Source organism: Mercenaria mercenaria, chromosome 18 (genome assembly GCF_021730395.1).
Source record: "Mercenaria mercenaria strain notata chromosome 18, MADL_Memer_1, whole genome shotgun sequence".
NCBI lineage: Eukaryota > Metazoa > Mollusca > Bivalvia > Venerida > Veneridae > Mercenaria > Mercenaria mercenaria.
In genome coordinates, this window is record NC_069378.1 from 15,866,493 (window position 1) to 15,938,581 (window position 72,089).

At 34.0% G+C, this 72,089-nt stretch overlaps 1 protein-coding gene across 1 annotated transcript; it reads right to left on the bottom strand.

Moving 5' to 3' along the window:
• Positions 1 to 5,299: 5,299 nt before the first annotated feature.
• LOC123539210 (uncharacterized) lies at positions 5,300 to 60,033 on the bottom strand. Its single transcript, XM_045323739.2, has 11 exons — positions 59,979 to 60,033; positions 27,241 to 27,291; positions 25,549 to 26,556; positions 21,651 to 21,766; positions 13,664 to 13,722; positions 12,223 to 12,371; positions 11,802 to 11,979; positions 9,708 to 9,896; positions 9,345 to 9,546; positions 7,614 to 7,733; positions 5,300 to 5,666 (listed from the first exon to the last, which is right to left on the bottom strand). The coding sequence occupies exons 2-11, from the start codon at positions 27,269 to 27,271 to the stop codon at positions 5,616 to 5,618; spliced, it is 2,103 nt and encodes a 700-aa protein (XP_045179674.2). The 5' UTR covers positions 27,272 to 27,291; positions 59,979 to 60,033; the 3' UTR covers positions 5,300 to 5,615.
• Between the last annotated feature and the right edge of the window lie 12,056 nt (positions 60,034 to 72,089).

The following is a 72,089-nucleotide window of genomic DNA, read 5'->3' on the forward strand; positions in this document are numbered from 1 at the left end:
TGTTGATAAGAGATAAAATAAAATCAATCAAATTGATCCGAAACGATTTTGTCTTCCTGCTTTAGTAAAATTGTATAAAAATTGTTTTGGCAGAGATTAAATGTGACATAAAATCTTTTTATCATTGCACAAATTTATTTGAATACGTTCTTTATCGAACTAAATTTGCTAACGCCCTTATAATGAAATAAATGATAATGAACCGGAGTGTTCTAAATTGAAGACGTGACTTGAAAGCTTAGACTGATCGTGTATCTGCTTTAATTTTTTATTTTTTTGCTGGGTTTAGAGTCACTGCGACACAATTTATGTCGTTTGGCCACTTCTCCAGCTTTTCATTGTAGAGGGAGATCCTAGGTACCCTTCCTCTAGGCATTGTTTCGGGCATGGAACTGCAAGTAGTTATGATCACACCGACATTGCGTTACCCAGCAGTGTGGTGTCCTCACATGAAGAGTTCTACATCCCAAGCGAGGTTTAGATCAATACCGTTGAGGGGAAAGTACCTGAAACACTTGGCCACGTCGGCCACATATCTCAGTGCGATAATTAAATTATGATCTAACGTAAAAAAAACCCTGAATATCTCATAATCTCTGCTTTAGAATTTAAAGAAGTTATTATCATCCTACACATGAGAAATGACATTTTAGCAAGATTATGTAAAATAATGAAAGAAATAATATACATAATAAGGAGTTATTCTGGTAGAGATATATATTCATGTTCAAAGTATTACATAACAGGGATCATTTCTTGTTCAGTACGATATAGTATTTAATGAAGATATTAGTTCATTTTTTTTCGAATGCCGTATGATTTCAGACCACTCCTGGCGATATTGTAAACACTTTACTGATTCTTTATCGCAAAATAATCCTGTTGCTATTAAAGTATGATAAACAAATTGTTGAAGGTAGTTAAACAATATCTGACTGGTAAGATATGATGTTATAGATAAACGAAATAACTAAAGAGAAGATATCAGTAAGGTTTGAAGGGGACTTTAATTTTGTCTCAGTAAGTTGAAGGCGCGTTGTTTGGTTACCTCCCTTACTGTTTTAATACTTCATAGACTGTGTTCTTTTTAAAGTGACACGCTTACAAATTTCAGGCGATTTTTCTCTCTCTAAAATTTGAATATCGTTAAAGTAGCTAACGGTATTGAGTTATTGACACAATATTTTCTAATAAATAACCAAAAACAAATATGTGCAGAATAGGGTAAATCGTTGCAACGATTTGAAATGTGGGAGTATCTTACACATATCATCACATTTCAGTTTCATACATATGTACACAGTCAGTGCCAGATTCGATGGAAGTAAACATGTTCAAAACGTTCATCAAAAGGTGTAGGCAAAAAGCTTCGATGATTATACCAATGTTTTCAAAACAAATTAAACAAATTAAAATTGCCTTTGTGCTTCTACACAGATAGCTATGTTTTTATATGTATTCTTTACGGTGACTGATTTCTGCCATTTCGTGCCGGCGAGGCGAAATGTCGAAGTAACGAAAACTCGAAAGGTCAAAATAATGCTTATTTTCGTTTGTTCGCCTTTCGATTTCCGAGGCGAATACACGAAGTAACGAAAAATTAAAGGCGAAATAACGAAATTTCAGAGGCTGCGAACACACGACAATTGAGCTGTTATCGACCTTTCGTTACTTCGACCCGCCGAAAAGAATACACGGCAAATGTTTTATGTAGGGTCTGCCTTAATACAGAAATGTACAGTAATGTAGCAAAATGAAGCGTAATGGCGCAAAATGCATATATAAATGTAAAATACTTGCACAATGACATCTTAAAACTATGGAATACAAGACATTATCTTTCATAAATTGATGAGAGGTATCATTTTATAAATTTTAAAACGCATTATCTAGATAGCATTCAAAGATCAGGTCGTTGATGCTCCGTAAGACTGGTGAAAGCGTAATGTATGTATTAATTTAATACCAGCGATAAAATACACAGCGTTTATGTGTTCAAGCATAAGCAATGAAATGATCGCATTACTGAAGTACTAATTCTAAGCTAAACGCAAAGCCTATAAAATATTGAAAATGTTTGATCAATGTTGTCTAACTTTCTTAAGTAGTTGATATTTTCTGTGTGACTTACGCTGTAGAGTTTTCTTATGTGTTCGAAATTTTAATTAAATATGCATTTGACTTTGAATAATTACTGTCGTATCTTCTTGATCTAAGTAAAAAATATCTGTGAGATTTTCAATTAAATTTTAAAAGGTTACATGATTTAAATCAAACGCGGCATGCATGTTTCATTAGTCTACGTCAAAGACTATTAATAATACGTTTTCGAAAAAACTAATATATTGTTATACTTGATAAACTAAAATTATATTAATATCAACTTATTCCTAAAGGTTACACAATTATTACTAAATAAATGTGAAAAAATCCCGCCATTATTTCCACAATTAACACATTCACGGTATCGTACTTCACAGGTAACAATTTTCTCATCGTCAAATATTTACTTAAATATTGATAATATTAGCATAAAAGCAGTTAATTAAAGACAATTTTAACATATTCTTTGACATAATACACTTTTGAATTAAAAAATAGCGGCAGGCGAATATACAAAAGGACGAAATTGCACGTTTGTCGAGTGTTCGTGTCGGTGGACCGCAGACACGAAAACACGAAAGGTCGAAAACTGCTTATTTGTCGTGTGTTCGCCTTTCGACTTTCGAGGCGAATACACGTAGACATGACAAAAGAAGGGCGACAACACGAGGTTTTAATACCCGCCAACATGGAAATTGATAGATACAAAAGTAGGTGTGTTCGCCTTTAAATTTTCGTTATTTCGCCTTCAATGTTTCATGTCGTTGTGTAAACACGAGAAATAAGCTGTTTTCGACCTTTTGTGTTTTCGTGTCTTTGACATTTCCACCCGCCGATACGAACAAATAAGCATTATTTCGAACTTCGTCTCGCCAACACGAACGCACGAAATGGCAGAAATCAGCTACCATAAGTCTTTGATAACATGTGGTGAAAATGTGTTTTATTTCGTATTTTTGAAGGGTCTTCTTTGATGTTTTAATTTTTTTTTAGATATCTATGGTTTGATTTTTTTTCACAGTAGACGCTACCCAGAGAAATGTAACATTTTGAAAATATGACTTCTGACTTCATGTAGATTTATAATTTCTTTAGATTAAGCCAAAGCATGATATTTAATAAGGCAATGCAGAGCGAATAGAAAATAAAACGGTTCTGAGTCTGTACGTAGGTCTTTGACTGTATTGTCTTTAATTAGTTCGTGATAAAATCTATTAGAAGATCATTCGAAAACATAGAAAACAACAAAACAAAACGGTTCGACTCATAAAATCGATTCAAATCGTAAAAGTACTGTAAGCTTCTTCTCTAAATTGTAAAACAAATATGTACACACTTGTCTTGAAGCATATACATATAGGTAATGTTTTTCTTTTCTATTTTGCATTTACAATTATTTTAAGTCACCACAATATACATTATTTTGCATGATATGTGGTGTTGCGTATAGGAAATATTTATTAGACATATGATATATTATGCTAACATATACATATGCAATACCGCTTGATATGTGGTAGTACCTACAGGTAATGTTTATTAAACATATGGTATATTATGCTAACTTGTACACATACCATACAAGAATTATGTTGTGGTGCCTACATGTATAATTTTTCAGAGATAATATATTATGCTAAACACTACACATTATATGCACGAATATTTTGTATCTCCAACGTTAGGACAGGACAACAACGTTGTATATAGGAAAAAACTATCGTGCTTTATTCATGTATATAACATGACAGAAATAGAGGCCGGTTGCACAAACATTCGTACACTGTAACTGTAGGTGGCTAGAAGAGATGTGCGTTCAGATTTATTTCCCTTCATTCAATCTATTTAACATTATATCTGCAAAATAGCGACAGTTGTATGTTTTTACCTTTACATACCAATATTTAGGAAAATGAAATTAATATAACTTATAATGAGATGTCATTTTATCGAAAAATACGTCATGCGCTTCAGATATGATCTTGTGCGTTCAAGATAAGAAGTTGATAATCAGTACGTCACAATTTAACGAGATGGTCATAATGGCCCTAGGCCGTTCGCCGGAGCTTTAAAAAAGTCGTACGAGAAATCTGAAAGAGAAATACTGCCATATTTGTAACTAAAAGCCTTGTTCTTTTACGATAAAAAAGAGGAAAATCATGAAAGCCATATAACTTTTAGAGGTTCAATTTCCGTCTAAAGAACGGAGGTTCTTGCACACATCAATTTTTTAGACACTGGCATACTTCCGTTTTCAAAAGGACATGGCCGCTTGTTTTACCTCCAATAAAATTCCAGCACTTTCATAGGTGACCCCCTACATTTCTGTGACTGGTACGTACATTTTCATGTCGTTTTAGGCTGAAAATAAGTGTAGGATAAAACAAATCAATTATAGGAATTGTTAGTGACCCCCTTCAGAGAGATATGTGGGTTCAGTTTAATTAATATGGGATGCGGCTAAATCTTCGCTCACATTTACTGTACTAACCATACTTTTTATAGTTGAGGGTCACTAACAAACATAATAAACAATATTGAAGCTTACTTTAAGCATAATAATTGTATTTTTCTTTGAGTGAGTGATTCAGGTGATTGATCTAGAACCATCATGATCCTTGTTTAAAGAAAATAATCTCGTGCGCAAGACACCTTATCCCGAGTGTGCAAATTACTGTCTCGGGTTATAGACAACTAATCTCGAGAGCATGGAATCTTATTTCGATCGCACAACATAGTATCTCTGTTTTCTGTTCCGTCCGCCCCTTCCTTTCTCGTCTCTCTTCTAGGTAACCAGCATAGTAATTTACAACATTATCTTTAGAGTATGTTATCATCTATTGAATATGATAATATCATATAACCTTCTCAAATGCGCTCATTTGATTGGTCGAAATGAGAGCACGCGTGGGTCCGCAAAAATCGATATTGACCTGCAAAAGTGATAATGACTCTTGTGATATCACTTTTTCTTATATGTATGAAATATGGACCAGTCAAATGGTTGCGATTGATAAGGGCATATCATATAACAATTATAGACTTATGCTTCGGTCAATATGTGTTTTTACGGACATGCAATATTGATATTGACCTAAGACTGTGTCCTCGGTCAATAACATTTTTCCATGTCCGTAAAAACACACATTGACCTCAACATAAGTAGCTGTATTATAAATGCATTCAGAGTGTCGCAGTGGAGGAAGAAACTTGGCAAGCACAAATTCGTCAGCTGAAATCTATAACAAGCATATTATTATTGTAGAAGTTAATTCTTTATTAAAACAAGATAAATAAAAGATATAAGAAATTGTACAGTTCTTTTTTCGAAGAACAGATATATAACAGACGTCCACCGGTATATAAGCATGTGCCAAGGCGGATTTTTCATATTTCAGTACCTATCATGAACAGTCTCCGAGTTTATTATTATTTTGCTTGGTAACGTTTTATGCTTCAGAAGAATTCTCTTCATGTGTGAGATATGGTGCAGTGACAGTAGAAGCACGTTGTTAATATTTGTTCATTTTTCCAAGGCGAATGTTTGGCCGTTGAATTTCAAACTGAAATACCAATAAGAGCTAGTATTAGAATCAAGTTTGAATGCTAACAGTAGGTAGCATAAACTCTGTCGCCTTTCTGTAGCAAGCAGTGTGAATAAATTCATGCAAACGTGTTTTCAACTATTTAAAGCAAATTCTGAGAATTTTAATGTAATTCAAACACAGGAAATTAGTATTTTATGGTGTGAAAAATTAATTGCATTTGTAATAATACCAAGTTTTAAGAGACAAATCCAGCGATATGATTAATTACATATATTGAATAATAAATTCTAAAATGTTACATTTCGTCTTGTGTCACCGAAAAGCATGTACATTATATTTCATTTGAACAAGGTCGTATAACACATGTACATGTCCTCATTGTACCTCTTTAGCTAATATATACAGAATCTATAAATAGATGTCTTAGAAAAATGTAAATACCATGAAGAATCCATAAGGAACCTTATTATCATAGTTCCGTTCATTACTGAAACACATAGGTTACTTTATGCTGTATTGACCATTCATTTAATTATATAGTATATAAATACAACCTGTTTAAATTTAAAACCTGTATCAAATACCACATCATATTGTTGTTCCATTAACAAAGTATATTTCTCTCTAACAATTACGTTGAAGACAAACAAGATATAATTGCACTACTATCTTTCTATAGAAACTTTATGTTATAAATAAATCACAAATTTTACAAGAATATTGTTTGTGTCTAAATGCAATGAGAGCATGTGTGATTATTATTGTGCCTCGCCTCACACTTGTTTTGTGTGTAGAGGCGGACGGGTCACTGAGAGTTGTCATTGTCCGTCCTTTCGACTTTGTGCCGTGCATATCTCAAGAGGTATTTGCCTATTTGCCACAGGATCATCATGTTTCAAGTTTGTTATTCAGCAGGTGTAGTCATTTACCTGGAGTCTTTTTTTTTTAGTTACTTTTTGGTTTGGGGGGTGGGGCTCCGTGGCCGAGTGATATTGGTCGCTGACTTCAAATCACTTGCCCCTCATCAATGTGGGTTCGAGCCTCACTCGGTGTGTTGAATTCTTCATGTGAGGAAGCCACCCAGCTGGCTTACGGAAGTTCGGTGGTTCTACCCAAGCGCCGCACGTGATGAAAATAATGCACGGAGGGGCACCTGGGGTCTTTCTCCACTATCAAAGCTGGAAAGTCGCCATATGACCTATAATTGTGTCGGTGCGACGTTAGACCCAACACAATAACAATTACCTGGAGTTTTAATTAAAAATCCAAACTGCCAGACCAATTATGGCCCTTGATGTGGTCAAAAATATGCATAAAGGGGTCTAAAAGTTAGTGCTGCATGTATCTCAAACAGTATTTGACCTAGGGTTAAAAACCTTCAAAGGACATTATTTAGTTTGTGAAGTTGTGAACCTGGGATTTTGCTTGAGATTTTACTCAGCCAGTCAAGAGGTATTGCCCTTGAATTGGTCAAAATATGCTTTAAGTGCATACACGTTCGTATCGCATGTATCTCATAAATCATTTTACATGAAACTCATTCCGCTTGTGAATTTTAGCGCTTACATTTTGTTTTGAATTGTATACTGTAAGACCACAGTCACTGTCCTTGACTTAGTGAAGAATTTGCATTAATGACATGAAAGTATCTCCAGATCAATTATTATGTGTATCAAAAGTATTTGACTTAGAGTCATAATACATTAGAAAATTGTTACATAGCTGTCAGTCAGACCAGAGTTGCTGTCTTGGACTTCGTTAAAATACACATATCCTGCTTAAAAGTTTATGATGCATTTTTCACCTAGACCTATGAAACTGTGTACAGTGACAGGAGCATGGGGCATCAGTGTCCTATTTTACACGTAAATACATATTTATAAAGACAAAAAACTGCTATGAAAAAGATCTGCTAATTAAAAATTCATAGTTTGTAAAAAAGGACTAATTTGGCTTTCATACCTTTGATTCCGTATCCATATAGTCATAAACGGACGGTCCTGCTATATGATTGCTGTAAGCTGATCCATCCCGTGTTCTAGATACTGGATGTATGTAACTTGAAGGTTGGTATATGTAGGTCTGTAACGAATATTTGAATTTGAAATTCATTAATTGTCAATTATATGGACTAAAAGTTTAAAATGAATTATACATTATCTAAATTCAACACATTACATTAAGAACACTACCTTTAGACTCATCTTGGTTGTATATATCTAAATCGGACAAGGGATTACAAAATGTTTTTATCGGTAATTCTAGTACTCTGTACTAATTTTGTGAAACTTTATTGCTTATAGTGTTTTTATCTTATGACTGAAAGGAAAAAACTAAAAAGATTTAAATTAAACTTCATTAAGTTGGTGGTTTTGTGTGGACCATGCATGTACACTCAATTGCACTGCTAGTATTTTTCTGGTGTATATGGTGATCATACAAATGTTCTCTAACATCTTTTACTGCGTACTTGTATCATCACGAATGTTACTTATGAGAAATATTGTAACTTCAAACATTTCTCTTAACGCATTTAACCTTAATAAATCCACTGCATCCTTATGATACCGTATTCCTTAAAAGAAAATATATAGCTTCCCTGGTCCAAATCAGTTAAAATACTAAAATGTTACTGCTGATTTATTTGTCAACATAATAGCGATTTCAGTGTATATATAATGTATGTACATGCCATGTAGTCCGGGCGTGTATATTAAGCGGACCTGCAACCAACTTCTAATTTGAGATTTTTTATGGAATAAGCACGCTTGTTTGTACTACTAGGAGCTTTGTCGCAATTGGTCTTGTGTGTTGTGGTGCTGATTTGAACATACAAACAAATAGAACAATATCAACTTCCTGCCAAACTGTTCTCAAAAAGCCGTTAACCGTTTTGTGTTAGATGCATTTACAATAATTTATGAGTGTCTGAGTGCACAAAACTGAACAAACGATGCCTTTTAGCTAATTCAATCGTTAGTGGGACTTCTTGGTACTACATTAAATGTGAGGTGATAAGTTACCATATGTACCGTAATTAGATAGAACAATGTTTCATAATTGTTCTACGTCGCTCACCTTAGAAGGACCTTGACCTCTTTACCTAGTTTGATGAACATCCCTTAAGCAGATCATTTAAAGCTATTTGAAGTCTTTTCTGTTTTTGCCTAGAAATAGTTAAACATTACAACAAACTGGAGGAAGTCTGAAACGTTCATGAAAAGAAGTTTTACAAACTTTTCAGCCCTGCCAAAATATATAGGCAGTGAAGCAGAAACACTTCAGAAAGGTCCATGAATCCATCGATTAAAAAAAATGTTTAAAGATATTTAAAGCAATTCATTGGAAGCTGAGAGAGAGGAATAAGCAAGGATAGCAACATAGGTCAGGTGAGTATATCATGTGCTCAGTTGTTGACTGAGACACGAAACCAGTATAATGACTTATATTAAAGCCCTGCTCCGCGGCTATTCGAATTCTATTGTGTGTATACAACCCATGATTACAATAGGTAACAGTTAACGGCCACGCGCCACACTTTTGCACGCTAAACCACAGGTATTTTATGTAGAATTTTTATATGAAATATGACCCTATTTTGACAGGCGTCACTGTTCATAGTCAGTATTTTCATGCTTTTTCAGTGACAATTTAAGGTTAAAAGGTAGGACAGGAGCAGGTCTTTTAACTAACCTCTTCCCCTCTGCTGTCTTTCATGACTCTGTGTTCTCGATTCTGTACATATTTTGTGTCGGGTACCCCTGACTCGTATTGATTTTCGGAGGCATGTATCCTAGGGCGATGCAGAAATTCGTAGGATGAACGAGAGTCATTCATCCGACCAAGGCGGAGATCGTCCATACTAACTGGTTTCATATGGCTGACACTGTCATCTCTGAGGAAAATCACAATATTATTATTCAAATAAAGAACACACAAAGAAAAGAGTAATATCATATCCAGCTTAGCTCTAATTTTGTGTATAAGGCAGTATTTAAAACATTTTAACTATTGATATTATAAGAATAGGTAGAGCAATATAATGTAACTAATTACCTCTGTTTGTTGTTGCCATTAGACTTCCGTTTTAGTGCAAGAACAATAAGTATAACAACTAGTATAGTAAGCAAACCACCTCCGGATCCTGCAGCAATAGCAATAATGTATGTTTTTGACAAAGCAAACTTTTCATTTTTAACCTCGCAGTAATCCCCGCTGTAAGTGTAATAATCGTCTGTTTTACACCTTCAAAAATAATAAATAAATAAAATGAAATGAAATGTCTAACTCTTTATATACTACATTCAATTCAATGTTAAATTCTGTCATATACAGTGTCAGTTGTAATAACACCAATGCTCGTCATCACTTTAAAAAATGACCTTTATTTATGTTAGCCCTCATTATAGCATCTGATACCTATCATGTGGACGACCACTTTCGATGGATAGGTTTTAGTATTTGTGTGACTGTGTGTAGTTACAAGTACACATATACGTTTCAGATTCACTTTCATTTACTTACGAAATTACTTCTGTCTATCGGTAATAGTGAATTTACAGGTCAGGAAATTTGACATTTTTTTCTGTATAAACAAATTACTGTTTGACTGAATGTCTAGTCACTGTGGTAAACTTACTGTCTGGTGAAATGAATTACTTGAAATCAATTGAACTGATAAACATGATGGCGGTAAACTGAATGTTGAGTAAGCTGACTGACAATCTAATACATTTTCTGAAAAAGTGGAAACTCCACAGGTCTCTCAACACGACAAAAACAAAAACGTTGCAGGCTCGGTTTAATTGAGCCTGTTCATGAACGGTGGTGGAAATGCATGCTACCGTCCACGCCCTCTAGCCCCGGGTTGAGCAGAACTCAACATTTACACATGCTACAAGTACATAAACAATTTAGAGACATCCGCAGATGTATTCATACGTCGGTGCACATGATACACTGGCGTGTAATTCTATGAAAAGCGGCGTATCGTCCCCAGTTAAAATCGTGTAAACAAAAAAGTGTCTAACAAAGTAGATGTTTGAAAGATATCAGACCTGATGACGATTCTACCAGCGATGTGCTAAGTATTCTCATTTATTTTGGTTTAAGTTAAAAGTCAAACCATATGGCGAAGTTTCCGGCTTTTGATGGTTGTGGAAAACCTCATGATCCCCTCAAAGCAATGTTTCAGGCATGGCTAGGCCAATGGGCAGAACCACCGACTGGTCGTCTTCTTCAAATAAGGAATTCTAATCCTAAACGAGGTTTCGAAACAACATCGGCGAAGTTTTCCACATTAAGCGACTTTGACGATACCCAACGTCGAAAAGGCAATCAGACTGTAGAGTGTACAAAACTGCTGATTTGTTCTTAGGATAATATTTGATATATTGCCTGATAAAATGTACCTACTCGACTTGCTGACTAACTGACTGTCATAACGACTGACTGACAGACCTCTTATATTCATTTTCTCAGTGAAAAAGGTCATTTATAGATACGCTTCTGATTCGGTCTCATACTTTTCGTACTTTGATTTTTTTGCGATCGTCTAGTCGCTGTAAATCAATAAGCTCATAACACAATTTTACCCAGTGAGCGAAAATAATAAATATTAAAATAAGGAATAAACATTTTAAGCAAAGTAAAATATGAAAATGAATTACAAGTTTGTCTTATGTTTTCATGTGTAGTACCGGACAACAAAATTTTTAAGGATACGATACAAAATGAGCATATTGGAATTATGCACGACTTCATACTCAAAGTGTAAAAATATGATGAACACTTTGTTTTAGGATTTCAACATTTTATCAACAAAATGGCAACTATCTTGCTTTTCGACGTAAACATGTATTTTCTTTATCCTTACCAGCATGTCTTTGCTAAATAAGAATTTTCGATAACCGTTCTCTATCAACTAATTTGATTGAATATATTTATTATTTAAAATGCAGCAGCTAAACATTCTCTTGAAAACAGCTTGATGTCTTTTATTCAAGGTTTACAAAAAACAACACAACAACAAATAGCCAGCACGTTATTTTCAATTATGCATGATAATAGAAGAATCGTCCGAACGATCTGAATTGATAACTTCAATGATAATCACGGTCACAAATAAACACGACAAAATGAATTTCAGACCTGCAAAAAGGTAGTTCATGTCGGTCATCTAGTAAACATAGCCCATCATTCTTACACATATTCCAGCTTGAACACATATGTTCACATGTCACAAATGTAGAAGTTGCGCTGGTGCATCTGTATCCGTATCCACAGTCGACCGATATGCATGAATCGTTTCGGTAGAGCTCCTGAAAAACTTCAGTTTAATAAACCAAATGGTTACAAAGAACAAAATCATATTATTCATAAACTAAACATATTTGTATTTACTAGTAAATGCAATCGAGTTAGAAACCAATGCAAATATTACTAATAAGATCAGTATATCGTACTTAGTGTCTATCTAGATGAATAATAGCAAGTTATATGGTGAAACAAATGTGTTATAGATATCTTGATTTTTACTTAATAGCGTTTATTTATAAGGATAAAGACATACCTTCAACTATTGATACATTTTGTGGTCGCAAAGTTTCGTTGAAAATTTTTACATTGGTTAATGTATCTGTTTTTTTCTGTATGCTTGTGTTATACACAACACTACCGGGTCGAAGAACAACTGCATAATCACATACAGTACTTCCGTTTCTGAAGTAAATGATAAAATTTAATAATAAATAGTATATTGTTTATTACGGTGCCCCTAAAGTGACATGTTACGCACTTTTTTTCCACTTAGGTAATGTGAGACTTTTTTTATTTCGTTTAAACGAAATCATTTCGTTTAAACGAAATAATCGTTTCGTTTAAACGAAATAACTATTTCGTTTAAACGAAATAATCGTTTCGTTTAAACGAAATAACTATTTCGTTTAAACGAAATAAAAAAAGTCTCACATTACCTAAGTGGAAAAAAAGGTGCGTAACATGTCACTTTAGGGGTACCGTAGTATATCAATTAAATTTAGTATAATAATATGTTAACTAAATAACATAATATATTGGACGGTATCATTACAAATATCTTTAGGAAGAAGAATACATACATTTACTGATTAATTTAAAAATGATCATTGTTCATTAAAAACACTGGCCTAAAAAGCGGACGACATCTAAACAATAAGCATCAGATGTTATATCATTTCATTGGAAAATTTAGCTATGTATGTTAGCTGCTCTACAGATAACACAGTCTTGCATCTTACAATCCTGAAATAGTTTTCTTTGATATTCTTATATTTCTAGACATTTTTGCCGTACTTTACGCATTTAAATGGGTAGAAGAGAGTGTTTTCTTTCTAGCAGTAGCTTTCCCAACATATTTTACTTTGTGAAATTCTGTGGAGTTTAACTTTAAAATAAAATGTGTTTGTTGACAAATTTCACCACAAAAATGTAACATTTTCTCAAAGGCATTAAATGATTTGATCTTTACATTATTTCTTTTAAAAGTGCTTACCGTTGCAGTAATCATACATTATTTTTTCATGCCAAGAGGTAAAAATGCAAGGTTGAAATGAGATACCATGTACATTTCTCATAAGCCTACAATAAAGTTTTAGCGGAGTTGTCTCATTTGTTGCCAACATTTTCTCTGGATCATATTTTTCATTAGCTTAAATAACTTTTTTTCAAAAATTGATATTTTAGATATTTTATAGTTTAAAATAAAAAAAACAAAAACTTTTTATAATATTTATAATGTGACCAAACTTCGATTCTAAAGAAAGATAGTTTTTGTCCAAATCTGGAGGTCAGTGCCTTTAATAAACTCCTGGATTACGGCATTATAGTTTACCACTTAAATCAATAGTAAATCATTTTAATTGTAAGTAATATTATTCAAGAACAAGTTGACAAAATGCATAACATTAACATGAGTCAGGTTGCACAAAATATTTTATGTCTTCTTTTACGCCATAGCAACACGTTTGATTTACCTGAATCCTAGAATGTCTACTCTAACAAAATTATCCATAGACTTATACGTGTTTTCAAGCTGAAAAGAGACAACAAATTCTAAACAATAGATGTCATATTTTACCGTTCAAGTCGAACGCCAGCGTTCTAAAAGCAATGCGAATTATAAAGTAAAAAAAATTATTTCTGCATTAACTAAGTGTATAAGAAGGATTTAGTAGATAACAATCGTGGTTTCTGAATGTTTTTATTGACATTTACTTTCATTTGTACTCAAACATGAGTAGGAATCTGCCTAATATAAGATTTCCCCAATATAAATTTGTTGTTCAAGCGTTATTGCAGTCATGGCATATCTACAGGTTTCATAGTGGTTTGTATTACTACGTCTAACATTATCTAAAAACCTCTACCAAATTAAAATTAAAGCAGAGAGATGGTAATGACATAACCAGAGGAGCAACCTTTAAAAACACTTTGTATTCCTTCTAAACTTGACATTGACGATAAAGCAACAGATGCTACAATTGGTATCTATACAGACAGACTAACGACAAGTGCAAGTGAAATCTTATTTAAGGTAACAACATTATGGCCCGAGCAAGTTAGTGCAGTATTTGGAAATCCTTTTGACCATGACCGTGAGGGGAGCATTAGGATAAAATGTACAAACGTCATATTTTATATTACCAGCTTAAAGTTAATTCGTTGGTAACGCTAGGAATGTTACTTTCAAGACAAGAATTTCCCAGTGATCCGTCATGACATTTCCTTTTGATATAAATTGAAAAGTTTTATAACTCGCAATCAGCAGTGTACTTATAGGGGATGAAAATCCCCGAGACGGTAACGTCCGAATATAGTTATTCGTCTTTGTTGTTTGCATATACTGAGGCAATTTTTTTCGATGTTTTCCGGTTCGGTTTATGTACACACCGCAGACTGGTTGTCTGCATGAACATCCGAGCACCTAGAATCAGTTACAGAGATACGTAAACCGCGCCAACATGATTCTTCTACTTATTTTTCGTAATGAACACTGTACATGCGAATGAAAAACACTTTTAAAACGGTAAGGAAGTGTAAAGGCCGTCAAGTTTCTGCGTGGAGTGCAAACAAACAAAAACAAATCCTCAAGCCAGTGCAAGAACGCAGTGGATGACGTAATCGTCACGGCTTCCCGTAAATTTTAGTGGATATATAAAAGATAAATCCACATGCTAGGTGGTGCCTTAATTCATATTATACAATAAGTACCAAGTACGCTGAATTTGATAAAAATCTGAAAGCGAAGTACCCAAACAAGAAGGTGATCGAACATAAAGGCAGGGAGACTTGGGATAGACTGGCAATGTGATTTCTATAGAAATTTTGCGAAAGGTACAGTCGAAATTATATGTGATGATTCATTATTTTTATTAACATCTTTTGTTAATCTAACAAATGTGAGAAGTTATTATCAATACATCGACCTCTTCGAACGTTTATACTCTAAAAGATGCTATTGTGTCTGTTATATTAAGAAATAATGATGAAAATGGTCAAATGTATCTGTATTTAATATTGCCCGTTATATGAATTATGTCCAATACTATAATTCTCTAATCAAGCAAAATATTGTATAATTTTTACTTTGTTCATAGTTTTATTTAGTGCGTAACCAAAAACAACAAGAATTTGGAACAGATATACCAAGGCACCTCGCCTTAGTACATTTCTCACAAAACATACTGCATGCCAGTACAGTATCTTGGCATGACCAAAAATACAAGAGTGCCAGGAAGTCTCAATAAAAGCCCGTCATGTAGGTGTTACAGTAAAACATCTGCGGTATAAGTTTGGTAGACAATAAACCAAAACAATAACATGTCCAATGCTAACAACCAGGTTAAAGGCTTTCAAGAATAAGCTTTTTATGCAGCAACAAAGTGAAGCAAAATTTGTTTATCTAAGTCCACAAAAATCTCCTTACCAGGAAGATTTAGCTTAAAATACACCTAAACTATGAAAGTAACAACTGTCACACTATGTACTCGGATAATCCTAACTCTGTTCATCGACCTTAACTCAGTGCCAACATGGCTGACAGAAAGACGATGTTTGTAGTTTATTTCCTTGTCTTTTTTCATGTTTTTATGTTAGTATGCAATGTTAGTGTAAAACTTTGATAGCCATAATATCCTGTATTGATAACTTGTTTTGTGTTCTAAATATTTCAATCGACAAGTCACGTTATGTTGCTGGAATTCATTAAAATGTCAAAGAAGTCTTCAAAATGAACATGTTTTATGTTTCTAACTGTTTTAAAGTACCAGAAATTAAAATAATAAGACCTTACTTATCAACTGCATTAGTTCAATAAACATCTCTTTGACAATGTTTAATAGTATCAAGGTTTGAAATTAATTTTTTAGAGCTTAAAAACTGTATTGATTATGAGGTGGGTTTAGATTTGCAGATAAGGCCAGAGTTTTTTTATTTTTCGTTTTACGGGAGCGCCGGTCCTAAATATTGCAAAAGTGGAATAAAATTAAAATTCATTTTCCCGAGTTTTATTTTATTTTTTCCGCCGGTCGGTTGTTTAGAGCCCCAAAGAAAATAAAATTAGTGTATTTTCACCTGGACGTAATTTCACAGAAAGGGAGTTTAACGCGTGCAAAATAACGTGTTTTGCCGTACATCTATCGGCATTAACAGGGTGTAAAATTCCACTCGCCAGCTCGCATTGGCGTGTTAAGTCTGAGTAGGACGAGTGGACCTCGCTGTGTACTCGACCGATCGGGCGAGTGTTTTTTTTTTACGTCCTTACTTTATCAAAATTCAGAAATTACATCTACAAAACGTCAACAAACTTTGAGATGGTTCAGTCGCTACCAGGATTGACTGGAATTTACCCGCGAATCGTAAAGATATCAAAACGTCATGCCGGTAATTTTCCATTCCACAAGCACGTGTGACCTATCGTAACACTAATTTACATCGACACGTACACAAAAACCGTGCGTAGTGCATTCATTTTTTAATATTTTCGCTTCAAGTTTTCAACACCTCTTGAGAAATAATACTTTTTGAATTCTATAATGATTTTAATAAGATATCGACAAAAATGTAGGCAAAATTCTATAAAAACGGTCGAATGTTCATACAATCATTTGTAAAAATTCAAACAGCGCGATCTTAGTTACTTATTTCTTTCTAAAAGTAAATAAATGATGAATACTATGGTCTTAAAATTCAGACTTTTGACCAGAAAGTACAAAATACAGAATAAAAAAATCTTAAATAATGAAAAAGCGGCTGCGATTACAATACATGGAGTAAGACGATTTTTGGCTAGTGCGGCAGAATAGGTTACGTGACCTCGTGAACGTAAGTAGAAATGCGATTTTAAAATAAAGCAATGTGATGTCACTGCGGTTTTTAATAAGTTTTAAATGAATCTTTGTACATGTATTTTTTGACCAACAATTTAAAAGTTTTTCTTGTCAAACAATAATGTAAATTCCTTGAGGGCAAATAGGCCACAGAGGTAGGATATCCACTATAGTAACTATCGTTTGAGACATTTACCTTTTATACGGGATATAGCACATTCGCTTTTGATAACAAATTAAAGAAGAAATTTTTTATTGATTTCTATTTCTCAGCAATTTTAAGAACCGATGCGGTACGATCATACAGTAATATGTCGCATGGCGCGAAAACATGACGTAATGCCATGACAATCTCGAGCAAAAGTACCGCTTTGATCTCCGCTTCAGATGTCAAGATACTGACACACTTCTTTTAGCTCTTAGAGGGGGTGTAAATTGATCATGAAAACAAGGTCAACATTACTTAGTTTATCACTGAATAATTACCGATAATCTTTAACGATTTTTTCTCTCTCTTTCTACACGGGTGGATGGACGATGAATATGTCCAATTATTTTAGACACTTTTCAAAATATATATTTTTCGGGAAATAATACTATTGTACATAATACTCCTTTCATAAAAGTGACAGTATTAAAAGTATTAAATTGTCTAAAGATTGTCTTACTCACATTTTGTTTTCAATAGATTCAACTTACAAGTTTGCCATAGAAAGGCAATACAATATCAAAGGTGCTTTGACATTAAATTTTATTCAAAACATTAGTTGTTTGCAGAACAAATAAATGTTTGTAACAGCAGATTTTTTTTACATTTTTATTTCAATGGTGACCCCTCACACTTTACACAGGCTTGGGACTGTCTGGCATAAAGCAGCTGGTAGTGTTGGCAAAATCTCAGACGGATGGTCCATTTCTTTTGTAACTTCAATAGAATTCATAAGTGTATAAAGAATACTAAAGAATACTTTTTATTGGAGACAATATTTTGACAAAAAGTGATGCAACTTCAGTACTTGAACTTAGTGTAGTATAAAAAGGTGCAAATTACAGAAGCAACTTCAGTACTTGATCTAAGTGTATTATAAAAAGGTGCAAATTACAGAGTTAAGTGAGGTAAATTTTCAGATTACTTTTTGCTAGATTATCTTTCGTTTTTCATCACTGAAAAAAAAATCTTGCCCTCTGCACTGTGACTGTTATTCAAAGTTATTAAATACTTTATTTTGCTGATAAAATCCAGTATATTATGAGCTGGCATAAACTGTAAAGTTAGCTCATTAAAGATGATATTGGTGAAAGATACAATAAGTAAATATTATGTATAAAAAGCAGAGGTTACACAGCAGAAGATGCAAGCAAACCAAACCACCAAAACTACTACACTACTAGGCCACTTTATACCAGACGTGTTTAGTCTCTACTTGCTGTCACTGAAATTTACTGTGGCTGTTGTAACAGATAAAATAATTTTTGTCTTCCACTTAAATTAAGTAAAACAAGCTTTCTGAATTTTAAAGACTTGCCAGTGTGAGTTACAGTGCCTGAAGCAGTTTATTCACAAGCATGCATGAAAATTTTATTCAATGTTCATCCTGTATAAATGGCTTTTATAGTCTTAAAACATAACAATACATCACAATATCAAATACTGGACACAAACACAAGTAAACAAAACTTGAAACGAAAGTTCATCAAAATAAAAAAAATCTTAAAAAATTCTATTTTATTTTTATTTTTTTCCGAGATGCTCACTTTCAAGCTTTTTATTTTTATTTTTATTCCCTCCTCCCCCTGCTCATTTTTCAAAAATCTCCCGTAAAACGAAAGATAAAAAAACGCTGGCCTAATTCATGACTGGTATAGGAAACAGTGCTGATAAATACGAACTTAGAATGGATAAACACCTAACCAAACGAAAACGTAGCTATTCATCTGTGCTTAATGTACGAATTATAGATGCTCGAAGTTCTTTGAACCACCCACCCCTGCAGGGATGTTGAATTTCTATGTCCAACTTGTCCAATTTGTGATTGTTTGCCGGCGGACAAGGGCATTTTTCATTCTGTGTGTCCCCGGACATGTAGACTTTTTCAGGTATAAAATGAGAAAACAAAGATATCATTTAGAGTGTGTGTTGCTTCAAGTGTTTGAAGTCGATAAAGATAATTTAATAATTTAATGTATGAAATCCGTGATGTACTTGCTGAGAGTCTCTTGATTTCTTCAGTTTTAGAGAAAACAAACATACATCTGCGTCTTTAAGCATCACTTTCCATGATCTGATTGGTTCTTCGGCTAGGTGGTCTCGCGCACACTTTAACTCGGAGACTATGATAAAAACTCAGAAACGTAAACAACTATTAAACGTAAACAAGTATTTCGACAAGTTTGTTAATAGAATTCCAACTGCTGAGACAATAAGTCACTGTCAAAGGAAATATGGGAGCCAGTAGTCAGCCAAATGAAAATCAAAAGCACACAAAGATCTCAAGTATGACTAAAAACAAGCCGGAACGTTTTAAGAGTCTTTCTCTGAATTCATCTGGCTTTGCACTATTGCGTGGACAGTGTTTCGGGCATGGCATCAAAAGATCCCAAACCCTGCTTACGTGATTTCAGACTTTTATAAACTTTAAAAGGCAAATATTTTTACAGCTTATTTTTTACCGCAGCTACTGTGATATGCTTTTCTTTTCATTGTCCTAAATAAAGAACTCTCCAGTCTATTTGCAGTTTCATGAAAGTTTAATATTACAAATCCGAACGAGTGAAATTTGACTATGGACAAGTGGATTTTTAAGGACAAGTGAAAAATGGGTGGATGCCCTGTCAGTCCTTGCATCAACCCCCTCCCCCCACACACACACACCTTTCTTTCCTACTTACCATCTGAAAAATATCATATTTAATAATTAATCATAAATCTAATCCCATCTAAACAATATCAAATATACCATTAGCAACTCTATAGAATCTCTTACACTGTAAGATATACAAGTAATGAAACAAACGCAATTGTTCTGAAACAGAGAGAGAGAGAGAGAAAGAGAGAGAGAGAGAGAGAGAGAGAGAGAGAGAGAGAGAGATGCCAGGAGGAAGAGAAGGTTGGGGGATACAGAACTTCGAACATCGGTGGTATTATATAATTTCTTATATAATTATATAATAATTTTGACTTTTATATTGAATTGTATTCGAAGGTTTTTCCAGACTTTTGCAAACATTGCTATTTGCATAATACTATAATTATGAAAAAATAATTGACAGTAGTGGGCATACATATAACATCTTGTAGATTTAATGGCAAAGTTTGAAGACAACACCTAAAGTAAAGTAATGTTACAATAATCACACCATGTACATGTACATGTTAACTCATTCATTTCTATAGAATACTAGTCAATTAGGTGTTTATCCTTCCCGCGATTTCGTGTGAGTTAGGATTTTATCCATTCCTCATGTAAACTGAGTTCGGTTTTTATCAACTCGAAGTTAGGTTTTCATCCTTTTTCTCGCTGTCAGTACATTTGAACATGTATTATGTCAACATTTAGTGGGTTAATAACATTGTGCAAACGGGCCTATAAAGCAGTATATGTTTCCTTTTAAACAGCAAAATAGTAGAGGCATCAAAAGCATGTAAGTATTTTTAAAGATTTTTTGTAAAAACGTCCATTAAAAAGTTTGCCTTGTTCGTCGGTATTCCACCTGAAAACACAAGGGTTGATATAATTATTTAACATGATACATTTTGAAATAAATAAACACTTGATCAATGGAGACAGACATAACAACCGAAACATTCCTTTATTCATCGAAATTACACAGAAAACAAAGTAGTATCGGCTTTACATACGCCATATCGGCACTGAGTTAGGGTCGCTGAACAGAGTTAGGATTATTCGGGTACATAGTGCGACTATGTTGTACCACAGAAAAGTGTTTTAGATTTTTCTCTACATTTTTAGCAACAACAAAGGGATGCTAATCTTAAAAAAGGAGAAAAAAATCTAAGTCCGCACAAAAACAATCTTACCAGGTAGCGATAGGTCAGACTGCACTAAAAAATAATTAGATGTAACATGCATGCTGTACTACAGAAAAGTGGGCTCGATTTTCTCCTACGGCCAGTAATTAAAAAGTTACAATATAACCTATCTATAGTAACAACAAAGGGAAGATGTTCTAAATCAGGAACCTGGTTCTTGCGCATTGACATTTGGCCTCATAATGTGACCTTATTCTTATGAAAAGTTATTTCAAGATCGGACACAAAACAGACCCTTTTGATATTTGACCCTTGAGTGTGACCATGACCTTGAAGTTAGCAGTCTGCATGACACGTTGACTCATTATGGTGAACATTATGCTAAGTTGCTTATCATTTTATTGATGGCAGAGTCATGGACCTGGCGCCAAGTGTGACAGACGGACGGACGGACGCAGTCTATCTCTATGTCCACCTTTTTTCTTCAAAAAGGTGGAACTAAATTACAAACACCAGCAACTAAAGTGTTATTTCTGCTAAAGACACATGAACTCTCGTGTAATATGCACAAGAAAATGTGGAATGATTTGTAAAATGATATTATTAAGTTTTAAAATGTATTCTAATGGCTATGTCTAGTACCTTTGATTTAAATTCTGACTTGTATTTTTTATACAGCATCGATGATTTATCCAATAGTTCTCGACTGAACTTTTTGTTGATACTAACAACAAGTGGAACTTTTACTGGCACTGTATCTGAAAAAAAAACGTGTTTAGAATAGATGTACATACGTACCCTATTGGTAGCTGTTTAATAATCAAAATGTAGTTCTTTAGTAAGTAGTTATAGTATCAATTCCTTTATTAATTAAATGTATAAGCATATTCTAGAAAGGCTTAAACGATAGAGAGATTAAAACCTTTAAAGAGGATAAAGAGTAGGGAAACATGTTTACAAAATTTATACTTCACATACATTGTAAATTCAAAACTAGTTGCTGGTAAATAGGTGTGCATCCTCGACTATGAAATCAGCCAAGAAAAAAAAATAATGTGGTATAAAACATTGAATACAATATACAATAACAGTTTCTGAACATGAATGTATAATACCTCAACTCAAGTAAACAAGCTGCTACAGTAACAGAAAGCTCGAAATTATAAAGAAAATACCTAAGCAAGAAAATACTTAAACAATACACATACAAACGTTACTATAACTTATAATATGACAGTAGCTATATGAATTATTTAGTAGTTTATCCGGACTTGATCTGCTACTGTTGTTGTCGCGGGGCTCGTCTTTCTATGTTTACGCATTTTCTCTCATTTTTAAACAAATATGTTAGAAAACGGATTTTTTGACGGCATCACTGCCATTCTGTTAATGACTAATATGGAATACATGGGTAATATTATTAACAAAATACCAAGCACTTTACATGGTACCCTAATTTTCTTACAGTTTAAAGTAACTATGCCACAGAGATGTGTAAAATCGCTTATACGTTGCTTTTATCGTAATTTCTTTTAAAAATTATTAAACGAAATTATCTTTCTTGTTAATGTAGCTTGAAAACATCTTATTTCCAACGTAAGTATAATTTTCGCGTTATTTGGAAAGATTTGAAGATATTTTACAGCTTAAAATACTTATAGCAGTACCCCTCTTCTGACATTTTTATGGAAAGAAAACGTTCTGCATGCTACTATTAATGGATATTGTTGAAATGCAAATAAAAAGCCGAAGCTGTATTCCTTAAATAGACCAGTGTCAACGCTTTTAAATTTTACATTTAAATATATAGGTCCCGAGCTTCGTTTCCATGGCAATATCTATTTAATTCAAGAAACCACAATTTTCTCCTGAAATTTGAACAATTTTTGAGCTTCAATTTAGTATATAAGTAACAAATTTATCAACGGAAACTGAAAAATTGATATAAGAAATCAAACTGCCCAAATTGTATTTGAAAATGGTCGTAATAAATGCTTTCACCTAACTACATATATATTCCCAATAATATCAGTTACCATCCTAAATTTTCTTATATTCCGAATAACATTTCAATATAACTACATAAAAGAAGCAATTTATTGATCATAATTCAGAGCTGAAGACTCATGAAAAATATTCTAGCAAATACTAGTTGTTGGACATGCGCACATACAGATATTAAGGTAACCTACCTCCTTAAAGCGGTGCTAGGGGCATGGACAGTGTTGCATTTTCCATTACTGCTCACGAACAGACTCAGTCAAACCTAGTCTGCAATTTTCACCCTTTGTATTATTCTTGGTACTTCCGAGAGATCCACTTTTCTGATTATTTTTACACTGAAATGCCATCATTGTCTTGAATATTCCTTTAAAAATCCCCTCGTTGATATTATGTGAAACTTGGACGAGATTAAGATATTTTGAACTTTTTTGCAGCCAACAACTACTAGCTAGTAAATAACTTGCGTTCTCAGAAAATTTCTTGGAATTACTACACGATGAATTCCGCTTTTTTTCGCTTTCGATATGCAATAATCATAATCCGGGCAGCATCAGTTTTAACGATATTTTCTTTAAGAGCTGCATTAGGATGTTCGTTATAGAAGTCATTGGTAAGGGAAAGCTTAAAACACATTCAGCATATCGCCAGAGTTACAAAGGTAGAAGGTGTCATCATTATGGAATAATTGAATCCCTACTACAACCAAACTTGGTTAAGGTCCGTCAGTAAGTTCTCTAGAGGTCCTTATTAAGAAAAGCGTCCATATAAATCTGACCCCCCATCTTCTACGTCCAAGCATCTGGATCATCATTTGTATGATTTTGGATTCTTCATTGTACTGCACAATTCTTTGGCGGATTTTCAACAAGTAACTCTAGAGAAGAGTAGTTTCAAGAAAATGAATATTTGTATCTTAGAAGAAACATCTCTGGCGAAAAGTTTCCCTCAAACTAAGTTGCTTGAAGGGAAATTCTTCATGAACATGCAGTGCACGGAGATGGTAGCACTGCGTATCATTAGCAAAGTTTTATTATAATCTCTAAAGAATGCTTCTAAACAAGATTTGTAATTATATACAGGACTCATTTTCCTTTACACACAGGTTGACGAACGGCAGCTGCATTCATCTTGGATTTTCAGACCAGACCAATTTGACATAAGAACACATTCACAAACGCTACAAACAGATCTAGTTTAAAAATATCAAAACTATTTCTATACTATTAGATGATATTTTTATAGTTTTATATAAAAGGCTACTCGGTCATGTTGACATGTCTTCCATATACTAGTTGTTTAATAGTGTATCGGTATATTTCTGTCTTGCTATGGAAACTATTCTATAGTTTAGTAGATGGAACATCGAGTGTACTGCAAGACTGACAGAGATACTTGGCAGTTCTATTCTTTATGCGTAGGGCGAATAAAACATAAGCATTGCATTGTGTGGGTTAAGATTTTGCAACCTGTACCTCACCGACAGCTCATGTAGCTTATTCAATACTGGATATGTTTGCTGTAGAGCTAGAGCCTAACTTCCTAGCTTTCATTCAGCTGTGACATTCTGTATAAACCGTTCAAATTATAGTGTTTGGTATAGCATTCAACAATATACTACCATAATCTGCTTGTGACTTATCAAGGACATACATCAGAGTCGTGTTTGCATCATTAGTAGGGTACCGTCTTGCTTTATTCGCGCATTTAAGCATATCTACATATGCATAGACAAGACCTGTATTTAGACTATCACTTGGCCTCTCTTAGCCCTCTTCGAATTCCTGACGCTTAACATGAACACTTATCATATGTTTTATTTGTATTCAGCCTATTGCACTGATTCCATAAAACATCTAATTCAATCAGTAAAGCACTTCTCCCTTGAGTGGAATTCTTGATTTATGACACAGCTTCTCTTTGCAGCTTAAAGGTATCGGCGTAGAAATGTAAAGGTCCATCACATATGCCTAGTTTACTTTCAGTTAAGTGTAGAATGTCCATTTATTATGATACAGCACAGGAGTCGATAACTCACATTCAATATCTGCTTTTTAAGATATGTAGTATAAGGATGCCAATGCAAGTGCATTTTCTATTACTGCAAAGTTTTAGGCAGGCTGTTAGTGCCCGTTGGCTTCTAAAAGTGGCGATATATTTAGGACCGAATAAGACGTGCGTCTTCAAAGTTATAAACGATTAGTTAAGCAGATAAATCGGCATGCAATTTTGGGTCAAATTAGTAAGAATTTACTGCAATACTTCTTGGACATTTTTGTCCTCTTCTAGTTTTCATTTTAAACTTTAGTAGTTATAAGTTTCAGTAAGTGGTATCAAATAACAGAATAAATATCGAAAAAAACTCATGACAAAATGCTATAAATCAGAAGCGGCAGTAGCGGACAGAAGCTCTCAGAATTAGAGAAAAAAGGATGTACAAGTAAAGCCTACCGCTGTAAACAAAACACATTAATATAAATTCATTAAATAATCATATAATGAAAATTTTATCAAAGGAAATTACTTTAAAAAATCTCACCTAGGCTTAATACTTTAGCAGTTTCAGTGTTAGGCGCAGTGGAGAATACTTGTTCTGAAGTTGAACTGCATATACAAATACCGTCCGGTCCGAGAAACCCTGAAGAATAACCATATGTCGACACAGAAGACCGTTCTAAGTCTGCCCTTCTTTTCCGATCTACTGATCTATCTGAGCTCAATACCGTGCTTGATGTATTGGAATAGGTTATTGTTGACATGTTCGTTGCAGTTGTAGGAGCTGTTGTGCTCGGGTTCGATGAAGTGGAATGAACTTTTGTTCCCGTGTTCCATGTAGTGGTAGGAGTTGTTGTAATAGTGTTCGGTGTAGTAGAAGGAATTGTCATCGTCGAAGTCGATGCAGAGGGAGGAGTTGTTGACTTTGTGGCCGATGTAGAAAAATCAGTTGCTGAGGTTATAATCGGTGCAGTAGAAGTAGCTGTTGTGTTCATGTTCGATATAATGGCTGACATGGCGGTCATTATAATGGAAGAAGCTGTTGACTTTGTGTTCGATGCAGTTGAAGAAGCTGTCGAGGTTGAATTCGATGTAAAAGAAGAAGTTGTTGTCGTTGTGCTCGGTGAAATGGAAGGAATATTTGACGTCGCAGATGATATGCTAGATGTTACGGATCGATCTATTGACGTTCCGGCCGATGCTGTGGAAGAGGCACTTGACATTGTGCTCGGTATATTGGAAGTCAGAGACGTTGCACCCGAGTTTGTGGAATGGTTTGTAGACTTCTTGCTCGATGTTATTAACGGTGTTGTTTGCATCATACTTGTTGCCGAAGACAATGTTGTAGATTCCGTGCTCATTGTGGTGGGAAGTGGTGTTAATGTCTCAGGTGAAAGCGGGGGGAAAGATGTCGAGACTTTTCCTGAAGGTAAGGACGATGAAGTAGGCGATGATAATTGCTTTGTAGTTAATGTTGTTGTACACACACATGTCTTGACCGCATTTGCTTGGACAATTCCAAACAAGCTTAAGTATGTTGATATAAGTATTCCTAGAAAAACACATTGAGAGTATGTTACAAAAATAAAAGGGCAACTTCAATATATATCTATTATTGATACATAAAGAAAACAGGACTCATATAGAGCTGTAACACAGTAACACTAAATGCATTTAGCATGGTATAGAGCTTGTAACAATAGAAAACTACTTGCTCTTATCTTACAAAATTCACAATCAATATAAAACGAATGCCGTTGGTGCGTATTTTTTAAATGGTTTTTCTAATAAGCGATCTTGGTGTCAATAACATTTATTAACAAACGAACTGGTAAATTCACATTGTAATGTTACAGTAGACATTCAACATACAGATTAACGTTTAATTACCATACGACTTACGTTTTCGTTAGCGGAATCTACGAATTTATCTATAATGGTTTTCGAATAAAGATGTAAATAATCAATTGCTCTCCTTCGGACAAGCAGAAACTAAAATGAATATATATTCTGATCTTGAAATATTTCTGAGCGAGAAATGTATATCAAACGTAAGATATTGACCTATACGTATGACCTCCCTGACCTGATGCGAAGACACCGTCCAGCTGGCTTATGGAAGGTCTGTGGCTATACCAAGGTGCTCCCTCGTGATTAAGTTATGCACAGAGGAGAAACAATTCAAATCTCTTTACATATTTGTAAATTATTTTTTATGTCTATGTAGTTACCTCACCTTTTATAGGCAGCGTTGTAAAACTGGGCATCGTTCATTTAATTTTTGCACCTGAAATATATACAAAATAATATGTTTATCTACATCAAAATTAGGTTGAGAGTTATAATATAATAGTTGCTTTTTGCAATGTAAATATGACTCTGATACGCGATTTTTAAGTGTGACTAAATATCACTGAATACTTACCGTCTTTTTCAAGGTTTGGTCATTTTTGATATTATTGACGTATATTCTACTACTGTTTAATCATGTTTCAGTTTTCTTTTATGATACAAAATGTTATATTAAACATAATATAAAATCAACGTAGTAATATTTTCATTCATAGAATAACAAGAGGCATTTTAAGTTAGCAGATCTGGGCCGCTTACCTGACACGTTTGGATGACATGTCACGGAGAACATCAATGACATTTATTTTTAAAATCAGCCATTAATTACTCACATTTTAGAGCGTATCAAAGGTTTTAATGTATGTTGATGACATTTTTTTCGATATATTATCCTACATATTGAATTGATAACAGTGGTGGGTACATTGCTATTCTTTTCGTACAATATCAACTTGTTTTATATAAACAAGTTGTCTCAAGCCAAATATTTCACATTATCAAATTTTAAAGCCGTTCTGCCTTTGCTCATTAATAACTTTTAAAGCAACAATTTGGAAAAAGAAAACAGAAAATTAGAAATACAAACACTTTTCATTTATTAATCTTACGAAAACTATAACACGTTTGGAGCAACCACAAGTTATTACTTGCCTTTAGCAGCTAGTCAGCGAACGTCAAAAACTGATTTGCAGCAAAATTATGTTGCTCCCTTGATTGGCTGCTTAAAACAAGTTTTGAATGTGAACCGAAAGTACTATAAGGTCATCAGTTGACAAACGATGTGGTTACTAGTTACTAAATTATTATCTTCTGTAAGTGATATCATTCCTAGATGGCAGTCATCATCATCATTTGTGCATAAAACATATCATCACCAAGGGAAAAGCAGATAACTTTCAATTACGACTTCTGACAAGTTAAACTAGTAATGAATGTATTTAAATTGAAGTCATCCATACAAGTGTGTATATTTGAATGATGTGGTTTTTCCATAAAATCTCTCTACATTACTAATGATTAAAAAATTATAATAGACATAAAATAAAGTAATAAAGTTATACCTAGACAGCATGAATTATATAACCATATACGCAAATGCAAATGACAAACAGGAAAATAGGATGTTCTTGATTATATGTGATTTCAAAATTTCAAGATTATAGCGCTGCTTGTATGGTAACGTTAAAGTTACCAAAAAAATGGGGACGTCTGACCCCCGGTAGTATTTAGATGGGACCACAGATCACGTTGGTAAGAGCGGCATTTACACTGCTCCAAGGGAAACGTTATTAATCTGCAACGTGCATGACATATCATGCAGTGTGGTATGTGACGGAGACACTTCCTCAAGACTGCTATACTACAATCAGTTCGCACGGATCATTTCTAATCCTTCGTTTGCACACAAGATATTTTCATTCGCATATCAGCCTAACAATCTGGAACGTAAACTATCTGGTTTTGTTCTGCCTTTTTGTATTGGCGACATTAACGGAACCGAATGTGATTTAGATATTTCATAATTTGAAAATTGAAAAACTGCTTAAAAGCTCAATAAAGACTAACCTGAAAATTCGATAAAATTAATAAGATTAGTTTACAAGTCATCAAAAAGCAAGCAAACAAACAAAAAAGTATCTGCTTCGGCTCTATCAAATCTTTCTATGAAAGTAAATGAAAGGATAATTCTGTCGGAATATGCGCCCTTTTTCTTAAAAAGGCAAACATTTTACAACGGACAAAATTCTTTAACTGAGAATCCAGGTTGAAACGGAAATATGTATTAAATGACCATCCTATTTTTTCAAAGTAACCTGCTATTATGTCCAATCAACATATTATCTCGTGAGAGTGGAATGACATATATTGTGAAACAAACGGCGATTGTATTTTCTCAAAGTAACATGTTATCATGTACAGTGTGTATTCTATCCTTACAGAGTGACATACCATTTTGTTAAACGACCATCCTATTTTCTCAAAGTAGCATACTATCTTGTCAGAAGGGCCATGCTATTTTCGCATAGTAACATACTACTATGTCCAGTGTATATTCTATCTTTTCAAAGTGACCTACCTTCCAGTGAACATAATATATTTTCAAGGTTGTTGCCACTCTGAAAAGATATAAAAAGCACTGGACATAGCATGCTACTTTTGGAAAAAAAAAGACGGTCATTTGACAAAATAGTGCATCATCTAGCCAATATAGTACACACAATGGACTTGGTAGCATGTTCATTTGAGAGAATAGATTGTCGTTAAACAAAATAGTACGTCACTTTGACAAGATATTTAGCTTGCAAATAAATTTTAGAAGTACAAACATGTACATTAGACATGATAGCATAGCCACGCAACAAAAACACAGTAATTAAAAAGACGTTACAAGATCTTTAGAAGATACTATTCTAAATAAAGAAGATACCTCGTAATTATCTAACTATGGCCGCTCTGGTATTCCGTACCAAACACTTGAGCAAACTCTGTGATTTGAGTTTAAGTCTCGAAGGCAGGGAAACATGAAAACTATCGCCCATATATTTGTAGCATGTACAACAATGGGTATTTTAAAAGTTAGATATCTCTTGTTTATATTTCAAAATGATTTTAAACTTTACTAAAATATTAATTTTTTGCCGATGTCAACGTCAATTTGTTACGAGTTTAAATTCCCGTTCAATTTAAGATACAGTAGTTTCACTGGTAAATCGTGTGCGCATATTCATATATTAATATACAGTGAAGTTGGATACATATCAAATTATAGGCTGCATGTCTGACCTGTTGTCTTTTCCTAAAACTTCTTTCTTTTTCCTTTTACTAAATCTAAATCACAATCTTGTTTTTAAGATTTAAAACGTATCAATACCCAACGTTTAAGTCATTGCCTTTAAATTGTGTTGTTATAGGAGTGCTTAATATATGGGCATTTCATGGAGATAATTTCAGTCGGGTCAGTATGTTGTCAGTACATACCTTTGGAACAGTACGCATTTCATGAAGAGCTTATCTGAATGTTATTAACAATAATGATATACAAAGCTAGAACAATTTAAACGTATCATATTTTTATCATTTTGGCAGAACATCTTCATATCAAGTCGTGTAAACCAACCCACTATCAAGGTAATTCGTCTGTAAACAAACCTAAGAAAAAAAATCACATGTCCATATTCAAATGGGACCGAACTAAATCATTAATAGTTCCTGCTTTTTAAAAGGCAATTCTTCACCTTGTATCGGTCCTGTAAAACGTCATAGCACAATGACTACATATTGTTGATGTTCAATTGTAGGATGTTAACAAATTGAACCAGGATATTCCATACAAATATTCAATTTATAAGATTCCATTACAAGAACTAAAGATTCTAATAATATTGTATCTTTCTGAAATTAAAGTAAATTGTCAATCACACTTATGAATTTTACCTATCCAAACGTATCTGTAAGAACCAATTAAAAGCATCAAATAAACAATAAGCTTGAGAAAAATTAACGGAAACTGGATTTGCCAACTTTATGATAGTTTCCTTCTATTGGTTCTTTATGCCACACGAAAGAAAAACTCTTTTAAACAGAAGTTTGAAACAGCCTAATTGCAAAAAAAACGGATATTGAATTTTAGATTATATTTAAAGTGTATCTGTAGTCCCCTGTTTACACCGGCCTGGTTTTATTGACAACAATGAATGACAGAATTGATACGTATCAAGAGGTGTAACGAAAGAATGCCCATTACCGAAATGTAAAAATAATATGTTTATGTACATCAAAAAAATTAAAATAATGACAGTGAGACGTCAAAGAAAGAAAGTGCAATATAAAACTGAATTAACAAGTCTTAGAATAAAATCAGGATAAAAACAGGGAGTGTTGATGAGTAGTAGTGGGATGCGTTAACAGCCTGTCTGCAAGGTTCAGGATCAGGCTGATTAACGATCAGGGGTGGCAGTTGGTTCAATAGGGTAACGGTGTATTTTCTACCTGTTCGTATTTACTTCTGAAATACATGTACGAGCCGTATGTTCTGACAAATGTTTTATAGGTATATACTTATACAGGGTTATTATAGCAGAAGCTCGATTCGGCTCGAGTGGATTTTGTCAAATCGGATCTCATGGGACGCGCATGTGCCGTGGATGATCCATCTTTGCAAAGTCCGCTAGATCCAAGAAATAGCTTCTGTTGTAATGACACTTTTATGATATACATCCACCATTCTTTGGTTATTTGAAATGGAATGAAATATTAAATTTTGCTGTTAGAATGAAATGAGCGATGTGCTATCTTAAACTGTGTCAGGTCATGCATATTTAATAAAAGTAATCCGAAAACATACAATGCAATCAGACTGGTCAAATTTACTTGTGAAATGCAACCTAAATTGTTGACAGAATTCATATAGTTAATATTAAAATCAGTAATTAAAACTTACAACTGTTAGCTGATATAGCTATCTAACCAATGCCTGAAATGTTATATTGTAAATTTTTAATGATTTTTTTCTGAATGAAAATATGTTTAAACTTAAATCTGTTATTACCTTAATATTTCTAATACGACGGATTAATGTAACCATGGTAAAATAACTGAATAATTTCACGTCACATATGCGGATTACCAACTACACTATCAAACGAAGATAGTTTTGTTACTTATACGGATTTTTTAATCTATAACTTCTTTATTACAGCAGAAAGAATCTTGTTACATTCGCATTAAATCGCTAAGACATATTATAGTTTATGCAGTATATGTTATTTGCACAAACACTAAGCCTTTAGCTTCTTTTCCCACATCTATATCAAAATGTCCTGAAAATTCTGCATTAACCTTGATAAAGTCACTGTATTGTCACAACCTCTTTACCAACAACATAAATGGACAACTTAATTTTGTTCAGTAACTTTTATATAATTTTTACCTGCTGTTATGACATCGGCTATTATGGCATCTTTTACTTTATCATTCATTACCGATGATATATATAACTTAAAATGAGAATTATCATGATGCCGACATGACTACAAATATAAATGAGATGAATTATCTCCTTTTCTCTCACTGAAAGAATATGTTTAAATATATATATATATATATATAACACGACATAATATACTACTTCATGGTTCTTCCAACAAAGTGTTTTGAAATGTCTCCTTAATAATAAATAGATCGAATGTACTTACCGTCTCTATTTCTAATGATTACTCAAGATTTACTAACACCAAAGACACATTTCCTGAAGTGCCATGCAGGTGAACGCAACTTTAATAGCATGAAATATATTAGAATTTCTTATCAGCGGATTATAAGATCACAAGTAATTGATAAATACCTGCACAGGTTTCGGTATCCTGGGGTATAGCTAAAGGTGGTCCGCAATATATTGTTATAAGTTGATGATAAATTACTTTCAAGTTCTCTTTTCAATGGCATGCAAAAAATAAATAGGAGCTTTTGCATAACAGATTATTTATCACTAGTTGCAAAAAGATACAGTGAATTCAATTATTTTAAAAACTAAATACCAAAGTTTCTTTTTTTAAGCTGTAATACATGAATTCATATATTTAAGGACAAACCGCATTAATATCACTGATTATACATGTAAAAAGGCCGTAACATTGTGAACAACAGATAATTATTAACCCTTCATATTTTAGCGATTAATTGATTTAAAAATGTCCCCTTTATTTGCAAGCCAAATACATGGATACAAATATATGTTTTTTTGAAAAGACGTATTAATACTGATGATAATATATGACATGTGAACGAGACATAGTGAACGATAGCTAAATATTCATATTAGGATCATGGAAGTAAATCAGAAGGTTGGTCACGAATATAAAATGACATGACACCTATTGCTTTTGAGATCAGTAGGTCAAAGGTCACAGTGACCCTGAATAGGTTAACTATTTCCTGGGGATTACTTGAACACGATTGGGCGTAGGATTACAAGACTTGAAATGAAGGTTGATCCTGACCAGCAAATAACTCCTATAGATTTTGAGATAAGGTCAATTTCAAAGTAACCCGAAACTGTTAAACAGTTCCGGTACAATAACTTGAGAGCGCTTTGGCCTAGGTGGTTGATTATGACCAGTATATGACCCCTATTATTATGAGGCCAGTAGGTCAAAGGTCAAGGTCATTATGACGCAGATCAGTAGAACTTTTTGACAAATAATTAGAGAATGATTTGTTCAATATCACATTTGATACAGAGGTCACTTACGACTGGTAAATGGCCCACAATTATTGATTTGAGGTCAGAACGTAAATGTTCAGTTCACAAATTTTAAAACCAAATAATGTCTGTTTTTGTGCAGTTACTGAATGCATAAATGGGGCATTTTGTGTTCAACGAGCTTTTGTTTTCACTTTTATTAGTATCTGCTGAAATGCAACGAAGCACTTATTATAGTATTTTATTTTCGGAACATCTTCTCGTTTCTTCCGGTAAATAAACTTTGATTTGTACCTATATGTCGCGCTGTTGATGCAGTTAACTTCTAGATCATTTCTGAACTTTATTTATAGAGCTATATATAAATAATCGTTCGGAAGACTTTATACAGCTAACACTTATCCGTTACAACACTCCTACACCAGATTACGAAAGCCTTAAACAAATATCCAAGTCTTACAGTCTTCATTTAAATCCTCTTTGAGATTATCATTAACAGGACAAGTATAAAACCGACCGTAACTAAACGACATCGAATCATTATTTTGTTTCTGTTGCCCTGTTATTAGTGCTCCGGATTTGAAAATTGTTTTCCATTCCCTCTCGCGAATTCAAATCACTGTTTGTCATTTTTACTTGTGCTTTCTTTGATTTAAATTTCATGTTCTTTATATTTTCGGAAATGTCCTATTTCAATAAGTTTACCGCCTTCAATATAACTTGTACATGCCCCATTTCTTTCATATTTATCAAATTATATTTAACTGATGATTTTATAAAAAGGGATTTGACAAAAAAAATCCCAGTTTGGGGGTAGTATACGCCGTTTAGAGTGTCTTTATTTTGACCAAATATCGGAGGACTATTTTGGAAATTGTCAACTTTGCAAAAAAACGCGGAATTTGTGACATGGATTAACCCATGCATTGGCAAAACCCCGAATAAAAGAAGCTATAATTTCCATTTTATCATGGTTTAATTCATCTGCGAATACAGAATTCATTACTGATAATGAATGGATTAATCCATTATTCAGTCCAAATGAATTCCATACTTTGAAGAAATATTACACTTTATGTTCATTATAAAACATGGATTAATCCATCATTTCATTTGGACTGTTGATATATGTCATAATCATGGTAATATAAACCTGGTATGATATTATATAAAAAAAACATGGATTAATCCATGCATTTATTTTGCATGTTTTCGAATCATCTACAAATCATTGCTGATATTGATAGAAGAAAATGACGAATTAATGGATCCCTATCTAATGCAGGAAATGTAAGACATGGATTAATCCATCTATATTGGGTACATGTTTGAAAACTAGCACATATAAATGCAAATATTGATAAAAAATATAAAGAATGGATTAATCCATCTCCATTTCATGTAGTAAAGTCAATGCTAAAATTGAAAATGAAAGACATAGATATGTTCCTCCTTCCTTCGCTCATGTTTACATGTTTCTACAAGCAATGTTAATATAGAAATAGACGGATTAATCCATCCCAATATTGTTAGTGAAAAACACATTAGCAGACTATCTCATATGTAGAGTCAAAAGCATGGATTAATCCATCCTTTCTTTCTTGATAAAGATATATTATTTTCTTCAAGTAGTGAAAACCTGTTACACTTTTCCAAAACTTCTACATACGATGCAAATATTGATGAAAAGATGGATTAATCCATCCCTATCATATGCAATGAGAAAACATTGTAAGACCGTCTAAATTATATAAACAAAGACATGGATTAATCCATGCATTCCTAGTGCATGTTTTCAAAACTTGATAATTTTTTTTTTCTTTCATGTAATGAAAACCTCTTCTTCGACATGGATTAATCCATCTTTTCTTCATGCACTTTTCCAAAACTTCTACACGCGATACAAGTATGATAAAAAGATGGATAAATCCATCCCTATTATATATAATGAAAACAAATTGTAAGACCGTCTAAAATATATATGCAAAACATGGATTAATCCATGTATTTTGGTGTGCAAGTTCACAAAACTTGATAAAAGATAAAGTAATCCGTAACAATTTCATATAGTGAAAACCAGTTCGCAGACATGGATTAATCCATCATTTCTTCTTGCACATTTCAAAAACTTCTACATGCGATGCACATATTGATAAAAATATGGATTAATCCACCCCTATTATACATAATGAAAAGAATTGTAAGACCGTCTAAAATATATATGCAAAACATGGATTAATCCATGCATTTTGGTGTGCAAGTTACAAAACTTCATAAAAGATAAAGTAATCCGTAACTATTTCATGTAGTGAAAACCAGTTCGCGTACATGGATTAATCCCTCATTTCTTCTTGTACATTTCAAAAACTTCTACATGCGATGCACATATTGATAAAAAGGTGGATTCATTTTTCATTTAGTGGAAGCAATTCTAAAACAGTCTCGGTCGTAAAATCAAAGACAACGGATTAATCCATCTTTTAACCCACACGTTTTCCAAATTTCTACATACAATGGTAATATTGGTTATTCAATCCATATTTCATGTAGTGGGAAAAAACCAAACAACATTTGCTGACAATCTCAAATGTTAAATCAAACCACCCTTTCTCGTTGCGCGTACCTTACATGATTTCTATGCTACAGCAGAGATTAATCCATCCCTCTATGAAAAGATTGAAAACAGTAAAATAGGTTTTCAAGAAAAAAGGATAGATTATTCTATCAACTCATACATGTTTGGTTGGTTTAAATGGAAAATAATCATAATAGTCCAAAAATATTTTCTCATTTTTTCCCAATTAGAACGAAGGAAATTCGCATTCTTTGTGTCATAAACTCAATGGGCTTTAGAAATTAATCTAGGTTAAAGGCTGATTGGTAAATAAATATTTCATCAGTGATTGAGGTTATACACCCTTCTAATTGCTGCCCCATGGCTGGCTATTTTGGTTTAGATTTTTACACTGCCGTGTGACCAATATCCTATCGTCCGATTTTCAAATTCTTTTAAGCGTTAAAATTGTTTGACGATGGCTCTCATACACAAAGCATTCCTACATGTTTGATAAAATATCAAACTGTAAAACTTTCTGTTTTGTTTCAGCTCGGATTGTTCAGTTTATACAGCTTTTCATACGATAATATATTATTTTCATTTCTGCCTAAATAATCAGCATTTCTTGATGTTTGTTTCTAATTAATAGTAATACACAACATTTCACACATTAAATCCTGCGCCGTTTACGCATCAAATCAATTTAGCATCACTTCTTTCAGATTTTCGTTATTCACAGACATGCAAAAATGTCTTTATAAGATCTATAGACTTCTCTATTTTGCCGTCTGCTATGAAGAGTAGAGTTATGAACGATAAAACCCATGGAAATATTCAGTTTCATGGTCTCCATATTAAAGTGTAATTTAATCTGTTGAGATACGAATATCAGTCTGCCATTCTCGCATACCAGAGGTTTACCATGGTTCCCCGGTAGTTCATCTCTGACTTTTGACGAACTTCTGAATGATAAAAAGGCTGTCTGTCAGTATCTGCTGAATACCCCGGAACGTGTAAATATCCAGGCCAAACTATTGGAAACTTCTCACATAAGCATATTTCCATCGTGTGTCAACCTGAAATAATGTACACGCGTTAAAATCTATAATAACGGACTCCGTGATCTTACAGTTCACAGATACCGAGATTGACAAAGGCTATAAAATGATCAGGTGTGAAAATTATTATGAATAAAATCTGGTATGGGGAGGGATGACATAGTTTTAGTATCATTACGCACCATACCCATTCCATCGCGAAAAAAGAAAATAGATATCATTAAATTTTCCTACTGTAGTTTGATACAAACTATCTAAAATGTTTCTATCTAGATAGTGTTAGTAACTTCATTTGCGTTTTATGGTTATAATTCATTAAACTGTAAATAACATTCCGTATTAAATGCAATGTGTTCATACTCCTGTCACACATAGCCGGGCCAGTCCTTTCCACAATTTAAGAATTGTCTTCAAACTGAGACAAAAAAGATTTTTCAAGAAAGATTTTGCCATTATAACTGTTTACGTTAAAGTACATAAAATGCAGTGATGTGATCTGCTGTTACTACTCCTACAAAAAATGTAGTTTTACTTCACCAAAATAACTAAACAAACAAATAAATCAATTAATTACACTTCTCATTCTGCTTCTATCAAAATGTCACAAATACATCCGCAATGTAATCTTAACCAAACCTAGCCCAGCTCCGTAGCGATACCTTGTCAAAATTAGTGTCCCATAACCTGTCTGCCGTTATTGCCCTTAATTAGTGTTCCATAACCTGTCTGCAATGTTAGGACTTATTTAAGGGTATAAAATAGTAAAAAAGTTGTATCTTCTATATAAAATTAGCAATCTTCTGCGAGCTGTAAAATATACCCAGATCCATTTTAGAAAAGGATCACTAGCCTTATGTTCCTAAATGACCTATAAACCACAAAAGAACACCAAGAAAAGTAGATACTGTGTATGTTCTAATGTCAGAGATTTAATGCCTGGCATGTCTACACCATGGACTATCTTCCAAACTGACAAAGTTCTAAATTGTGGGTAAGAATACATGTGTAAATATGTTTATTTACATTTCTTTAAAAGCTAAAAGCAAAAAAAAATCTCCTTGAAATGCTACCAAAACGTCGGGTATAGGTCAATAATGAAATAAAAAAAAAGACCTGTCTTATATAAAACATGAAAATGCCACTTTTACTGGGGAAAAATGGAGGATTATTTCTTTCCGCCATTATCTGGCTGCTTGATTACCTATATTTAGGACTACTGTACTTTAAAATGCAAAATAATTCTCTCATGTACATTTTGATGAAATATGTGACAGTGACATGACAGGTTTATTTTTTATTTCAAAAAATAATTTTATACTTTCCTTATTCTCTGTGACTGTACAAGTTCCGATCGATATTTTTCTAACTTAATGTTTTAATTTTGTCCAAATGTGTGAAAATGATGTGTTTGCTAAGATAAAGATTTTGATTTTCAGTCTCGCGGTAGGTATAATATTCTTGCAAGGACTTTTTTTTTAATCTAAAACGATTTTTATTTGATGTTTCTTTCTTCGTGTTTTATAGACAAGTAAAATAATCGTCATAACCGTCTAATTTTTTTTGTGTTAAATTTTTTTACAGGCATCCAGTATTCAAGTCCGTTAACTTTTCGCATCAATTAAAAAGCTTTACTTAATTTTTAAGAAACTACTTGTGAAATATTTAACTGTAGCTGCTAACATTTCATAGCTAAAAACTTAAGCTATAGCTTTTATGACATGATCAAGTGTATTATTAGTCTCCCTTGGATTTACAACCCGAGAGCACGAGCATGGAGGTAGTATCTCCACCTCCTTGCCTGGAGGTATATGTTCACTGTGACAACACTTATGATATCGTTTGATAACGAGCAAAATGTACATACATTCAAACTTTTCTATTATTTCGATTTTAAAAACATTTTAAAATGATCGCAATGAACGGCATGTCCCTGTGGCCTTCTGGCCTTCGCTAAAACGACAATCTTTGGATCTATTACATGGTACTATGAAAACACATGTTTATTTCAGGCCATTGTGAAAACACATATTTATGTTTGATTTATTTCAGATCATTATGAAAACACGTATTTATTTTTTATGTTTTTAAAAACATGTTAAAGTATAGATTACCCGCCGAGTACGAGGTCTTTCTGCATGTGACACCATGAGCGCGGAGCGCCTAAGGTGTTTAATGAAGCTTGTCGGCAGGTCTTTCTTACACTTAAAGGCCGTCGATGTCCGGTTAACTCTGCGCCCTCGTGAAATTATAACTTTTTGTTAGTTTTGGGTTTAACGTCATTTTTCAACAGTATTTCAGTTATGTAACGGAGGGCAGTTAGCCTTATCAGTGTACCAGTAAAAACTTGTTCTCAGCATTAACTGTCAATTTTCACATATTAATCTGAGTGGGAGGACGAATGATTTCAGACACAATGTCTTCTATCGAATCGTCACGGCGAACATACGCACCGTCCAGGGATCCAACTCACGACTCATGATCCGTAGATCTGAGCTCCCCCTACTGAGCTAAGCGGTCGGACTGTGAAACTGTTACGCCAGACGTACAACCGTCTATCTTGTATAAATAGCGTTAAAACACGGTTTTGCTATAAGCTATTCCTTAATAAAAATTCCTTTCGTCCGTATTGAAAAAAAATTACCATGTGCATGTTTGTGTTTGTGTTTGTATGTGTGTGTTGGGAGGGGGAGGGGCGGCAAGCATACATTTCATGTCCTAAAATTGATATATCTGGTTTGCTTCGCTCGCAAATTTACAATCGCTGAAATGTAGGGACCGGACGACAGTCTCAACTTCATCTTATGAACCGCAACATGAGAAAACCAACATGTTGGCTTTCCGACTAGTATGGATCCAGACAGCTTGCGCATCCACGCATTCTGGTCAGGATCCACGTTGAACGCTTTCAAAGCATATTGCAATTAGAGAAACCGTTAGCGAACAGCATGGAGCCTGACCAGACTGCGAGGATGCACAGACTGGTCTGGATCCATGCTGGTCGCAAAGTAAAAGTGTTGGTTTTCTCATGGCGCAGCTCATATTGCTTTTATGCCTCAAATAGTCACGCCCAGATTAAAATGAGATTGCACTATTTCAATTACACATCAGAAACAATTGTCCGAGGGAGCATATTCACGGATCACGGGTCCCCTAGAAACTCCGCGCTAATCTTGGATTCGTCCCTGTATATAATGCACATTTTACTGTGTATCACAAGTGCACTCTTTCGGAATCATGTAATTTTGAAAGAAAAATACATTGCAGTAACAGCCGACTGATGAGTAAAGAAGATAAAGCTCCAAATTGGAAGGCGCACTAGTACTTAATAAAATCTAAAAGTATCCAAATCTCATAGATTAACCTAAATGAAATTTAAGATATTATGCAGAGTAACATTCAGCTTCGGTATTTCATCCTGGAACCAATTTAATATACATTATTCTGTACTGGAGTTGCCAATCATTCGAAATAATTATGTAATATTGTATACATGCCTAATCAGTGGTAGTTAAAATGAAAGGAATTATTATAGTTTGACAGTTTTTTTTTGTTGTTGTTGTTCTTTACAAGATCGGAATTACAGACCTACTCGAATAATTTACTAACAGACGACCTCTATTTTCAGAATAATTTGTGATGCACGTGCGCATGTCTCTAAGTGCACGTGAACAGGTCTGGCTAGTGTAATAGAATACCGGTGCACATATAGACCTTCCCGCGAGATATATATTGTTCATGCAAGTCTTTCCGAAATATATAGACCCTAGGTAAACAAAGGAGTGGGTGTGTAAATTTATTTCGTAGTGACAGATATAACTTCGAAACAATATTACGTATACATCAAAACTGCTTACACTTAAGTCTTGAAATAGCGTTATTTTGACAGTATAATATGACGCTTAGATTACCCAATTTCTTAAGATGAATATCTAAAATTATTAAAACTTCATTAATGCATTTTTTGAGATTACAGTTTTGAACGAATGAATTAATTAATGTCTGTGTCGCCCAATTCATTCGTAAAGAAATTTGCTTATACGAAATGAAACTTTTTATCGGTACTGTAGCTGCTTTTTTTTTTCCTTGTAACTTTTTTTTCTCGTTTAATTCCAATGGCATTCATGAAAAGCTTTTGCACGATAAAATTTTTTCTTCGACTTTATTTCAAACCCTTGTAACATCAATGTTTGATGTCGATTACTAATGAAATGATATTTAAATGAATTTTGATTGATTGATGGAATGAATGAATGAATGAATGAATTGTTTCCGGCTATATTCTGGATTTTTCATATCGATATTTCAAAATGTAGTCAGTTGAAATGTTCTTCATTCACTTTTATTTCGTTATACAGCAATTCATAAGATCTACATTTTCATTTGAATACGAAGAAACTCGTGTTTCGGATGCACAAAAATAAATTTAATGATGTGTTCTTAAAAAAAAAAGAATTAAACGCACTATTCATATTTTTTTTTAATTCAGTTAATTAAAATTAAAAGATAATTATAAATCAAATATGTACTTACCCTATTGTCCAAGTCTTCCACTGAAGAATTAATGACAGAGTATATTCTCGAGTGCGGTCACTTCGACAGGATGTTATCGCCTCGGGCTAGATAAACACACAATGCGTGTCCCCGCTGATTGGACGATTCAATTAGCGGCGCAGGGTACTTTGCCTTTTATAATTAGTGTGTATGAATTTAATGTAAATTAATGTTGAAACTGTTGAGATGGATTAATCAGTTTAATGAACAGAACAGAACATAGTTTATTCAACTTGTACACATATACAGGTACCTCGTTGTAAAAAACATTCATACAATATTCATAATGTACATGGTCATTTCAAAATATATGTTATATCGATAAGTCTTTACAAACAATATTTTTTCTATTACACATACGATCTTACATTATATCAGTACTTGTTTAAATAGTTAATGTCTCTTGTTGTCACAGGCACAGTGGAAAGAAAAATAATCAATTTGCAAACTAAAAATAAAATAATTAGGATTTGGAGAATGAACTTTAAGGTCAAAAATTTAATAGAGCGTATTTTCTCGTTTTAAGAGCTATTTTACTGACTCATGTAATTATAAAACACATACACACGCAAACATACTATATATAATAAGCTTCAGGATTCAATAATTCATTTCTTTTCTTATTAGCTTGAAGAATGTATTTAGCGAGATTTCTAATAACAACTTTATTTTCTGACTTGAGTAACTGAATGAATTTGTGCATACTGGGACGTCTATAAAAATACGATTTTATGAATTGGTGTCGTAACTGCTCATATACTTTACATTTAATGACAAAGTGATATCGTCTTCTATGTCACGCGACTCACATAGCTGACAGATTCGTTCGACCCTTTCGATACGATTTCTACCGTGCCTACCTGTTTCAATTCGCAAGTTATGGGCTGAAACACGCAATTTAGCTAGTGCCTGACGTAAGGTTTTTGTATTAAGAACGTGAAGATAGTCACTTGGGACAAAGTCGTCTTTTACATAAAAATATAAGTTGTTAAGAACATTGTTACTTTGTAAATCTGCCCGCCATTGTTGGACGTAACAGTCTATAAGCCTTTGTTTAAAAATGGGCAAGAATGTCTTGGAATCGACACTGTCCTGATAATTCCAGACGTCAAGAAAGCCATACTGACATAGCAAGTGCTTAACTTTACTGGCCCAGTTAGCTTTACCATTTAAGCATTTGTTAAACGAATCATTATAAATGTATTTTAGTAGTATGTTATTGGACGATAGAAGTTGTAACCAGTATTTGATAATTTGAAAATGTCTCGAGATAAATAACGGATACCGTGCCAATTCGCCGTATACGGCCGCATTACTTGTGCTTTGTCTGACTCCCAAAATTGCCTTACAATATTTTAAGTGCACGCGTTCTATTTCTTTGGACTTAGAGAATCCCAAATTGGACAGGCGTATTGAAGAATTGAACCAACGAACGAATCAAATAGTTGTAGAGATATAGGTGGGCTTAATTCAACTTACTTAAATTGCACAACAATGTATTTGTTGCTTTTAGTGCCTTTCCTACTACATACTGGTTATGTAATACAAATGAACCAGTGTAATTGAATACCACGCCCAAATAATTAAAGTCATTTACTACTTCCAAAAGATGACCATTAAAATACCAACATTCATTGCGTTTAACTGGACCCCTTTTTCGAAACACTACCACTTTCGTTTTTTCTTATTGACCTGTAAACTCCAGTATTCACAATATTCGCATAACCTATTTAAGCTATTTTGTAAATCCTGCACAGAATTTCCAACAATAACCATATCGTCAGCAAACAGTAAGATGATCACACATATATCATATAAAGTCAGTCCTGATGTATTTGTATCTTGTAAAAATAGTTCTAAGTCTTCTAAGAAAAGGGCGAATAATGCTGGTGAATTATTAAGACCTTGTCTTAAGCCAATGGATATTTCGAAGAAATCTGAGCACTGGTTACAACTTTTAACACAAGATTTTACCACTGCGTACATAGCCTTAAACATTTTTAGTATTTTACCATCGAAACCCATACCATAAAGTTTGAACCACAGGGCATTACGGTAGACCGAGTCGAATGCCTTTTGCAGATCGATAAAGGCGCAAGGCAATCTTAAATTCTGTGTTAAAGCATGTTCAATTAAACTTTGTAATACAAATATTGCATCGACTGTACTACGACCCTTTCGGAAACCGAACTGGGAGTCCGAAATAACATTGTTTTCCTCGAACCATTTTTCTACTCGCAATGTAAGTATGCTGGTAAAAAGTTTACCAAGATTGCTGAGTAAAGTGATTCCACGATAATTATTTGGTATATTTTTATCCCCTTTCTTATGGATAGGCACTATAAAACCTTGTGTCCAGATTTCCGGGAAATAACCAGAATTAAAAACTTTGTTAAATAAGTCAGTAATATGACTTCCAAGAATATCGATAGTTTCAATAAAAAACTCGTTAAGTAAATTATCACTTGGGCACGAAGATTTGTTTCGTTTCAGTTTTTTAACTGCGAGGTAACTTCTTGTAGATTAATAGGCGCATTTAGTTCATCAAATGTAGGATTATTCACATTAAAATCGCTGTTCTCATTAAAATACTCGGCATCATCAACTACCGTTGTCCTAATTTCGCTAAATAGTTCTGAGAAATAAGATTTGAACTCTCTACTGGGATATTGTGATCGGATTTATTAGTTTTTGATTTAAAATGCTTCCAAAAATCTCGAGGCTTTTTATTCTTCAATTTTGCTAGTTCAAGTGATTGCTTAATTTATATGCCCGCTTCTTTTTGCGAACAGTAAATTTAAAGCGCTTTCTTAAGTTACACAACTGTACCCTGTTATACTCAGACTTGCTACTATTGAAAACCCTTAACGCATTCTTATATTCAGACTTTACCGTAACGCATTCCGCATCGAACCAACCGTCGTTGTCGTAAAAAGTACGCCTCGATTTGGAGCCGTTTTGTTTGAACTCATTCTTAAATAACGGTTCTGCCGTTTGAAGTATTACACGAGAAAATGCATTAACCATAGAATCAATTTCTAAGGTTTCATTTAAAATTATATTATTAAATTCCTGTAGTCTACCGATAATATTACTTCTAAATTTTTCTTTATTGTCGGCATTCCACTTATAATAACTATGCGTGTCTGAAAACTGTAACCCTTCATTTTCGCGCCACGGCTCAAATCCATCGATACAAAACGATAAGGCGGCATGGTCGCTAAACATATTAAATGGTAATACCTGAAAAGAATTTATAGCATAAAAATCTGTCTCTTTCAACAAAAGGTAATCAATCACGCTACTTGAATTACGGTTAAAAAATGTATATGCACCAATATTATAATCATGGCCTAAACGGCGTTGGCGATTCGTAATCCCGTGGCTTTACAGAGTTCTAATAATTTAACTCCACGGTTATTGCACGTACTGTCGAGTGAGGTTCTGGGGAGGTTCTGGTCAGGTGTATAATTTAAATCATCAGTAAAATTTATCACTGAGTCACAAAGAATGTAATCAGGCCTAATTCCCACTCGACAGTTCCAGTCACCTGCTATCATAGTACAACCAATTTTATCAAAATAGTTAATATCTTGCATGAGTAAATCGAACAAATTTGCATCAACAATATGTGAAGCCGGTGATTCGTCCGACCATAGGTACAAACCACACAGGTATACATCTTTATCAAAGTTAAAAAATTGAGCATTTAACTTGAGCCAAATTATCGTGTCAAAGTGATTTTTAACAACAGATACACCATTTTTTAGCGAATTTCTCAAAATATTGTAATTCCTCCGCTATTTCTCCTAGCTTTCTTATGCCTAAATTTCCTGTAAAAATTAAAAGTAGTAAATCCATCAATATCAATAGAAGAGTTTTTATCTGTCCATGACTCACCCAGAATAATAATGTCATTGCTTGTTATGAAAGAAACAAATTCTTGGTCAGATATTTTGCTGTCAGTTAAACCGTTACAATTCCGAACTAAGATTTTTGGTCCATTCTCCGACCGGTCCTAGTTACACTTTACCGGTTTACCTTCGATGTACAGGGTGTCATATACCAGCCAGGCTCTCTTGTTGTCCTTGATAGCTTCCTTTAGCTGTGGCATCAATTTCCGGCGTCGAGCAGCAATTTCCGGCGGGAATTGCTCATGAAGGAAAAACCCGTTTCTTTTAAGAGATGTTTTTGCCGGCGAACAAGCTCTCTGTCTGAGAAAAATGTAAATTTCACAACGAAGTTACGTTTCCGCTGGGATCCGTCGGAACTCGGAACCCCCATCCGATGAATTCGCTCTAGCTTCATCGAGTCTACAATGTTTTGTGCTAGTTTAAGATCTTTAACTAAAAACTTGCGAAACTTATCTTCCAAATTTTCACCAGATTCTTCAGGGAAACCTCCAAATACAAGATTGTTTCGCATGCTTTGCGACTCTAAGTATGTAACTTTGTCTTTCAAATTTAAATTTTCTCTTTCAAGCTCGTCAATACGTGATTGGTATTCAGCTGATATGAACTCAAACCTGTTTACTCTTAATGCCTAGGTAACATTTGATTAAAAGTATGTTAACATGTTAATGATCTTGAACAATATCAGTACCACGGAAACAAAATGCCACGGAAACAAAATAATCTTGGAACAATGTATACATAAAACATCAAAGGATATGAATTCAAATTTCACTGAATGATTTTATAAGTAAATGCTGAATGACTGCTGTTACGTAATAATCAAAATACTATATCATCGAGACGGTAGCAGACGATATTTTATCAACTGAATGAAGGACAGCGTGTTTGTTCGAATCTTTGGATGTTGACATATTATCATAATTATTTTGCATTGTATGCAAGAGTGTTGTAAAAGTGCAAACAACAGAGTGGATTAAAATATGCATTTGATTTTAACAATAGGGATGGGTTAAATCGGATATTTACATTAAGTAGCAAAAAAGTTCGGACACGCGCAAGAAGAAATGATGGATTTATTCAAGTCTTTGAAATATTTGTATTATACATCTATTTCCGTCAGTATCAGCGTTCATTTAACTTGTACAAGTTTGAAAGAATGTAAAACGTTTGGTCTTTGACATGGCCGGAGGATATATTTTTACAACATGTCTGCGATTGGGATGGATTAAAAATTATTTTCCATCTGTATAGCGCTCTCTCATATGTAAGGATCTGTGAATGTAAAGAAAATGATATATTATTATATAAATCCTTCCTAATTGCTTGTAATGAAAAATCTATCAATGAATATCAAAGTTGAATGCAGAATTGTTTGAAAAGTGCAAGAAAGGATGGGTGGCACGAAATCATTGATTTTGAATTTCTGATGGTCCGTGAATGTTTTTTTTTTATTTTAATTTTGGAAATGCGCAAAAAGAAATTATTCCACGTCTTTGGCTTCCATTTGAAATAGTCCACGAATGTGTTTTACTACAGAAAATCCATCTTTTTCTATCAATATTTGAGGGTCTGGGCTCCAGATTTTGGCTAAAATGATCTTTAAAAAAAATGAAACCTGGCCATTTAATCAACATTAGAACATGCAGTTTTAGCCGGGAGTCGAATCCGGATTGCCTCGGCAAAAAAAAAAATTCTACCATCTTGACCAATACAGCATGGGGGAATTTGTAGAGGCCTAGATCCACTACTATATATGTGTCCCCCCAATCTAATTACCAACTCCCATCTTATCTGTTGCTTATCAGCGATTATGTAACAGTAGCTGATTAGAGGGCAATTAGCACAGAAGGGGTGCCAGCTAAACCGTGAAGACGTGTGTAGTAGAGTTGAAAGAAATTGATTTTCTTTCGGTGAATGTTGATTTTTATCATTATTATTATATTATTATTATTATTGCTGTTGTTGTTGTTGTTGAAAATCTACGGTTTTCGATCTGAGACAAATGTTACTCACAATATTCTGCAAGCATTAAAACAAAAATTTTAGATGAGTAAATGTTACATTTTTATAAGATATCAAGTTTGAATTAGTGCACATCTCCAGACAGAACTCGAAAAAATTAAAAAATAGATTTTTTCCCTAAAAAACATTAATGAAATTTGTAACATATTTTTTTATTATTTTATTATGATGTTTAATCAACAAATACTTTTCTTTTCAAAAAAATGCACAAATATGTATTACGTGTTTATAAAATAAAATTCACTGTTTCCCCTTCTTACTAATTGATACAATACATTTGCAAGGTAGACTGACTTGACCCTAGTTTATTAGAACAGTCATCAGCCCCCAACTGTACCAATGAAGATAGAAATCACTTGGCCCACTACCAAGATCTAGGCCTTTAACGCCGGGCCGTTTAAATAAATATTTATACACATGTAATTAAGGCAGATTTTGAAATGCATGCTTAAGATTCTTTTGGTTTTAATATTTGTTGAAATTATTTGGAAATTATTTGAACTGAATGTACAATGTAGAAAGTTTGGAGATTATTTACCAGACGGGGAATTTCGGTATTTTTATCGCTGCTGGAAAAGTCCATCTTACACCTTGGGTGACTCTCGTGCTGTAAATGACGTACTGCGAATTACATATATCGGTTACCGTGGCCAAGTTGTAAAGGCGTCCGCATCGGGATCGGGAGGTCGAAGGTTCGAGCCCCATGGGGAGCGCTCGTCCGGGGAATGTTTGTAATGGGACTCGGTCCGAAAAGGCCGGTTCGTCAGCCGCGAGCTAGTTAAATGGTTACCGACTTTTATCCGCCTGGCGCCTGGCATAGTAGTAGGATTTTGGAGGCAATTGGTACGCACAATAAAGGTGTCTCATAAGCCAAATTGGCTAGCCCTTTAATAGCCAAGACCTTTACCTTTACCTTTTTATATGTAGAAGATTTATGTAGTAATTATATTATATTTATGGACGTTGGTTTCCCGTATTTTATTTAAATACGCTGCTATAAGAAAAAGTTCTAAAAAGAAAGCCGTTCGATAGATTTTATTATTTTATTCTTATTATTTCTAAAAATGGTATCTGCAAGAAAGAGATTATATCACTGGTTTTAGGTGCAGATATCCGGCCCTCGGGTATATAAACGCGGTAACTCGGTAGAGCCTCGGCCGGAAATTCCCATCTGCACCAACAACCAGTGAAAGAATCACATAATCCATGTCTTTGTTTTATTTTTATTTGGTAAGATCAGCGAATGTTTTTGTTTTTTTTTTGTACTGAAAGAAATGCAGATAGATTAATCCATCTTTGATTAATCAATGTCTTTGATTTTTTTTTTTTCATTTTTATTTTGATATGGTCAGCCAATGTTTTTGTACTATAAGTAAATCATAAATGCAGACTGATTAATCTTTTTTCTTTGTTTTTCAATCAATATCAACATTGAGTGTAAAAACTTGGGAAAACATGGATTAATCCGTGTCTTTGATTTTATAATAATGTGATCCGCGAATGTGCTTTTATTTAAGAAATAACTTATAGCAAAAGAGTGTTTAACACTATTAATGCAGGATGGGCGTTTATACGTCAGGCGTAATGATTTTTTACGACGTATCATCGCCCGAATGTATAAACAGTGTTAAAACTACGTTTTGTTATAAATTATTTTGATTCTAATATGCTCTTAATCTAAAACAGTAGATACAATATAGTAGCGCGTTTTCTTGGTCGCAACCTAAACGTTGAAGTTACCGCACGTTAACATGACGTCATTGTAGCGTAAGAGTGTTTCAACAGGAAAAGTATATTAGAATTCAATATAAAAAAAAGAGATGGATTATTTCATAATTTTCTATATTAATACACTGAATGTAAAAAGGTTTGGTAACTTGGAAGTAGAAAAGATGGATTAATCCAGGTCTTTTATGATTTTACATAAATTCGAAACGTTTCATACGGTTTGCTTATCTGTTTTTCAATACATGCAACTGGGATGGATTAATCCATCTTTTTCTATCGATATCAACAATGTATGTAGCAATTTTAAAAACATGATAGAAAAAAGATGAATTAATCTTTGTGTTTGATTTTACTTGTGAGACGTTTCACAAACATAAAATTGGAATGGATTAATCCATCTTTTTCTGTCAATATTAGCATTTGCTTTTACAAGTTGAAATGGACTGATCAGTATATGCCTTTTACTTAACATTTTAGTCGGTCTTACAATATCTTTCCACTAAACAAAATAGAGATGGATTAATCCATCCTTTTCTATAATCAATGTTAGCACTGCTTAGTAGAAGTATTGATTTTCTTATAATAAAATGAACGCATGGATTAATCCATGTTTTTAGTTTAACATTTTAGATAAACCGACATTGCATATTTCACAGTCAGTAAACAGTCCAAATGAAAGGATGGATTAATCCATGTTTTATGTTAAATATGAAGTGGACTGATAATGTATTTGTTCAAACTAAAATAAGTCGGAACAATATTTTTTTCACCAAATAAATTAGGGATGGAGTAATCCATCTTTTTATAATTAATGTTAGCCCTGTTAAGTAGAAATATTGGTTTCCTTAAAGACTGAATGCATGGATTAATCCATGTTATTATTTTACATTTTAGATTAACTGACAGTGTGTATTTGACAGTCGGTAATGACATTGTAATAACAGTCCAAGATGAAAGGATGGATTAATCCATGTTTTATATTACACATGAAGTGGATTGATCATGTATTTGTTCAAACTTAAATGAAATAGAGTTGGAACAATATTTTTCCACAAAAATAAAATATGGATGGATTAATCCATCTTTTTCTATAATTAATGCTAGCACTGTTCGGTAGAAGTATTGATTTTCTTATAAAATCAATGAATGGATTAATCCATGTTTTTGGTTTTACATTTTAGATCACAGTCAGTAATGACATTGTAATAACAATCCAAGATGAAAGGATGGATTAATCCATGTTTTATATTACACTTGAAGTGGACTGATCATGTATTTGATCAAACTAAAATGAGATAAAGTTGGAACAATTCTTGATTTCAGTCAATTGCGTTGCTTATTAGAGTTCTGCTGATTGTATGATGGATTAATCCATGCTTAAGATTGTATTGGTTTCTATATTTTGTAGAAATTATTTGGAAATGACTGGGACTGAATGATGGATTTATCCATGCACTGTTACCTGAAGATCTATGATAAATATTGGAGTTTTATTATAAAGGCATTATCAGCAATGGATGTTATATTTGCAGATGGATTAATCCATGTATATATAATGCACTTGGAATAAAATTGAAATAATAGCTTACGTATTTTATTCGTTTGTTTGTCAATGCATGGATTAATCCATGTCATAATCTTAGCATTTATTTACAAATTCGACCATTTCCTAAATAGTCCTCCGTTATTTAGTCAAAATAAGGACACCCCAAATGGCGTATACTACCCCTAAACAGGGATTTTTTTGTCAAATCCCTTTTTATAAAATCATCAGTTATTTTAAGAAGACTTGAGACATGTTTTGTGTTTGTATCGATGTGTTTGTTTTGTTTCTTAACTAATAGGGTTCGATGATAGATGGACTATCAGTAGATGAATATAAACGAGTGTATCTATACACATGTTTACTTAAAGTATTCTAGTATTTTGATATGATATTGCAAGTGAAGTGTGCAAAACTTAAATAACAAACATTTTTAAAGATGAAAACAAACTCAGTTATCTGTCAAGTTACAAAACATTTAATTCTTGTTCAAATACGAATGAAAGCATATAATCGCACCTTTTGCTTTCTATCACTTTTTAATACTGAAATGTTCATCTTGTTTCGGTGTTAGTTGTTCCGAGTACTGAAGGTGGTGTAACACGCTCGACAAAAAACGAAATCCCGAAAAGGTTCATAATTTTCTATTCTATTCAGAAAGTATCCAAACATTTGCTTTTGAGAAAGGGGTTTTCAATGCTTAAGTAAATATAACTAAACTTTTATATACATTAATGAAATAGATATCGCAAATAAAACATGTCTTGCTTCAAGTGCGCGTTTGGCAAATACTTGTTAAATATCAATACTGCATTCTTGCTTTTAGTTTTCATTCAAAAGAGAGTCATCACTGAGAAAATACTACATTTCTATATTAAAATAAGCCTGTTCTTTTTTCTTTTACAGGGGAATATGCGTTTGAGTGCGATTTACTTCTGTATCATTAACGTAGACGTATCCTTTTAATATTCGGCAATAAATTGAATAATCACCCAACTATTGATTGGCGGTACAGACAAAATGTCCCGATTTGAACCAGGTAATGATATATCACAGGGTACATATGTAAATATGTAATTATTTGATCTCTAGTACTGTGCTTAGAAACAATAATAAAATGCCTTATCCATCATTAGTATGTTTGAGCAAGGCTTGTATTGAATGATTTACCTAAACGACTAAAAGTTTTATTACATTAATACGCAGTTCCCTGCTATAAATATATCACCGTTTCATGAGTTTCGAAAAAAGAGTTTGTTTTTTTCACTTTTGTCTGTTCTATTGTATTCATTTAGTATTTTAAAGGGGGATAAGAAATTAGCCGTTTCGCATAAGGGCATACGATGAATTTGAAGACATATGTTAACTTCTATTCTATGAGCAAGAAACAGTATATGAACTAGGGTTAAAATGTCTTTTATAAAATTCAAAAATCATGTGTCTTTGAGAGTGTTGTTTTCCCGTTTCCACATTTATCTTTATCAGAAATACTTGACTTAAACTCAAGACTTACACTGTGGCTATAAGAATATGTAGAAAGGTTCGATTTTGGCACAAGGGGATAAACTTCCGCAATGGAAAATATACTTAATATTTGCACAGACCGGGCGGAAGACAGAAGGCCAAACAGACAATAGCAGTCAGAATAATATCAAAAAATTCTTACAATATTAAAACAGGTATTTAATAAATGAAAACAAATTAAGAAACAAAAATATAATACAATGAATAAGTGAAATAAAATGAAAACTAATGGTAAGAAAAGGTATTACTGAAATGGCTTTTGTGTTTTGGATACAACAACAGAATTAACAAAAATTCAGCGAGCAAAAATCGGCCTTTCATTAACTCTTCGACTTAACCTGCAAAAAGCCGGTTTGCCTCTTCCTTAGGCCAAAGCGTAAGTCATCCACCGAGCCACCAACTGGTTGCTGGTCCAGAAGCTCCCCGACGAACATTTTCTGCTCTTCTTTTCGGCCAGTTCATAATTTGTTTCTATACCTATATGCAGACTTCTTGAATACATCAATTACGTAAGCAAAATCAATGAGTCCTCATCCAAAATCTCAAGCAATAAAAATATTATTCCATTAAATATTACGTGTAACTTGTCACTAAAGTTACATCCTGTTTAAATCCATTCAGCGCGGTATAACTACACATTTTTGCGATAGTTTATTGCTTAATAATCCACTGTTTTCCTTAGTCTCACATTTTGTCGCAGTGGATAGAAAAATCATTTCATTTGATTGACTAAGGTATTTCTTATACAAAATATTATCTCTTTTTCAGTGCATTGCAAGCTCATAAAACTTTGATAAAGATATTGGCTTCAAAGAAACAATTAGCGAAAAATGAAAACACTTTTCGCGTTTAATTGACATAAAATGGGGACAAAACTTACAAAACCCGCGAAAATAAACATAACGAAATCAGGCAAACACCAAGTTTTCCTATCTATAACGAGATTCAAAGTAGATCGGATGCTCAATCAGTGTTGAATGATTTAACAAATGTGAATGTTGCTATTGACACAAGATCAGAAACTTCAAACTTCAGAAACATTCTAATGAATTTAAATGTAAAAGTTTCTTTCTTTTCTCTAAATACCATGAATTTGTCAATAGGTAATACGTGAGGCAGTCAGTTTAAAAATTGAGGCGTCTTTGTTTTCAATTAGTATAATCTGTAGCACTTAGTGTTCCTGTTGAATAAAGCGGCTAGGCCTTTCTCATAACAATCAAACGTGAATAATATGTACTATTTCATTAAATGTGCCTTTTATACTACAGCTTGAACAATATATACATTTAACCTTATATTTTTCATATGACGTACATTAAGTATTCAAATGCAGTAGGATAACAATTATATAATGTTTCATACTATATAGATGTTTCTACCAATGGACCGCGTTGCTACATGTACATTACAGACAGAATTTTGGGTTTGATCAATCAAAAAGCTATTTAGTTACACCATACTCCAATCCATATCCTAAGTATACAAACAAAAACAAGAGGACCATAATGGTCCTGAATCGCTCACCTGTCCCCATATAACCCAGTTTTAAACCGAGTATGATGTCGTTTTTTTCTATTATTTGACATTGTGACCTAGTTTTTGAGCTCATGTGACCCAGTGTTGAATCTGACCTAGATATCATCAAGATAAAAATTCTAACCAATTATCATGAAGATCCATTGAAAAATATTTTTTATTATTTGACCTACTGACCTAGTTACTGATGGCACGTGACCCAGTTTCGAAACTGATCTAGATATCATCAAGATGAACATTCTGACCAATTTTCATACAGATCCCATGAAAAATATGGCCTCTAGAGAGGTCACAAGGTTTTTATGTTATTTGACCTACTGACCTAGTTATTAATGGTATGTGATCCAGTTTCGAACTTGACCTAGATATCATCAAGATGAATATTCTGACTAATTTTCATGAAGATCCACTCACAAGTATGGCCTCTAGAGAGGTCACAAGGTTTTTCTATTTTTAGTCCTACTGACATAGTTTTTGACCGCAGTTGACCCAGTTTCAAACTTGACCTAGATATTATCAAGATTAACATTCTGACGAATTTTCATACAGATTGTGAAAAATATGGCCTCTAGAGAGGTCACAAGGTTTTACATTATTTGACCTACTGACCTAGTTTTTAAAGGCACGTGACCCAGTTTCGAACTTGACCTAGATAGCATCAAGATAAACATTCTGACCAACTTTCATAAAGATCCCATGAAAAATGTACCCTCTAGAGTGGTCACAAGCAAAAGTTTACGCACGGACGCACGGACGACGGACGACGGACGCCACGTGATCACAAAAGCTCACCTTGTCACTTTGTGACAGGTGAGCTAAAAAAACATAAAAAATACAAAAATGCTTTTGAGACATTGAACGCAATGGTCTGTTTATTGGAAGAAATGAAATGTGCAACATCTTTCACGCTCCATAGCGCCGGTTTAAAGGACGGAGAAGTTTAGCAACACTGAAACCAACATGGAGAAGCTTTTTACAGGGCACTGAAAGGCTATTAATCAAGTAGTTATTGAAGCATAGAACGCAACGAACTGAATCGATTTGATGGAGTCTGTTCTTGAGAAGTAAGTCATGTATATCTATGCGGTGCTTTCTGGTTAGTATATATAATCTCTAAACTTTTAAAACAAGTACGTTTTGCCAGTAAAACACGTTATTCTAAGAAACATTTCAGTTACACAATAAGATAATACCTATCCGAGAATTGAACTCAAAGAACATAATTGCATAAAAGGATCGTACCAGATGGATATAGATAAATGGTTGGCGTTTGTAAAAGTGTGTTAGAATTGGTACAGTGCCCTACATTTAATTACGTACTGAATAATCATGTTGTTAGTTACATGAAAGTTTGTTCAATATATTTAAGTGTTTAGTATCATTGACTTCGAATCCCCGCAGTGTTGTGGAAGGTCACCTGTTCTCAAAAACATAGCTACAAAGATATTTAAATGCAACTGGATTTTTCTCGATAATCTAATCTATATATTCCTTGCGAATTAAAACACAACACAAGCAAGCATACGTACTTGTGATCACCTTGAAATGCTTTGACTTTTGTGTTAACCTGATATTTATATAAGGAATATACAAGTGTGATTCTAAAAACAGAAAATTTGGTAACTCCACTGGTCGCTCATAATGACAAAAGCGAAAATGTTGCATGCTCGGTTTCATTGAGCCTGTTCATAGACGGTAGTGGAAATACAAGCTAACGTCAACGTCCTCTAGCCCTAGGTTGAGCAGAACTCAACATTTACACATGCTACTAGTATACAAAAAAAAAAAACAATTAAGAGACATCCGTAGATGTGTTAATACTATGATGCACATGAGACCTTTACATTAGCGTATAATTCCATGAAAAGGGGCGTATGGTCCTTAATAAGTCAAATAAATAAATAAATAAATAAAAAAGTCAAAATAATAGGTTTGTCCTTAACGACAGAACAATGTGCAGAACTAAATAATTGGAATTTAAAGCACTATGAAATACATAAATATATAATTTTATACGCGGACTATATCAAAAGGCGATATAAATAAGATTGTTTTCAGTTTTGATACTTTCAAAGACTGATTAAAATCTTGATCAAACACGAACAAAGTTAAATGTTATTCATATTAGTTTATATTGTAACGCCTTTACTGATGAAAGATGATTATAAAATTAAAATGAATGAACACCAGATACATAATTTTCGCCACATATGTGCATGTACATGTATAACATTTTCATTTCTGGATTTAAATTTAAAAATTGTGAATAATAACCTAGAAACGAAAATATATGATAAAAGGGACGATTTTCATTTTGAAATTGTCAGCTTTCCCTATCTTGATTGAGATGTCCCTCAAGCAACATCATACGGTGTCTATATTTCACAGCTTATTCGTTCTGCAAGAGCTTGCTCAAAGATAGATGATTTAAATGACAGCAATCTTCATATCACCAAGAAATTGTTATAACAGGGTTACCGTTATCATAAGCGACGGAAAGCTTTTAGTAAATTTTACTACAGATCGTCGGAACTGTTAGAAAAATACAATACGACCCTTAAAACAATTTTAAAACTTGTACTTACATACCCGGAATACTATGGAGATGTAGATTATAAAATTCGGAAAATTAAACATCCCCCTTATTTTTATCAAATATTTGTAAAATTGGTTAAAACGTTTATCAAATTTTAATGAGGATACGATCCGAAAATCGTGAAGCACAGTGCACGTTTAGTGATCGACACCTCTACAATTAATTGCTGCGCTTTTGTACATGGTGCGATGACTAATAAAGTGTAAGACTCCATGATGCTTTTCTCCAAAAACACTACATACAACGGACGGAGGGGGTTGATTTTTGTCTTTAAATTTTCTAAGTCGTGCCCTGAAAAGTTAGGCTCTTGTTCCTCTGATTTCAGACAATTTGTTGAGCACATTGGTTGCAATTAAACCTTAATTTTATGTTTTGCTTTATTTATCTATTATTTATGCACTAATGTTAGAGCCTTTCTCAGCGGGAATTTTATTTACATTGTGTTGTTTAACTTGTTGAAAATAGGGTAAGTGCGAGGTTGACATACCCTAAACTCGTTTAACCCCCCAGTTTCCTTTGTATAGGTTACTGACCGTTCCAAGGCGGTGCCCCTATTTTCAACTGGTTGTTTTATGTGTCTTGTATTGTATTGATAAAGCTATGGCCAGTGTGAAGACGATACTTCATTGTTTTTTCCTACTTGTGTGGATGAGTTTGTATACTTGTGAATCTATTACGGTGGCCTACTGTTTTCTGGTGTGTTGCTTGATCGTTTTTCTATTTTATTCAGTTGATTGAAGTCGTGTGCCTCTGGTACATGAATGTCTGCGCTATTGTGATTTACGTTGTAGTGCGACTGTTGTTAAAGAACATGGCATTCCCTTGTATATATTCGTCCTTGTTCAACTTTTCTCTTCGGGTCCTGCCCCCACCTCCTATTCAATTTTGCTCCTTACCATTTCCTTCCCCTCCATCTATACTTAGCATAAATTAATATGTACCTATTGGATGTTCGAAGCAACCCGTCTGAAATATATTTCAATTATAGGTTCTTTTGTTGTTGGCCTACTGTGCAAATACGAGGCACTGGGGCTGTGTTTTTGGTGCTCTGTGTTTCCGAGAAATCTACCCTTACCTATTATCTTATGGCGTTCCTTAGCAAATATAACTAGATGTTGCATGCAAAACAAACACCTATTCTTGTTATTAAAATGAATGCTTTTACAAACTATACCCATTTCACCAGCGTAACGTCACGCGAATTGTTCGACGTAACCTTCGGGATTTATTAGGTTCTTGTACATTGTCATATCGTTATTCGTATAAAGGTAAAGGCAAGGGTATTGTTTATCATAGTGTCACTCCTACTGAAAGGGCCAGCCAATATATGTTAAAGTTTCTAAAGGTATTTATGCATGTGTGTTCATGTGTGCTAGGGTCGGGCGTCTTTTTCAACACTTTATAAAACACGTTTTCAGTCATGTAAACGACGGTATCTATTTGTTTCAGTGAGCGAAATGACCCAACCTATAGTCTTACCTCACTGGAATATCACGACCTCTTATACTCGAAGAGGGCGCTCAAAATGTTTCTTCGTTTTACATTATAAGTCTTTTGTCTGAAATCCTAACTTTCTTTGCGTTAAAAGTGAAAACTTCTTACGTGTTGTCAACATTTTAGCTATTATCTCATTTTAAATATATATTATCCGGTGTATAACTACATTGATATAGACACAAGTTGTCAAAACCGGTATCAGTTGACAGAATGGTTATAGAAACGTCGATTCATACCTTGATTTCAAAGCGAGGCGCTAATTGTAGCTAAATTACTGAATTACAATTTCAGAGATGCCCATCTTTAATTTTATAGAGCATTGGTGGTAAAATATTGCCTTTTGAAATTGTAACTAAACCATTTAATGATCGTCACCTACGCTCAGTACATTTATTAAAATGCTTAAGATACTGGGTAACAGTTGGCAGGGGCGGGGTAGGTTAGGGGTGTCATATACCCAAAGTGTCTGTGGTTGAATAGGACGGTAGTGGAAATGCATGCAACCGTCGACGCCCTCTAGCCCCATGATGAGCAGAATTCAAAATTTACACATGCTAAAAGTACAAAAAGCAATTTAGAGGCATCCGCATATGTATTTAAACGGCAGTGCACACGGAACCTTCAATGATACACGTGTGGCGAGTTATTCCATGAAAAGCGGCGTTATGGGTAATGAGTTTGCCCCAAACGAGAAAGCAATGGGAAGAACTAAGAAAACTGGAATTTAGAAAGGGGTTTTGATGTTATGGGGCCTGCATATCACAGGAACTGTCAAAAGACAAAATTAAAAAACAGGCAATATATCCAAGGGGTGGTTATACAATATCCAAGGCTATGAAAGCGGGAGTATTGGAACCACCCAGGCCAAAAAGGTCATGCTGAGAATCTAAACAGTACCAATAACACGTAAGTCTCTTCATGGGCGGTAGTGGAAATGCATGCTACATTCCATACCCTACAGAGCAGAACTCAACATTTGCATAATGTTACAAGTACACAAATCTGCAGATGTGTTTATACGACGTTGTTAATGGGACGTATTTACAAACAATGTACGTACTAAATTTAGCTTATTTTGTTTATGTGTTAGTGATGTATTTAAAGATAACGTTGAGGAAACTTTCATTTTACATAATTGTATAACTGTCGTCTTGTTAAAATATTTATCAATGTCTTTGACTAGCTAATAAAAGGTAACTATTTTAAAACATAATGTGTTACTGTAATATAAAGGCATTAATGTAATTCGAAAAGAGGTATCACGATTCTATAACTTGGTTCATACAAGCAGGGAAGAGTGGATGAATTGAAACACAAATTTTTCGGAAGAGGGGTCACCTTTAACCGAGTGTAAGCTTTGGTCAAAGACTGGCGATTTGAAAGATATTCTATTTCTATTAGTACCTTTACCATTTTGTGGTCAGTTTTGTTTTATTTTATTAGACTTAAAGATATACATGTTGACATGACCTGTATACCTTTAGATATCAAAGCAAAAACAAAATTCATAAAACATTATAATTTCGCAAATCGAATTGAATGGCATCTTTGATTTTTACATTATAAAACTAGTCGCTTAAATGTTTCCAGCCTATACTCTTCAGTATGTAGGTAAGAACGTGTTAACTTTATTTTGATCATTGGTCTCTGTAGCAGGTTTCAACAATTTCAGACTTTTAATACCACATATACGTTTTAGGTTCATAAAAAAGAATTCAATTTGATGAAAGAATGTTTGCCTTAGAGCGAAGGTTAAAACATCAAAGATATTTGTAACTAAAACAATCAACTAAATCCCCGAAAAAGAACAGCAACATTAAAAATATAAAAACTATAAAATAATACATATGCTGCTTCTCATCAAATATAAAAGTAAAGTATTTTTTTTACTTACAGTGCTTTTTTTTCCTGTCAGGTCCTTCGAACACAATATATACGTTACTTTTCACTTTATACCATGCAGATAACTGTCGACATACAAATGCAATTATAAAAAAAACATTTAAATTAATTCGGACGATAAATCATGTTAATGAATTTTATCAGCGGATGGGTTGATCACAGCGAATTGATAAATACCAATCTACTTTATGGTATCCTAGCCAAAAGTGAAAAGGTCTCAGATTATTCTGGTTACATGGTCTTACTTGCGTGTGTGTTATCTGGCTTACGTGTTTTTCAGCATTTTTCGTTCCTTTTCATGTAGCAGTGAACGCAGTTTCCAACTTTATAGTGCGGGCTCATGCCTGATGCCTACTTACTCACATTATACTGACACAGGGCTGATTAGTCCTAGTACTATTCTTTCAATGCTGAGCGCCAAGCAAGGAAGGTACTAGTACATTCATTATCTTTCATCTCTGTGGTATATCGCGGGAAGGAAGAGACTGTTACTGCTATTGCTCTTACTTTTGATATTTTTGTACTTCAAATAATAAAAATTTTTTTTCTTTTAAAATAATTCAATCTTTTTTTCGGAGAAATTGTCATCTGTCTTGATATTAACGAACATTATCGGTTGCTATGCATTTGGTTATTCTCGGGCTTTATCGTTGCATTCGCTGTCTCATGTTGGTTCCCGCTTTTCTGTTTACGAACGCGCTAAAGTCGCTACAGTATATAAGCACATAAATCCCGTGCACTTTTCTCAGTCAGATATCGACACATCACTTTCAACACAAGAAAACTTTACTTTAGACAGCTATACCTATTTTGGTCGCATACAGATTTTGATTTTGAAATTCTGCTTTGATAATGCCACGTGGTCGTGGTCGCCGAAGGCATCAGCATGCAGCCGGGAGAGGCCAGCAAAGAAATGTTGCGGGCTAGGACAGGCAACTACGAGAGAGGAATCGCCAGGGGCGTAGAAATAGGGGTGCAGACGTGCAGCTGGACGAGGATCAGCGAAATCCGCCACTTCCGAGGCGAAAGCAGGACCAACCACCAGTTGCCGTGCAGGACGCACCAGCACAGCATGACGCCGGAAATGAACAGGACGGCAGGCAAACCAGGGGGCGAAAGCGCATGGCCGACGACCTGGAGGAATTGGTAGACGAGAGCCTGTTGCAGTCTGACGCCAGTAAGTCAATTTTTATCGTTTTTGAGCAAATTATGAATGTTTCGGGTATAATTCCGCAAACAGGCAGTTTACAATGTAACAATAGTAATTTAGCGACGGGGTGTGGCGTCACTAACCAGAATGCAAATCCATCAGTTCTACTCTCTCAGGTTAGTGATTTATCGGCGGCATTGTTGAATGGCCATGTGGCAAGTAATTTTAATTCGGCGCCTATTATGCGTCTAGCAGACGATAATTTAGCCGCTCATGTACCTACCTCGCTCAAGCAGCAAATATGCAGGGGCGAATATGTGAATTTAGCGCTATTGCTGAAGGCCCCCTTCAGAATTGTCAGAATTTTGTATAGGTTCTGTGTTCGGATTAGACGCCGATTTTCATATTGTGTCGACTCCAAAAGTGTGCAAAGATCAAATAACCTGTATTGAAAAGTGGACCAACGCATTCATTATTTACTCTTCCATATATTTGTCTAACCATGCGGACAAAGTGTATGAAATATTACACTACATGTATAATATTCGGGAGTTTGCTTTGCGTCAAGGGAGGTTCGCTTGGAGAACCTACGATGAGCAGTTTCGTTTGCGCCAGGCTATATCCCCCGCATCATGGTCAAAAGTAAACAACGATTTATGGTGGCGTTGTATGATGCAAGTGAAATCATCCCCAAAAGTCCAATCAGTTGAAAAATCGAGGTATTCGTGTCTGGATTTTAATAATGGAAGATGTACTTGGCCCAATTGTAGGTTCCCACATATATGCACGAAATGCAATGGGCCTCATCCAGAGATTACTTGTCACACTCCTGTATCTGCAGGTAATATACAAACAGGTCAAACACCGGCCTTTTAGAGATTATCTCGAGGCAGGAATTTTCGAGGCATTACAGAGGGCGTGGTTTCAATAGAGGCCAAATCGGCAAAATAAATTAGGAGCGCGGTATAACACTCAGGAGTCTTGCAACCTCGACACAGTTAGTCTGGCTTATTCCCCAATAAAACTGGCAACGTTGAAATACTATCTACAATTTTATAATAAAACAAAGGCGGCATTCCTATTAAATGGTTTTAAGGATGGTTTTCCGATCCAGTATTCGGGCCCACGTTTCCCACGTGATTCGAATAATCTCCGCTCCATTTTACTTAATCCAGAGATAATTTAGAGTCAAATAAAAAAAGAAATAGAGGCAGGTAGGGTAGCTGGTCCTTTCACTGAACGCCCACTTCTAAATTTAAGTCTCCCCTGTTGGCTTGGTCGAAAAGAAAACCCTTGGAGAGTAAATAATGATCCATCATCTTTCATATCCACCAGGCGAATCCGTCAATGATTATATAAACCAAGCTTTGTGTACAGTACAATATAGGCCTACCAGTTTTGATGAGGCCGTAAAAATGATTTAAGATTTGGGGCGTCGCTGCAAGCTTTTTAAGTCTGAATATAAAAAGTGCATATCGTTTGATACCCATAACACTTTCGGATTTTGAGCTACTTGGATTTTGCTTCAGTGATAAATTCTATTTAGAGAAAGCACCACCATTTGGGGCTTCTATTATTTGTATTACTTTTGAACGGTTTGCCAGATTTCTAGAATTTTGTGTAAAGTTAAATCTGAATTCTGGCAAATTATTACACTACTTAGATGATTTTCTGGGCGTTGACAAAACGACGGAATTGTGTAACAGGTCATTAAATGTTTTTCGAGATACCATGTCAGAAATTAATGTTCCTCTAGCCGAAGATAAAACAGAAGGCCCAACAGAATGTCTGGTATTCCTTGGCTTTGAGCTTGATTCAAATCATATGTTAGTCAGGATTCCTAATTAAAAAATACAAAAGGTAATTCAAAAAATAAAGGACATGTTGGCTCGTCCAAAAACTACTTTAAAAAAAAAGGAAGTCTTTGATTTCTCTGAACTTCTGTTGTCGTGCAATTGTGGTAGACAGGCCGTTTTGCGTCGTTTGATTAACTCCGTTTGTGGACTGACTAAACCCTTCCATCACATCAGGTTAAAGAAAGAAATTCAGTTGGATCTGTCCATGTGGTTAATATTTCTCAAACATTTCAATGGTATTTCGTTTTTTCGTGACCGTTTTGGGTTCTCGAACAGGGACGTCCAACTGTTCACCGATAGCGCCGGGGGTAAAAATCTAGGCTTTGGCATCTATTTTCAAGGTCACTGGTGGCATGCTAAGTGGCCAGTGTCGGGGCACAATTCGGATATCTCACAGGATTTATTTGTCTTTTATGTCGAGTAATAAAATAATAGAAAATATTTTTCCTTTAAAATAATTCAATTTATTTTTCGGAGAAATTGCCATGTGTCTTGATATTAACAATATTATCGGTTGCTATGCATTTTGTTATTCTCGGGCTTTATCGTTGCATTCGCTGTCTCATGTTGGTTCCCGCTTTGCTGTTTACGAACGGGCTAAAGTCGCTACAGTATATAAGCATATAAATCCCGTGCACTTTTTTCAGTCAGATATTGACACGTCGCTTTCAACACAAGAAAACGTTCCCCACCCGCCACACCCCAGAAACAATTTTGTATATGAATATTTTAGATATATGAATATTCTCTAACATTTGTTAAAGCTTCAAGACTAGTCTGTTAATATCAGATGTAAATATTGATTATCTGGATCAGTTCTGACAAAGTTACTGCTTTTCGTACTTCATCTGTTTACAGGTTCATGTACTGAAGTTATTACTCATGTATTTGTTGTGTGGAGAGATGTATGGGCACTGCAATGAGAACAAGTTGACCCAGCTGGGATGTTTAAATGACGTTGAATTATAAGCTGGGACTTTAAGTATAAACGTTTTGCTATTCAGTAGCAGTTATTTATATGATGTATAAATAGATCAGTGTTTTGTTGTTCTCTTATTAGAAAGGCAAGTTCAGAGACACATACACAGTTTCATTTGTAAATGTTTTTGTTACTACGGCTTTAGTTATTTTAATTCAAAAGACTGGTTTACTTCATTAGTGCAAGTGTGTTTGCTTTGTGAAACTTTAAGGATTAAACAATGGACAATATATCTAAGAAATTAATTTATGATATATCTATTATTTAAAATATGTCACTCTACTATCGACCGAGAGGTGATCGGGCGTGTCTGTATTTTCTAAATTTTAAAACTGATTAAGGTCTTACTTCTCGTGACAGGGCACCCGTCAGGGTAGGCTGACCTTTGATCAGAACACTAATTGGGAGATGTATTATACACTATTTGCACAGGAGTATTGCGTCATTGGTTTTGCCCTTAGTACTTGGTAATTCCAACATTGCGTTGCAGTGCATGGCTTTGCTGTACAATGATGCGGGTTGAGGTTTTTATTCATGCGCTGAGGTTAGCCAGCGATGCTTGGAATCTTTAATTCGACAGTCATTTGCGAGTTTAGTGCCAGGGACTGGTACAAATTAATTCATCATTGGCGTCTACAGCACGTCTGTTCTCCTTTCGGTCAATTACATGCGCTGTGGCTAGCCAGCGATGTTTCTCTGTACAATATTTGAGCGGCCAGTTCATTCCAACCTTAGTTTAATTACTGTTCGTTGATAGTGTAGGTTAAAGTTAGTCGTGTGATATTACGCAGTGCATTATATGCATCTCGTTGTATTATGATTATGATACAGAACTATATATTATAGAAATAAATATGTGTAAATTGCACGAGATTTATTTGTCTTTTATTTCGAGTAATAAAATAATAATCCTAAATAAAACAAGGACAATGGGAAGAATTTTTACCGATAGAGAAGTTTACAAAAAAAAAATGAGGATTATACTGTTTATGGAAGCAATCAATGTTTTGCTGTTTTTATCAATGCAATTAATTTAACTAGAGCAATCAGTAACTGTGATTAATACCCAACATAAGAGTTATGGGACTTATATATTTCACTGTGTTTTCACCCTTATTCAAAGAAAAAAACGTTGACAAAACCAAAATACAGAGGGAAGTGTAATGGTTTTTGTGATTTGAGTGATTTTATTGACATGTATCAATATAAAAATGAACATTACAATGCCTTCAGTCATTATTATAACTATTAAAGGTGTCGTCTGTTTAATTGAATGACATTTAATTTGTTTATTTTTGATGATCCCAGATAAGTGTAGTTTTTCAGTATAGTTTATGCACAGATTAAAAGAGTTTTAATGGCAAATATAGCTTTGGGATACTTTTGAAGTGCTAGAAGGCAACTTGATATGGACAGTTTTCAAAAACAGAAATGAAAGAAATGTTAATATTGCGAAAGGAGATAATTTTGTGCAAACAAAATTCGGAGTTTGTTTTATTTTCGGCATAAATTCAAGTTATTTTTTGTACTTTCTCATCGTTAAGAGTGTTTTAAAACTGTAAATAACATCTTGTATACTGGTTGTAAATCATAAAATAAATTTAGATGTAAAACATGCAAATGGAGTGAATCGTTTTATTTCACTGGACCCCCCATGTTTTAATGGGAGAAAAATCTTATAAAACAAGGCAGTTCACATACCATGCTGTTAACACATCACATTTTTTCAAAAGGCTTTGGCAGGGACGTATATTTATTACTGCTCATGCAGATCATGGCAGATGGACATCTGGTATCTGCGTCTTGTTTCTTCTATGATAACGTCTTTTTGTTGCATAACAGATGCATTCTAATCAATGATATAATTGCTGTATCAGGGAACAACCCAAACGCACTATTCCCTCTTCTACAGTCAATAATGTGTTAATAAGCTTCTTCTCTGTTTACTTCCTTTTGAAGATTTTGTTCTTTCATAAACATAAAAACAATGGCACAAAATCCGTGGAAATATAGATGATAAAATTACGCACATACCAAGGGTTTGTATCTATAATATAAACTGAAGGTAGATCGGATGCTCAGTCAGTGTTGAATGATTTGATAAATATGTATGTTTTTATTGATACAAAATCACAAACTTCAAACTTGTTAATCAGACATATTTTTTTTAAATTCGAATTATTTTTATACAACGATTTTATGTTTCTTTCTTCCTCCCAGTTCTATATCCCGATACTTTCTTGTTAGGAATTGTAAGGATTTATAGTGCTTCATGACTTTAAACAATGCATTTTCATTGTACCAGATGGATACAGATAAATGGTTAGCGTTCGTAAAAGTGTGTTTGAATCGGTACAGTGTTCTACATTTACTTACGTACTAAATAATCATGTTGTTAGTTACATAATGAAATAAGTTAAATACATTCGTGCGGTAAGTATCGTTTACTTTGACTCCCTGCAGGCCTGCGGAAGGGATTCTCAACTATAAAACCTGTAAATGCGATTTGAATTAAAACTCATATAAATCAAGCGCAAACGTAATTGTGTTTGATTATCCCACTGTTTCAAGTAGTTTGTTTATCGAGGAATAACATTGAAAAGAAAACATGAAATAATGAAAACGAAATAAAACCATTTAGTACGTTTATGTCTGCATGCTTTAAGTTAGTGATAAATGTCCGTTTTATGATCGTCACCTACATTCAGTACATTTATCAATGATAAATATATTGGCAAACAGTTGGCAGGGGCGGAGGAGGGTAGGGGGGGGGGGTGTCCTGACCCCAAGTGTCTGTGATTGTATAGGGAAGCAATTGAAATAAACATACCCGCAAAGAAGTGTTATCCAAGATTGTATGCCAAAAACAAATCTCATACGGTGTGCTCCGCATCACTTGCTATAAATCAAACCAATATTTTTTATCACCTGGCATTGCAATTTGATTACAAATAACTTATTCTGTACCACGGAAATATTGATTTTCAATTGATGTTCTGAGCATTAGTTTTACTTAAATTATATAAAAATGAAGACACCTTTTTCAACGCAAATACTGATGGACATTTTTAAGTATTATAATATGATTAAACCAGCAAGGAAATGTTTATTAATGCATCGTACATACTACTATTATAGAATTATTATGAACTGTGTCTGCGATAAATTGCTTTAGGTTGGTAGTTCGGCAAAGGTTTTCCAGGAGGGAGATCTTGCCCATTACGATTTAATTGTTGGTTTTACTTTTAACAAGCAAGCTGAAAACATAGATGTATCAAATTCACTTTGAATGCGACTGAAATAAGTAAGGCACATCCTCGTTAATAAGAGATGAAATAAAATAGATCAGATTGATATGAAACGATTCTGTCTTCCTGCTTTAGTAAAATTGTATAAAAGATTGTTAGGCAGAGATAAAATGTAACATAAAATATTTTATAATTGCACTGATTTATTTAAATATTACGTTCTTTATCGAACTAATTTTGTTAACGCCTTGATAAAATAACTGATAATGAACTGGAAGACGCGTCTTAAAAGCTTAGACTGAGTTTGTATCTTTCGCGAACGAGAAGAAGAAGTTTGTATCTCCAATGTTTTTATTTTCTATGTTTTGCTTGGTTTAATGCCATTTAGTCAGTTAGAATGTAAATTATGTTCTGACGTGAATAGCCTGAATATGTCGTAAAATTTACTTTAGAATTTTAAGAAGTTGCTAATCATCCTCCATAAGTTTGATGCCATTGATAAAATGTGCTTTGAAAGAAATAATTTATATTATAAGGAGTTATTCTGGTAGAAATATACATCATGTTCAAAGTATTATATTTAATGAAGATACTGGTTCATTTTTTTTTCGAATGCCATATGACTTAAGACCACTGCCGGGAATACTGTAAATACATTATTGACGCTTTACCGCAAAATAATATTGTTGTTATAAACGTATGATAAACAAAGTATTGAGGGCACTTAAACAAGATCTGACCGGTAAGATAAGATATAATAGATAACCGCAATAAGTTATTTCGCAATTTTAAATAAAATGTCAGTAAGGTTTGGAGGGGGCTTTAATTTTTGCCTCATTAAGTTGAAGGCGCATTGTTTCATTACCATCTAACTAATTTCAATTATTTCAACACGTCATAGACAGCGTTCTTTTTAAAGCGGCTCGCTTACAAATTTTAAGCGATTTTTTTTCTCTATCAAAAATCTGGATAAGTGGTATTCAGTTATTGACATAACATTTTCTAAGAAATAACCAAAAACCAATATGTGCAGAATAGGGTATATCATTGCAACGCTTTTAAAAAATGGGGAAAAGCAACTTTCATCTTACTACTTTGCCAACTAATACTTATTTTCATATTTCAATGTCTTTATCATATATACATGCAATACCAGATTGATTCTGTGGGGAAAAAAACATGTTCAAAAGGTTCATTCAAAAGTGCAGGCAAGAAGCCTAACATAAATAAATAGTAAACGATAACGAAAGTCGATTATGTCGTTATTGGTATTTCAGGGTTTACTTCATGGTAAATTTCTTTATAGTCAATACGATTCAAAAGTAGTACAATTTTCTTTTATCACGGATAATGGCTTACTACCCGATTCTCCTTTTCTCAATGACATAAACATGTTATTGTTACAAATACCGAGCGCGAGTAATACCCATGCTATCCCGCGTAGTATGTGGTGGTGCCTGCAGGAAATAGTTATCAAAATATGGTATATTATACTAACTAGAACACATACCATAAGTAAATTATGTGATGATGCCTACAGGTAATATTTATTAAAAATATGGTATATTATGCTTACTAGTAAACATACCATACAAGAATTATGTGTTGGTGCCATGATGTATAATTTTTCAGACATATGATATGTTATACTAAATATTTATATGCACGAATGTTTTGTATCTCCAACTTTTGGGCGGGACAACAATGCTATATGTTGTATCTCCAACGTTAAGACGAGAGAACAATGCTGTATGTTGTATCTCCAATGTTAGAACGGGACAACAATGCTGTATGTTGTAACTCCAACGTAAGGACGAGACAACAATGCTGTATGTTGTATCTCCAACGTTAGGACGGGACAACAATGCTGTTGTTCTTTCTAACACAATCATGTTGTATGTTGTATCTCCAACGTTAGGGCGGGACAACAATGCTGTTGTTGTTTCTAACACAACTATGCTGTATGTTGTATCTCCAACGTTAGGGCGGGACAACAATGCTGTATGTTGTATCTTTAACGTTAGGACGGGACAACAATGTTGTATGTTGTATATCCAACGTTAGGACGGTGCAACAGTGCTATATGTTTTATCTCCAACGTTAGGGCTGGACAACAATGCTGTTGTTGTTTCTAACACAACAATGCTGTATGTTGTATCTCCAACGTTAGGACGGGACAACAATGCTGTATGTTGTATCTCTAACGTTAGGACGGGACAACAATGCTATATATTGTATCTCCAACGTTAGGACGTGACAACAATGCTGTATATTGGAAACTATCGTATTATAACAAGACAGAAATAGAGGATGGTTGCCCGAACATTCATATTGGTATTCCTTGTAACTGCAGTTGGCTTGAACACATGGACGTTCAGTGTTACTTCCCTTCGAACACTCTATGCAAACGTAAAAATGGTATTTGTAATGTTTTATCTTTGCACACTGATATGATACTTTAAGTGTTAAGAAAGTCGAAATGAAATTAAACAATACATTTACTGCGGTTTCCGTCTGTTTCTTTCATGTTATTGTTACAGTCATCTTCCCGATTTTCAATAGTTTTATCTGTTTATGTTGTTATATGCCAGTCAACAATATATCAAGTCCTGCAAACTATCTAAAACAATTATCACACGTGACACAAAGTCTAAATCAAATATTAATTCTCTGCAAGTCAATTACCATTACAAGTTAAGCATGAGTTTTCTGATATTATGAATACTTTTTTTTAATTCTTTTAAATTCATTTAACTTGCCTTTATTTCGATAAATATCCAATGCAGTGCGGTGTACAGACGTCAGATATTCAAATGAGCTACATGTAGTACCCGAATTAAGCATTATCTACAAACGGCATGGCTGTTAAACTAAATAATTTAATTTCTAGATTTCTGCTCTTTACTCGGTTTTAACTCTCTTAGTCAGCAATGATATACCTATATATCAAATCTGAATATCTTCACCAGCACAATATAGGCAATGTTATCAGGAGAAAAGGGACAAAACTAAGCACAATTCTAATTATATCTTCAAGATTCATCTTGTTTTCTCCAGATGTTGATCAATCAATTACCTAATGTCATAGCTATCGTAGTCATGAGCAAGCTTTGTTTTTTATTTGACTGTTTATGCAAGTCGTTTGTTTTATTGTTAAATAATTTGCAAGATCAATATCGGCCAAAGTGCATATGCAAAATGCAAACAGACTCGCACATCATAAATCCAAGAACACTGAATATTGGTTTGATGTATACAGTATCCTTTCAACTTATATTGTACAGGTAGACAATACAGTAGAGACCAATTACTGGATTATAGAGATGTGCCTAGGAGGTATACAATACCGAATAAAGAAACATTAGCTATGTTGAAAAAGTATAATCTTTTGAAATACAGAGGTAAACAAGCTGGCCGCCCGAGGATAAAATCTAAAGCTGATATTCACTTGACAAATTCGACCCAAATTAAACTAGATCATACATTTATATCAAATGCACACAGAAAGAAACAACAGGAACGTTCAAATTTGATCCAAATTAAACTAGATCATTCATTTTTATTAAATGCCCAAAGAAAGAAACATCTGAAACTTCCAACTGTGAACATAAGGTCTGTGCGAGAAAAGTCTGCTGACCTTCTCCAGCACATATTAGAGGAGGGTATAGACCTCTGTGCGATCACTGAAACTTGGCTACAGCCGGATTGTGATGACGTTATCAGGGTGGAATTGTCTCAGGATGGTTACTGCTTTGATGATGTCCCGAGACCCGACCGTAAAGGTGGAGGACTTGTGTTGTTATACAGAAACAATCTCAAAGTGTCAAGATGCCCAGCAGAAACCTTTCAGTCCTTTGAATGTGCTGAATGGAAAGTACGTAGTCAATCATTCATCCTCTACATCTTTGGTATATATAGACCGCCATATTCGGAGAGACACCCAGTAACTCAGGCTATGTTTATGACAGAATTCACTGAGTTTTTTGAACAAATAACGACAAGATCCGAGTCTCTGGTGATGTTAGGTGACTTTAACATCCACATGGATAATAAGTCAGACTGCTACACAAAACAATTTCAGCAGTGTTTGAGATCTTTTGGACTGGTTCAACATGTCAATGCTCCTACTCATTCTGGTGGTCATATTCCTGACCTGATGATCACAAAGCTAGAAGACAAACATGTGAATGTCTCAGAACCTTTGCCAGACTATTACATCTCTGACCACTGCTTTGTTAGTTGTAACATTTAACAGTGTCGCCCTCCCTTGATCAGGAAAGAAATCAAATCTCGCAATTGGAAATCTGTATCCAGTGACATATTACAATCAGAATTCGGTCAATTAAATAACATTGTAGTTAAGTCGTCCAATGTCAATGATCTTGTGTCTGAGTTCACTAGAATCACGTCCGACATTGTTCAAAAACATGCCCCTCTAAAGGAAAGAACTATTCTCTGTAGACAGACAGTTCCTTGGTACTCTGGAAACCTAAAACAGCTGAAACAATACAAACGATCAATAGAAAAAATCTTTATGAATGACAAATCTGACCTTTCAGAAAAAGTGTATAGTGGTGTAAGAAATATATATAGTGCTGAACTTTCTCGGGCCAAGGATCAGTACTACCAGAACAAGATTGGAGAAGCAGAAGGAAATATCAAAAAGCTATATGCTGTAACATCCGATTTACTGGGAAGGTCGAAGGACAATCCACTCCCATTACACACAAGTGCAGTATCTTTGGCAAATGACTTTCTACGATACTTTGCTGATAAAATAATCAAGTTGAGAAATGATCTTGACAACTTATCAACTGAAACACCCAATGGTAATTCTTCCTACTAAAATCCACCTGTGATTATGAATACA

What these genes read in the sequence shown, in the direction of transcription:
- LOC123539210 (XM_045323739.2), bottom strand. Translation starts at nt 27,271, where the DNA reads ATGCCCAGTTTTACAACGCTGCCTATAAAAG. An exon ending in TGCTAAAGTATTAAGCCTAG is followed by an intron (nt 21,767 to 25,548) that starts GTGAGATTTTTT and finishes TTTTTTTTTCAG; the next exon opens with ATACAGTGCCAGTAAAAGTT. An exon ending in AATGGCAACAACAAACAGAG is followed by an intron (nt 9,547 to 9,707) that starts GTAATTAGTTAC and finishes GATTTTCCTCAG; the next exon opens with AGATGACAGTGTCAGCCATA.